This window comes from Terrapene carolina, unplaced genomic scaffold, assembly GCF_002925995.2.
Source record: "Terrapene carolina triunguis isolate 2854851 unplaced genomic scaffold, T_m_triunguis-2.0 Scaffold88, whole genome shotgun sequence".
Taxonomy (NCBI): Eukaryota; Metazoa; Chordata; order Testudines; family Emydidae; genus Terrapene; species Terrapene triunguis.
In genome coordinates this window covers 4,764,299-4,836,387 of record NW_020664439.1, presented here as the reverse complement: position 1 = coordinate 4,836,387, position 72,089 = coordinate 4,764,299, and the positions used below count along the sequence as shown (strand labels likewise).

General features: G+C 43.4%; 2 protein-coding genes across 3 annotated transcripts in view; one reads left to right on the top strand and one right to left on the bottom strand.

The window, feature by feature from the left end:
* The window catches only part of ARHGEF4 (Rho guanine nucleotide exchange factor 4), a 180,203-nt gene extending 160,599 nt beyond the window's left edge, over positions 1-19,604 (top strand). The window contains exons 9-13 of one of the 2 annotated variants that reach the window (XM_024216838.3): positions 4,092-4,221; positions 8,829-8,960; positions 11,497-11,740; positions 12,526-12,603; positions 15,674-19,604. In XM_024216838.3, the coding sequence (XP_024072606.1) occupies positions 4,092-4,221; positions 8,829-8,960; positions 11,497-11,740; positions 12,526-12,603; positions 15,674-15,831 (742 nt within the window). In that variant the 3' untranslated portion in view covers positions 15,832-19,604. Of the gene's footprint in view, positions 1-4,091; positions 4,222-8,828; positions 8,961-11,496; positions 12,604-15,673 lie in introns of both variants that reach the window. The other variant, XR_003899793.1, reaches the window with a different exon arrangement.
* An 18,925-nt stretch (positions 19,605-38,529) lies between these two features.
* Positions 38,530-65,665, bottom strand: FAM168B (family with sequence similarity 168 member B). Its single transcript, XM_024216862.3, has 7 exons — positions 65,471-65,665; positions 58,835-58,915; positions 53,236-53,319; positions 45,508-45,650; positions 43,058-43,235; positions 41,388-41,513; positions 38,530-38,826 (listed from the first exon to the last, which is right to left on the bottom strand). Exons 2-6 carry the CDS (start codon positions 58,902-58,904, stop codon positions 41,401-41,403), a joined length of 588 nt encoding a protein of 195 aa, XP_024072630.1. The 5' UTR covers positions 58,905-58,915; positions 65,471-65,665; the 3' UTR covers positions 38,530-38,826; positions 41,388-41,400.
* Positions 65,666-72,089: the final 6,424 nt, after the last annotated feature.

The following is a 72,089-nucleotide window of genomic DNA, read 5'->3' as shown; positions in this document are numbered from 1 at the left end:
TGGCGGGGTGGGAGCTAGAGGCAAATAGCCTGGCTGCTGATTACGTCCAGCCAGACAGCCGGGCCATTAGAAGATCCCAGCGGGACGCCCTGTGCATCCGGGAGGCTTTGAAAGCTAGGTTCCTGAGTGAGCAGGGCAACCAGTGACTTTTCAGTTTGTGGACAGAAAAGCTGAACCTGCCCCCGTTTCTTTACCCAGTTCATTTTGACTATCCTCTCCAGTTACATACCCCCTTCACCCCCTTCCCCTTCCCAAAAAATAAAATCATTTCGATTTTGTTAATGAACACCGTTGTCTGTATTGCTGTTTTCGCGGGAATATTTTAAACCGGGGACGCAGACTGTGGCGGGGGGCGGGTTTAGTGTTCTGATGCAAATGATGCTTCTAAACTCCCGGAATGGCAGGCTCCGCACTGGTGGACTGGTTATTTCAATGGAGCCTGCCAGCACTCCTGGGGGGGACTGTGTGTATGTGTCGGCTATGTGACTTTCTGGCAGGGGGGGTAGGGTTACAGATCCCCTGCTGCGTGGATCTGTGAGCCAGGATAAGGACCGCTGCATAAGATCTGTAACTGCCCTCACCCGCCACAAAGTCACAGAGCAGCCCCCCCCCCAGAACATGAAAAACACCTCCCAGACTGACCAGGGTAACCAGTGACTGCACTGTGTATGTGTCCTGATGCTGGACCTGACACCGCCTCTGTACCCTGCTAAAGGTCACTGTCCTGTCCAATTACCAAGCCCCTTCCCCCCCTCCAGACAGACTCTCCCTCAAAAGAACCTGACTGAAACAGTAATGGACAGAAACAAACATTTTATTGCGAACCAGACATGAAACGTGGGGGGTGAAACTTGGACGGGGGCTTGTGTGAGGTGGGTAGGAAAGGACTTATGAAATTTTGGGGAATGTCAGCCTTCTAGTGCTAGAGCAGTCTGCAGGGGTTGACTGAAAGTTTTAACGGCCCTTGCTGCCCCTCCTTCTTTGGACTTTGGGTGAGGGTGGTGTGGGACTTGGTGGCGGGTGAGGGCGGTTACAGATAGACTGCAGCGGGGCTCTGTCCTCCTGCCTCCGGTCTTGCAGAACATCCACAAGGCACCGGAGCGTGTCCGTTTGCTCCCTCATTAGTCCAAGCAGCTTTTCAGTAGCCTGTTGGTCCTCCTGACGCCACCTCTCCTCCCGTTCCATGACTGCTCGGTGCATTTGTGACAAGTTCTCCCTCCACTGTGTCTGCTGGGCTGCCTGGGCTCGGGAGCATCCCATTAGTTCTGAGAACATGTCTTCACGCGTCTTCTTCTTCCTCCGCCTAATCTGCGCTAGCCTCTGGGAGTGTGCTGACAGGCTGGGTTGGGAGACAGACGCAGATGTGTCTGTGTGAATTGTAAAAAGGGAGTGAATTCCTGAGACAGATAAATGAAATTGTATACAAAGAACCTAGTCTTTCTCTGTGAACAAGACCATGCACTGCACCTCTCACATGCGCACTCAGGACAAGGTCGAATTTTCGGCCGTCGCCTTCAGTGCCTGTGGACTTGCGGAGGTCTTGGAGTGTTCAGAGAACTGTGGCTGGAGACCTGAACTTCTGGAGCGGGCAATAATGGTAAGCCGGAGACTTGTGGCTGCTTAAAACTCCAGCAGTAGCACTGGCCTCCTTTCACATTGAAAGCAATGCCAGTCTCTGCTGCCAGCAATCAGGACAGCATCAACTCTGCCCCTGTCCCACCCCCTCGCGGCTGTCCCAGGGAAAGATCCCTGTATGCTGCCCCTCTCCCTCCACCGCGTGGCTGTAAAGCAGTCCCAATACTAACATTCCCCTCCCTAATTCAAAGCAGGGCGTCATGAGCGACATCACCCTCCTGAGGATCCCGGACACCCAGAGAGAACGCATGCTGCGGGAAAGCATGCAGAAACCGGGGCCGTATGCCGCCATGCTATGTCGGGCCATGATCCCCGAGTACCTGATTGTGGCGTGGAGGGGACATGTCTGCTACCACGGAGGGCCCAGTAAGATCGCCCTACCCCGGAACCTCATAAACAGGCTTGAGATCTACCTCCACGAGACCTACGAGGAGTTCTCCCACGAGGATTTCTCGTCAATCCCCGGCCACATTGACCGGATTTTCGCCTAGGTGCACTGGGACTATGGAGTGGAGCGTCTTGGGCCTGGGAATCATGTAGTAACGGACATTGTGAAAATTTTTTAAAATACTTGGGACTAAATTGAGAAGAGCCTAAGACAGAGAAATCATGAAAACCCATTTGTTACCTTTGTAAATATTCCTGTTTTGCACCTGATTCTTTTTTACTAGTTTACAGCACTTTTATAAACATACATTGTTAATAGTATAAATATTACCGTTCCGTTTTAAATAAATGTTTACATGTTTACAGCACTTACTGCTTGATCCTTCCCCTGATTCTGTGTCCGGGGTAAGGGATGGGGACGGTTGGTACGGGATCTCGGTAAGGGTGATGAAGAGCTCCTGGCTGTCGGGGAAATCAGCGGTGCCAGCGCTGTCGACTGCCTCGTCCTCCTCATCTCCTTCTTCATCTTCCCCGTCCGCTAACATGTCCGACGAGGAACCGGCCGCGGATAATATCCCATCCTCGGAGTCCACGGTCAGGGGTGGGGTAGTGGTGGCGGCCGCTCCCAGGATGGAATGCAGTGCCTCGTAGAAACGGGATGTGTGGGGCTGGGATCCGGAGCGTCCGTTAGCCTCTTTGGTTTTTTGGTAGCCTTGTCTCAGCTCCTTGATTTTCACGCGGCACTGCGTTGCATCCCGGCTGTAGCCTCTCTCTGCCATGGCTTTGGAGATCTTCTCGTAGATCTTAGCATTCCTTCTTTTGGAGCGCAGCTCTGAAAGCACGGACTCATCGCCCCACACTGCGATGAGATCCAAGACTTCCCGATCAGTCCATGCTGGGGCCCTCTTTCTATTAGATTGCACGGCCATCTCTGCTGGAGAGCTCTGCATAGTTGCCACTGCTGCTGAGCTCCCCTCGATGTCCAAACAGGAACTGAGATTCAAACTGCCCAGACAGGAAAATGAATTCAAATTTTCCCGGGGGTGTGGCTGGTCAGAGCATCCGAGCTCGGACTGCTGTCCAGAGCGTCAACAGAGTGGTGCACTGTGGGATAGCTCCCGGAGCTATTAGCGTCGATTTCCATCCACACCTAGCCTAATTCGATATGGCCATGTCGAATTTAGCGCTACTCCTCTCGTTGGGGAGGATTACAGAAATCGATTTAAAGAGAGCTTTATTTCGAACTAAATAGCTTCGTGGTGTGGACGGGTGCAGGGTTAATTCGATATAACGGCGCTAAAGTCAACATAAAAGCCTAGTGTAGACCAGGCCTATGTGTGTGTGTTATTAAATTCGTAAACACTATGTTGTGAAACTAAGTATATCTGGAAGGGGTTACTCAGAGTACGTGCCACAGTGGGTGCTCTGAGATTTTGGAAATAGTGTGTAAGGCAAGACACTCCAGCCCTCTTCTTCCAGGGCTAGTGAGTGAGATGGTGGTAGCAGATGGTGTGTGGGTTGGTTGCAGGAGATTCTGTCCTACCACAAATAGATAATGCCTCCTGTTTGAAAGGAACCCATGCATTTCTAAATGGTTTTGGCCCATGTCTGACAACTAAATCTTCAAATGTAATGGCATGAAAATATTGTGGCTTTAACAATTTCACTTAAAAAATAGTTTTTGTGTTGGACAAAATAGTGGCTTTAAATCTCCAGAGAAAACAGATACTTAGAATAGCAAGTACTTTGCACCTGCTGGGTCAGATTTTCAGATACTCAGCGCTCACCATTCGGGCCTGGCTTTCCAAAGAACTCAGCTCCTTTCAAAATCTGACCTCTTATTTTCATGCCTAAATGAGAGATGAGTTCTTCTGAAAATGTGGCCCACGGGGCTCTCCGTGTGACATTCTTCAAGTGCTTTAGAAATACAACCCAAGTGAGTGGCAGAACCAGAAATGGAACCCAGATTTCCAGCTCTGTGCTCCAGTTCAGTAGACTCTAGAGTTGCAGCACTTTTGGATTCCGGTCTGCTCATGTAGACGTGCCTAATGAAATCTGTTTCGCCCTAGGGATTTTAAAGATGTTGAAGCTGCCTTAAATGCCATGAAGAACGTTGCTCGACTGATCAATGAGAGAAAGAGGAGGCTGGAGAACATAGACAAAATTGCCCAGTGGCAGAGTTCCATAGAGGACTGGGAGGTGAGGGGACTCAAGTGCCCCACAGAGTGAATGGGGCCCCAAGTGATTATTTTATTTGGCTCACTAGCCCAATCACATTCTGTCACACTCATGCTTGTTGTTTCACCTTCTCCTGATAGGGTTGGAGGAACTCTGAAAGACCTGAACTAGCCCGATACCCTTCTAGAGCTTTGCACAGCTCTCTGGGTCCCGTTTACCATACATCCTTGCTCTTTGCAGAAGGAGATTGGCACATGCTGCTTACTGAAATTCCAATAAACCATTTATTATTTGAATAATTTTCAAGCATTATTGAGGCAGGCAGAGTTGGCATCTAGTATTCTAAGCGACATCCTTGAGAGGGCTACCAGGCCCTGACAGAAAAAATGGCATCTGAATTTTCCTATAGTATTTGTACATGCTCAGAAAAGCTCTTTTTAAAACCAGTTTTATTTATTTATTTTTCAAATAAACAAAACTGCCTGTTTTCTAGAGCTGAGCAAAATGTATTTTGATTAAATTATCCTTTTTTCCCCCCTCATTAGCTGGTGTAAACTAATGTAGCTCCTCTGAGGGCAGAGGATTTGGCTCAGCAGATGAGCAGATGATCCAGACCTGGCAAATGGGGCTGAATCCAGAACAAAATTTCATTTTCTGCATATGCCCAGCCAAATTGGTGCTCAATGGATGTGAGAGGGACAGCATCCCTCACTCTCATGAGAGGCAGGGATTGTGCTCCAGTGTTGTGATGGAATGAGATCATGCTGTGATAACTGGACCTACAAATTTACCCTAATTGTGAGCTCAATTGTTAAATAGTGCGTTTATGTTCATAAGGTGTCACAATAACCTAGAACAACAAATGTTGATGGGAAAAGGTGCAAAAGGGAAACAGGCTGAATCAGTCCAAACAAAAAGGCCTCCTGATATAACTCAAGGAGTGTGTTAAGAGAAGTGTGCAACCAGAAATCAGTGAACCAAAATTGGTATGTCAGAAACTAGGCCTAACTGGTGGACAAAATAATGAGGGTATGCACTATCCACCCATAACTCCCTTTCGGAGGTCCTTAAAGAAAGAGACATTGAAGGGGAAATTGGCTACTGGAGCAAGCTTCACCATCATGGCTACTACTCCCCACCATCTCCTGGGATCCTGGGCCTTCATCATCCTGATCCTGGAGCTGTCCTGAGCAGACCAGGCCAGGGAGAGCGATCTAGGGGACGTCACCACCACTGCCGGCTCCAGCTGAATCCCAAACACCACCTGAGATGAAACAGGATTGGACTTTAACAGCAGCAGCAGCAGCTCCCGCTCATCTCAACTAACTTCTTCTCTCTTCCCCAAAAGGACAGTTATGACCATAGAATCATAGACTTTAAGGTCAGAAGGAACCATTATGATCATCTAGTCTGACCTCCTGCACAACGCAGGCCACAGAATCTCACCCACCCACTCCTGTATCAAACCTGTGTCTGAGCCATTGAAGTCCTCAAATCATGGTTTAAAGACTTCAAGGTGCAGAGAATCTTCCAGCAAGTGACCCGTGCCCCACTCTGCAGAGGAAGGCGAAAAAAACCCAGGGCTTCTGCCAATCTGCCCTGGAGGAAAATCCTTCCCGACCCCAAATATGGCAATCAGCTAAACCCTGAGCATGTGGGCAAGACTCACCAGCCAGACACCCAGGAAAGAATTCTCTGTAGTAACTCAGATCCCACCCCATCTAACATCCCATCACAAGCCATTGAGCATATTTACCGCTAGTAGTCAAAGACGAATTAATTGCCAAAATTAGGCTATCCCATTATACCATCCCCTCCATAAACTTATCAAGCTTAATCTTGAAGCCAGATATGTCTTTTGCCCCCTCTACTCCCCTTGGAAGGCTGTTCCAGAACTTCACTCCTCTGATGGTTAGAAACCTTCGTCTAATTTCAAGTCTAAACTTCCTGATAGCCAGTTTATATCCATTTGTTCTTGTGTCCACATTGGTACTGAGCTTAAATAATTCCTCTCCCTCCCTGGTATTTATTCCTGTGATATATTTATAAAGAGCAGTCATATCTCCCCTCAGCCTTCTTTTGGTTAGGCTAAACAAGCCAAGCTCTTTGAGTCTCCTTTCATATGACAGGTTTTCCATTCCTCGGATCATCCTAGTAGCCCTTCTCTGAACCTGTTCCAGTTTGAATTCATCCTTCTTAAACATGGGTGACCAGAACTGCACACAGTATTCCAGATGAGGTCTCACCAGTGCCTTGTATAATGGTACTAACACCTCCTTATCTCTATTTGAAATACCTCACCTGATGCATCCCAAGACCGCATTAGCTTTTTTCATGGCCATATCACATTGGCGGCTCATAGTCATCCTGTGATCAATCAATACTCCGAGGTCCTTTTCCTCCTCTGTTACTTCCAACTGATGCCTCCCCAGCTTATAACAATAGTTCTTGTTATTAATCCCTAAATTCATGACCTTGCACTTTTCACTATTAAATTTCATCCTATTACTATTACTCCAGTTTACAAGGTTATCCAGATCTTCCTGTATGATATCCCAGTCCTTTTCTGTATTGGCAATACCTCCCAGCTTTGTGTCATCCGCAAACTTTATTAGCACATTCCCACTTTTTGTGCCAAGGTCAGTAATAAAAAGATTAAATAAGATTGGTCCCAAAACCGATCCCTGAGGAACTCCACTACTAACCTCCCTCCAGTCTGACAATTCACCTTTCAGTACGACCCGTTGTAGTCTCCCCTTTAACCAGTTCCTTATCCACCTTTCAATTTTCATATTGATCCCTATCTTTTCCAATTTAGCTAATAATTCCCCATGTGGAACCGTATCAAATGCCTTACTGAAATGGAGGTAAATTAGATCCACTGCATTTCCTTTGTCTAAAAAATCTGTTACCTTCTCAAAGAAGGAGATCAGGTTGGTTTGGCACGATCTACCTTTTGTAAAACCATGTTGTATTTTGTCCCAATTACCATTGACCTCAATGTCCTTGACTACTTTTTCCTTCAAAATTTTTTCCAAGACCTTGCATACTACAGATGTCAAACTGACAGGCCTGTAGTTGCCCGGATCACTTTTTTTTCCTTTCTTAAAGATAGGAACTATGTTAGCAATTCTCCAGTCATATGGTACAACCCCTGAGTTTTCAGATTCATTAAAAATTCTTGCAAATGGGCTTGCAATTTCATGTGCCAGTTCCTTTAATATTCTTGGATGAAGATTATCTGGGCCCCCTGATTTCGTCCCATTAAGCTGTTCGAGTTTGGCTTCTACCTCGGATGTGGTAATATCTACCTCCATATCCTCATTCCTATTTGTCATCCTACCATTATCCCTAAGCTCCTCATTAAATACTGAGGCAAAGTATTTGTTTAGATATTGGGCCATGCCTAGATTATCCTTAACCTCCACTCCATCCTCAGTGTTTAGCGGTCCCATTTCTTCTTTCTTTGTTTTCTTCTTATTTATATGGCTATAGAACCTTTTACTATTGGTTTTAATTCCCTTTGCAAGGTCCAACTCTACATGGCTTTTGGCCTTTCTAACTTTATCCCTACATGTTCTGACCTCAATAAGGTAGCTTTCCTTGCTGATCACTCCCATCTTCCATTCCTTGTAGGCTTTCTGCTTTTCTTAATCACCTCTCTGAGATGCTTGCTCATCCAGCTTGGTCTACAACTCCTGCCTATGAATTTTTTCCCCTTTCTTGGGATGCAGGCTTCTGATAGTTTCTGCAACTTTGACTTGAAGTAATTCTAGGCTTCCTCCACCTTTAGAGCCCCAAGTTCTTCAGTCCAATCCACTTCCCTAACTAATTTCCTTAATTCTTTAAAGTTAACCCTTTTGAAATAAAAAACCCTAGTCACAGATCTATTTTTGTTTATCCTTCCATTTAGTTTAAACTGAATTAGCTCATCTTTGATACCATCTAAGAAATGTCAGACAAGGGGGCTTTTCCTTCTAAAAATTCTCTCCAGCTAAAGGGAAAGGGAACAAGAAATCTTCTTAAAATGAAAGCCTTACTTAATGCTTTATATTTCAACTGCTTTAACTGTTTTTCCTTCTTCTCTATGTCTTTAATAAAAGGCTAAGGATTTTTAATGGTGTGTTTGCCATAGTACTAAGCAGGCTGAGGTCTCTGCATACTAAACCCTGAACCTTGTTTAATGCCGTTGAGTGTTGGACAGTGACTGGGTTATGTTAACGCCTTTGGCCCATTTATTCCATCTAAATTCATACAACAGCCCCTGCTCCTTTTTCACTCCATCCGCATTCACAGAGGCGGCCTGCATCCAGGACGCACCAATTTTGGTTCACTGATTTTTGATTGCACGTTTCTCTTGTTTACCAAGCATGATCTTAACTCCTTGAGTTATATCAGGAGGCCTTTTTGTTTGGACTGATTCAGTCTGTCTCCCCTTTGCACCTTTTCCCATCAACATTTGTTGTTCTAGGTCATTGTGACATCTTATGAACTATCACCTAAGATCCAGGATGGTAGGTCAGGACCACACCATTTAACCAATCAAGCCCAGGCGCTCAATCAGGTTAAATTCTTGTGATTCTTGGGACAAACTGACATGCTCTTTGTGGTGCTGCTGCTGCCGCCAGGGTGAAGACGTCCTAGTCAGAAGCTCAGAACTCATCTATTCTGGGGAATTAACCAAAATCTCCCAGCCTCAAGCGAAGAGCCAACAGAGAATGTTCTTCCTCTTTGATCACCAGCTGGTCTGCTGTAAGAAGGTAACTTGAGGAGCCTGTCTCTACCTCTGTTGATTGATATGCCCACTGAAGTCAAATCCCACCTCAGTTCAGTTTTACTTTTTACATTCCCCTCCCCAGAATATCTTTAAAGAGGGTCAGTATGTAGGTTGGCAGGCTAAAGCTAGACATGTCTGTCTATCAGTCAGGGGGCTGGAGTTGTGTATGTGCATATACAGCAATTTTTTCCTGCCATGCTGGTCTACTGTGCACTTGATTGCAGATGATAAATGGAAGTAGCAGGCTCTTTACAGGCAGGTCTCCTGCAGTGAAAGAGGAATAGGGTGACCAGATGTCCCAATTTTATAGGGACAGTCCCGAATTTTGGGTCTTTTTCTTATATAGGCTCCTATTACCCTCCACCCTCTGTCCCGATTTTTCACACTTGCTGTCTGGTCACTCTAGAGAGGAAAGCTGGGCATTGGTTTTTGTAGGATCAGTGTGAGGCTTAATTTTAAAAAAATCAAATGCGTCAACATTGCCATCACTATTTTCGCCCTCATCTAACACAGTTGTCATCAGCAGGAATTTAGGGACAGATTACTGAAATGGTACCCAGAAGACAAAATGGCTGTGGCTGGGTACCTAATTTCCAGAACAATCAGTTCGGATACACTGCTCTCATAGGGAAAGCGTGGCATGTTACAGTTCCTATATTGGATTATAACGAACCCAAGGAGATGGCCTATTTAAATAACAGGAGGGATCACAGTCCTTAAAGCGGTCTGTCGTCCCTTTAGGGGCCAGACCCAAAGCCTACTGAAGTCAATGAGAGTCTTCCATTGACTTTGGCTCAGGCTCTAAGTAAGGATGGAACAACACATTTCACTTGGGATCTTGCCTTTTGGCACTTCCCCCTGGATGGGTAGTATTGAAAGATCAGTTTTGTATTTTCTTCAGGGGAAGCACAATGTGCCCCACAGACCCTTTCCTCCCCATATGTTGTTCTTTATTGAAAGCTCTTTCAGAGTTTGAGCTAATTCACAGGCCTGATTTTCAGGGTTGCTAAGCACTACAAGCTCCAGGTGATGTCAAAGAGCTCAGCACCACTGAAAACCAGGCCCCCACATCAGTAGGCCAAGCATCACTTGGCTTGTTTTCATTGGGAATGCTGGCTGGTCACAGCTACATGTGTAAATGCAAAGACTCAGATGTGGTTGTGACCTAGTGTGAAGGGAGACAGGGCTCTTTCTACAGCACGTCAGAAGTGACCACACCAAAGCTTTTCACTGAGCGCATGACCCATTTCACTATACCCACAATTCCTTACTTCAAGTGACTTAAACTAATGAGGGCCTTGCCTTGGACACTAGTGCTGGCTGTATTTTTCACCAACGACATTAGCAGGAAAATCCAATCCTGCATTTTGTGGCTTCTTGAGATAGACTGTAGGGGCCAAATCCTGCTCCGTTACACTGTCCTAAATCTGGATAACAACGTTGACTAGTTGTCTGGCTTAGTAAGTACCCAGTGTCCCCATGTCAGGGCAATAACAGGAACCTGTGCTTGCCTTTCAGACATCCTGGAAAGTGACAGTGAATTACAGAAGCACTCTAGTGCAGTTGATAGTAGTGGCATCAGGGGTGAAAGTAACTCCAGACACTTACCGGTATGGGGCCGGGGCCAGCTCCGGCCCCCAGAAGGGGCGGAAGGGGCGGGGCCAGCATCCCCGAGCCAGCCCTTCCAGGCTGCTGGCCCGCGCTGCCCGGGGCTCCAGTGGCAATTTAAAGGGCCTGGGGCTCTGGACGCCGCTGCTGCGGTAGTGATGTCCAGAGCCCCGGGCCCTTTTAAATCACCAGCCCCGGGGCAGCTGCTCCCTTTGCCCCTCCCGCCCGCCTGTCGGTGGCCGAGGGGGGGCAAAAGGGGCAAAGACGTTAAAGCTCTGTAGGCTCCTTTGCCGCGGCAGCGCTTTAACGTTGCTGCGCTTCCCCAGTCGGTGGCCCTGCTGGTAGGGCCGCCGATGGGGGGGCGCAGCAACGTTAAAGTGCTGCCACGACAAAAGACCGTCCTTAGAGCACTGCCGTGGCTGCACTTTAACGTCCCTGCTTCTTTTGCCTCCCCTGTGGGCAGCCCTGCCTGTACGGACCCTACTAGCAGGGCCGCCGATGGGGGAGGCAAAAGTGGCAGGGACATTATAGCGCCGTGGCAGTGCTTTAATGTGGGCTGCATACAGGCCGGTGTGGGTTCTTACCAGTATGCCGTACCGGCTCACTTTCACCCCTGAGTGGCAGTACATATTATCACACTGCTGTAAGTATAGTCCTGCCCAGACACATGCTCCATCAGCTACAGAAACTGTTCCTGGGCCCTACCAGCTTGTTCTAAGACTGCAGCCAGCATCAGAAAGTGAGTTCCAAAAAGCCACAGTCAGGGCAAAGAGGCCTAAGTGTCATTGCTTTTTCTCATAAGGCAGCAGTGCACATCAGCAAGGTAACAGGTCGTCTGTTGTGGCTAGGAAGAGAAAGGAATTGTGTGCATGGAAATTGGATATAGTTACAATGAAAATAATCTCTTCCAGGATCTCCTGCGCCGGGACATCCTCTATTATAAGAGTCGGATCAACATGGATGACATGGAAATAGTGGACGTGGAGGATGGGAAGGATAAAGACTTCAATATCAGTGTTAAAAATGCATTCAAGCTGCTCTGCAGGGACCCTGAGGAAGTCCACTTATTCTGTGCAAAAAAGCCTGAACAGAAACAGCGCTGGCTCAAGGCATTCGAGAATGAAAGGAAACAGGTTCAGCTTGACCAGGAAACTGGTATGGCAAGGCTGTCTGTCTAGCAGGGCCCTCCACCACGCTGAACACAAATGTGTGCAAATGCAATACGTGCCCCTCCAGCCCAGGGCTGGGCTGCAGATGTATATATTTTGCATGATGTTTCTTTTCCCCTCTGCTCATCATACAAAGAATAGAGCAGAGAGCAAGCACTGAAATGAGGTCTCAGGGAGCTGCTAAATTCTTTTGCTTAGCCTGCTTGAACTATTAAATAGTAAGTTATGTTAGTTTTGAATTATTCTTCCCATTGGCAGGGTTAGAGACAGACTCGTCAATAGTCCAGCACAAGATTGATCCAGGATTCTATACATGACCACATGCTCTCTAGGGGGCAAATCCATCTCACCGTTTTCATACTTGGTCTAATGTGACTAGGGCCACACAAGCAGGGCCAACCCAGTGCGCCAAGAGTGCAGGCCATATGGTAGGCTGCCACTGACCATGCTAACCAAGGAGGCAGGGAGAACTGAGTGGGGGCGTAGCTGCCACAAAGTGAGGCACATGTTGCAATTGCTAAAAATTGGCAGCGCGCCCTGGGCAGCATACACTCTCCCTCAGCGCCAGAGGCAATTCTGGCTGAATTCTACCCAGAATGTGTCCCGGGGCTCCTGCGGCAAGGTAGACCCCAATATGGGGCTGTGCCTGAAGAGCACAATCAAATCCATAGTGATGTGTTCATCCCCACACTTCCCTCTTCATGAGCCCCGCTGTTTGTAGGAGGAGCCCTAAGCGGTACAGCTGGTAACAGGTTCGGTTTTGTCTTTAAGGTTTTTCAATCACAGAGGTGCAGAAGAAGCAGGCGATGCTGAATGCCAACAAACAGCACCACACCGGAAAGCCTAAGGGTGAGTGTGGCCCTTTCTTTTTCTCCTAAGCACATCAGCACATCTAAAAAACTGACTTCAAATAAGCTTGGGCTGATCAATGCATTAATTGTCCCCTCCCCCGGCTTGTTCATCTTTGGGAGCTTGGTAAATGTTACTCTTCTCCTACCACTGGGGGGGTAGGTTTTAAGATCTTTATTCCAGTGGCACAGGGATCACTTGGTGTGGTGGGGAAAAAAAGTGGGCAGGGAAATTAATGAGAAGCAATTGCCCCTGTTTTAGCAATAGCCATTCTAATTTTCTGTCGCTCCGGGTTTATGGAGCCTAGGAACAAACCTGATCAAACTTAAGAGTAAAAAATACAAGCTGTAAATCGGATCAGCACATACAGTTCAGGAAACAAATATTTTAGTGAAGTCACGTTTAAATAAAAATCCAGATTCACTGATAAACGTGCCCCCCATTAAGCAATCTGAACTTGTCGATAAACAGGTGAGCAACGTTTCAGCATAACTTCCCAGTGACAGTATTTTTGTTTATAACAATATTTACAATTAGTTATTCTGCAGGTTAAGGTAGCATTTCAGTATTAAATAAAGAACACAGTGTTAAGAGTTAACCTCCAATTCAGATCCCAATAGGAGTCCATAGCTAAACACAATGCTAAGGAATCTCACAGCGACTGTAGACCTTGAAAATAAACCAGACTCTAGTGCCATCCAGTCAATATACCCTCTTAGCTGGATGGGAGATGTGACTTGTCACAAACTTTGATCCATCTCCCTACTCTTACAGCTAAGAGGGAAATGACTAAGGATTTCCACTGGTGGGTCTTGTTCCACTGGGGTTGAACAGGAATGTTAAAGATGGGGGTGACTAACACCTCACTAACTGCCTACTACCATATTGTTCTCCTAGAACTAGGAAATGCAGTTTTATGAGTATGTAATATTTTTGCTGGATCAAGCCCTTCATCACTGATGGATGAGAAAGAAAATGCAGAGAAAGAGTCATGACAGGGAAATAGGATCCTGGTGAAATTAATTGAACTATCCGCAAGCTGTGGAAATTACTCAGCACTGTATTTTTCTATTGTCTCCCATTATATGGAAATTTTCCCCGAACAAGCTGATTTTACTGCATGTGATTAGTGTCAATGAAGTGACGCTAACAAAGTTCTGGGATAGGCCACTGGTAGGCTCAGAGAGGTGGGAAATTGCAATACAATTCCCAGCAGCTCTCACCAAGTTGAAGACTTGGCAGCCTCAGCTAAGCCAATGAGATTCAGCAACCCAATATTTCCTGGCTACAAGGGCCATTCTGTGTGTCTAATCATCGGTTCATATTCCAAAACCCCTAGTACAGTTCAAGGTAGCTAAATACAATTGGCAGCTTCTGTTTATGAGATTGTTGGATGGCATCTGGCTGGGGACTGGAATCAGCCCTAGAAGCCAGGTCTCTAAGCAATTTGAATGGGGCAGCTTGCAGGAAGAATGACAAGAGGAGTTTTAGGGGAACTCTTGGGGAAGTGAAAAGGGTTTAGGTTGAGGTCTTTGCGGGAGGGGCAGTCTCTGTGTATGTTTGTGTGGTATTTGGCACAGTGTTGGTGCTACCACAATAGAACAGTTAATTAAATACCCGCCCTTTGCTGTGCATGGGGATTGGCAGATGCAGATGATGTGTTCTTCAACAGCATCTGTAGGCACCCAGGACAGAAAGCAGCAGCCTAACAAGGGAGATTTAGCAGTAGCCGAAGGGAGGATGAGCTCTATGAGTTGCAGGGAAGTTTCCCCTCCTTATGCCTGTCCTGCCCTTCATCATGGACGCTGCCTCCAGGTGAAGATTCACAGAACTGCCCTGGGAAACCAGACTTTGTGGCTGCACTCCCTCTACTGTAGCTTGCCAAGGAATTCAGTCTCTTACCTTTCTATGGTTCCCTGGGTACTGTGTGGGGAATTAAACACAGGCTGGCAGTTTATTGCACAGTACTGCAAAAATCCAAGAAGGACAGTTCGGCTATAATCCAGACTTGGAGCCAGATATTGCCACATATCATGGGAGTTTGGAAACAGGAGCCAGATCCAGTTGGCGTAGGCTGCCCAGTCTCTCTCTAGTGCAGTGAACCAAGGCCTGGTCTACACCGAAAACTTAGGTCAACCTAGCTAGGTCACTCAGGGATGTGAAAAATTCACCCAAGAGAAGTAGTTAAGCCGATCTGAGCCCCAGTGTAGACAGCACTAGGTTGATGGAGGAATTCTTTTGTTGACCTAGCTACCGCCTCTTGGATTAACTACAGTGATGGAAAAACCCCTTCCATTGTTACACAATGGCGCTACGGCCCTAACTCCAAACACTACTGAACCCCAAGGGCTTCCAAATCCAGATCTATATCTAAATGCTGTGGACTGGGCCCACTGCTCAGTAAGACTTTGCAACATTTAAACGTTTACAGATACTTGCATATTTACAACCTGCCACACAGGCTAATGTGCACAAGTGCAGGTCAGTTAACCAGTCTCCCAAGCATTTAGAATTGGGTGCTGTTTAAGTTTGTCAGCAGTAGAGCACTGTAATGACATGTCTACACTGCAAAGAAAAATTCATGGCAGGCCTATACCAGTTGACTCGGGCTTGGGCTTTGGGGCTGTTTCATTGCAGTGTAGACTTCCGGGCTCGGGCTGCGAGGTGGGAGGGTCCCAGAGTTCGGGTGGTAGCTCGGAAGTCTACACTGCAATAAAACAGCCCCGAGAGCCCGAGTCGGCTGGTACGGCCTGCTGGGAGTTTTCCTTTGCAGTGCAGACATGCCTTAAGTGTCCAGCTTTGTCCTCGCATTGCTGCGCGTGGCTGCAGGCAACATTCTGAGGGCATGCGAGCATCTCTGAATTCCAATCAACATGTGGGGCACTCCCAGACTATCGGCTTAATCCCCGAACTGCCTTTGGGGTTAGATAACTCAAAACAGAGTTATCTGTAACTGGCTGTTACTTATTATGGCTAACTCTGCCTCAGCTTTGAGAATGACTGTGTGGGAATCGGCCATGGGACTGTACCAGCCTAATGCTTGCTCTTCCCTGTCTCATGGTCTAAACAGCTGTCACCAGGCCCTACTATGACTTTCTGATGCGTCAGAAGCACCCTTCTCTGCCTACCAACCTCCCCCAGCAGCAAGTCTTCATGCTGGCAGAGCCCAAGCGCAAGCCCTCGAACTTCTGGCAGAACATCAGCAGGCTGACACCCTTTCGGAAGTGAGGGGCAGCTCCCTATTGTGCCTGAATCCCTTCTGAGAAAGCACTTTAGCCATCAGTTCCAGCTGACGGACCCCCGGCTCCTCCATCCCTCTGTTTGCAAAGGATGGCGCATGCTCCTTCCTTCCCTATTTATTCTGCAGACTGACTGTACTTGAATGGGTCCGAAGTGGGACACTGTGTTGCGTGTTTTTGTGCCAGTCAAAGTGAGCCAGCCCTGCACAACACTCGGGAGCCATACAAACCCCCAGGAAGAGATCACGACAGGATGGAGCCTGAACTGTTTTTCATCTTACCCTTGTTGTCAGCTGCATCTTGAACCAATCCTCCCACCTGTGAACATTATTGCTGTCTGACAACTGCCAGAGAGACTCCAGCCTTCAGCCAACTTGGCTGCCCATGCAGAGATGGCAGTTTGTCCATTCCAACACCAGCCTGTTTGGTGTCTACTGAGCATGCTCAGAACCATGGTTCATTGTTGCTGATGTGATGCACTTTTGGGGGGACTAAACCCTTCCTTTTACTGCCCCAATCCCCGAGTTCATCTTCAAAGAAATGATCTTACTACATGTTTAACAGACTGATTAGCCTTTATTGGCACTCAGAGAAGGCAACAATGATATCGCTGTGCCCTTTTTCTTTTCCTTAGATCAACACACTGCCGAACCATAGTCCATTGAATGGTGCCAATCAAACCCACAGCATGAGTGAAGTACATGCATCTTGCAACCTAGTTGATTTTCTTTGAGTTATGTAAAAAAAAAAAATGAGTTAGGAAAAAAATGTGCCTAAAATAAATACTGTTGTCAGCTCCTTAGACTCTTCCCACTGTCACTCTGCCATATTTCCTGGCCAATGAAAATGTTAAACGTTTGTAATGTGTTTATTTATGGCAAATACAGAACTGTGTATTTTGTAAGTTTGTAATCAGTCCTGTCAGATGTTGTTAACTTGATGCCTGTTCGTCTGTCTTTCTTTTTTTTGTTAACAAAAAACAAAGGCCAACATCTGCAAACTTAATTCCCTTAAGTTAAGGTCCTAACTCCACAGTTGAGCACCTTCATACAAAATGGATGGATTTTTCCAAACCAGAGAACACGTACAACCCCCCCCCCCCCATATCGAGGTGTATTCCAGGTCACCTGCACCATTGAAAAAAGAAATCAGGCCATTTATAAGGTGCCTAAATGTGGAATTAAGAGCTTAGCGGTAGGCACGCAGGTTTGTAAATTGTGGCCAAAAAGAATTCATTTAATCCTTGGTTAGTAAAAGGAAAGATTTGCCTTACAATAGTGAAAGAGTTAGAAGCCATAAGGACTGAATTCCATAGCTTAGGAGAAGTTGCAGGCGGTTGGAAGGAAAACACCCATTCATTCCAGCGTGTTGCTATTGTGAGTAAGCACTAACTGTCTGCAAAGCTCAGAGTTCCAATGTTTGCTGATACTGTAGCTGACTGAAGTCTGGTTATCCAGGGATATCTGAATTCAGTAGCATGTACAAAGTCATTCTTGCACTATATCTTTCCCCTCGCCAGGGGCTACATTTAATTTCATAAAGAAACTTGTAAAAGTGACTTACAGCCAGTGTTTGTGTCTTACGCGTACATGTCTGTCGGTGTGGTCCTCGTTCGGCCTCCTCACAATCCTAGCTGCTTGTTTTCCTTGCTACATAGGTGGCCATGTGTCACTAGAGGCCACTCTGGAAGTGGCATCTTTCAAAGTCCTCCTGGGGATGGCATATCTGTCGAGAGATACAGAGGAACCTGGAAATATGCTAGTCAGTTGGAATTGAGTGCTCAAGGCTGCCAGTGGAATTAAAGGCCATCTTCCAAATTCCTGTCCTATCCCTTGACAGGTTACAGCACTGAATTTCCTGACATCAGCCGGGCACTTCAAAGCAAGTGCATCGTTCGTGATGGACCATTTCCCATCGATACATTGTATTTAAATAAGCTGCAGTGGATGCCTGAGCCCTGGATTTCTGTTTTGCCTCTCACTCCTGTGAGGAGTGAGATGGGAATGCCGTTCCAAGATGTAAAAAATTGCCTGAGAGAACTTATATGTAGCCATGCAGCAGCTGTATAGCCCAGTACAGAGACTGTCATGGGGTGTGGCCTTTCCGTGAACTTGCTGCAAAGGTCACCACCCTTTGTAACTGCAGACACACGCCCAATTTCCTCAGGCCCAGGAGACCCCTATTTTGCAATCCTCTCTGCAAATGTTGAACTTTTCAGCTGAAGGACAAATCTCTGCACAAGGTAATTTTTTCAAGTCACAGGGAAAGTGTAAGGTTTAAATTCCATGACGGAGCCAAATTTCAAAAGGGTCCTCAAAACTGGTCTTCTGATTGTCTGGGCAACACTGCACCAATTGCAGGAGCATAGTCTGTCACTTCTGCAAATGCATCTTCGACTACGGGTAAACAGGTCCCTTCGAAAACTTTACTATATTCAGAATAACATCCCCTGAAGACTATTGGTGTGAACAAACATTCCTTTTAATACTTGTCTGCAGTGTTGCCGTAACCGTGTTGGACCCAGGCTGTGAGATACACAAGGTAGGTGAGATAATAGCTTTTATTGGACCTAACTTGATTATGACACTTTGGTTACCTTCTCCAGACCTGAGGAAGAACTCTGTGAAGCTCAAAAACGTGTCTCTTCCACCAAAAGAAGTTGGTACAATGAGATGTTACACCTCACCCACCTCGTCTCATTTCTTTTAATAATCAGCTAGCCTAAGCTTACAGCAGGAAATATTTCATTTAATAATGCTTTGGCCTTTTGCTTCTCTTGGTTGCAATACCTGATGATAGTCTTCCTGCTGGTTTCCTCTTGCCCATCCAACTCTGTACTCCGACTCGCTATGGGAATCAGAACTAAGGTAGCTACAGCCACGTCCTAACACCAGGGCTGACTGGTTGGAGCACGCATGGTTTCACTGGCCACGAGTGGACATGGATTTTTTCCTCAGCCAGCCACTCTGCTAGAACCCAGGCATAGACTTGGCCCCTTAACAAAGACTTGCTAAGAAGAAATGTCTGTGCCAGCAGTTAGAGACCTACGAATGGATCTACCACTGGCCCGACTTTGTTCAGAGTAGGTCTAGATGGCATACTGATGAAAACACCTGCAGCAGCTGCTGCTGTTGAATGCTCAAGGCTAGTATGGTTTTTACTGAGCCTGTCTCTACATAAGCCAAAATCTGAAGCGTTATTCACTACTACTAACTTGCCCTAGGGACACCTAATGTGATCCTGCCGTGGGCTTTTAAGTACATAGTAGACTGTAAACATGCATGCCAAGGCCCTGTCTACGTTACGCCCTGTCTACATTTTCTAATCATGCCCCACTGTTGGTTACAAAGGTGCCCCTGAGTTAGCAACCTAGGAAGCGCTCATGTAGCTGGGCTGCTGCACAGTTTTTTTTTTTAAAAGCGTGTCCTGAGTAGGTCTAACGACCATGGTACTAAACACCAACAGCAGCCTAACACCAATCAGACCTGTTCAGCGCTGGCTTACCTGAGATTGTGTTAAAACCTGCAGCCATCACACTAGGGCCCCTAACGTTGCTAACACTGGTGGAGCTGAAGAAGCATTAGCAATGGTATTTTCAGTGAATGCTCCCACAGGGCCTCAGGATCTATGACTGGCATGATTACAAACCTTGTTAAGAAGTTGGGCTAGGTTGTATCTGCTCTAAACCCTCCATCATTGCTACCACTGCTAGAGGTGAATTATGTAGACCCCCCCCCAGACTACTACAGCCACTTTCGAAATTGGCTTTCAACATAATTGGACTAGATGACCTCTTGAGGTCCCTTCCAACCCTGATATTCTATGATTCTATGATTCTATAATCACAAGCCCCTGTAGGGTGGGGGCCTGAAAATGTGACTTCATCCTAAAATTTTGACCCACTCATCATTCGCCTTGGTAACAATCCATTCCTCTGGGGTTAGTGCAGTAAATGTTCTGCCTGCTGCTTTATCACAGCAGTAACCATGTTACTGCTGCACCGGGCTTCATCTTTGAATACAAGCTTGCAATGGATGTCACATGAGTCATCGTTCCCCATACACGTACTGCCTTTGGGGTTCATGTGGCTAGGGAACTGAATCACATTTTAGCAATGGAATTACTCACAGAAATCAGGATTGTAGAAAAGGGCCCTTTATCCACCAATTAGAAGAGGATTCACGCTGATCTCCCAGTGTCCTAGTTCATTTAACTGAGCTGATGGTGATTTCCTGCCTTGAAACATCCTTGCAGCATTCAGGTTGCCACACTTCACTCCACAGGATTATCACAGCCAGAGCTGGATTGTGTTGCAGAAACATTCGGCTTGACAGAAGGCACTGTTCTTTTTCTGTTTACCCTTCGTGTCTGCATCTCTTCTCCTTTCCCCCTACCTCCCGCAATATGTCTGTTTTGATTGGCCAGGAAGAAAATAGGTTGGCATGTAAGTGATGATTTTCTGACCATGACTGTTTCATGATACATAGTCTGGGGAGCTGGTTTGTCTTGGTTTTAAACTCAGTTTTAATGTCTAAAGCCAATCAGCCTTGGGATGTAGGCCAACTTCGTACACTGGTATAAATTGTGGTAATTCCACTGAAGTATAGAACCAGTCTAAGGGAGAGAAGGAGTCTTGAAAAAACAATTTTTTAAGTGACTTGCTGTCCTATTGTCCTCATAGACAAAATCTGAAGAGTTTAACTGTTTTACATGTTTTGGTTCACACCTAGTTAGCGCACACTACAACTATTTGCGAAGAGAATCCTTTTCTAGACATCTCTTTTCTTTTTCTAATAGGTGCCAAGATAGATTAGTGCCGCCAAATGGTGTCCCTTTTTATGTATTGTATTGAGTACTTGTAATTTATTTCTGGTAGAGAGGGGTGTTCTGCTTAAATGTTTGCTGTCATTGGTAATATTTAAAAGTTCCTTCAGCTGTAATTTTGGCCTTGTAAGAAACATCAGAGCCTAGAGGCTGACCTCAGTTTAAGCCTAGCATTAGGGATACATATTGGTCACATTGAAGAAAACGGGAGCTTTGCCGTTGAGTAGAATCAGGGTTTAGCTCTATGTTCAGTGGAGTTCCAGGATTGACAGTTGTATGATCAAGACAAGGATCTGACTCTTTTTTTTTTCCCAAGATTTCTTCCCATGCACCAACATGTGTATATACGATATAGCAAATTCATATAGCAGCTAATGGATAAAAACCAGTTTATGTGGGCAGAATTTTAACAAGTAATTGTCATCCCTTGTCTTATTTTATATCCCGTAATAATTCAGTGTTCTCTAATCATACAAGACCTATTCCTTCATGAATGGACCATTGTGTTATCAGATACCTGTGTATTAAATAGACTGGTTTGCTATGATTAAAGTCAGAAATTTTCTCCTGCATTATTGGGTAAAGGTCAAAATGACACAATCATCCACATTCTCAAGGTGAGTTTTATTTTCTCCTCCCACCCTGGAGCCTGATACTTGGAGTATCAAGGAGTTGTCATTCAATTTACACTGCCAACATTAGAAAAAACTGGGGTGGAGGGGGGAAGTGTTTGTATATACCCAGCAGATTTAAGAACATTATCTACTTTCTTAACAGTGGGACATGTTTTCTAGTGTATAAGCAACAGTTCAGTGGAAAAGAGTTGCTTTTTCTTCAAGCAGTCACCAATGATTATTTAACATAGGGGGAGGGGGAAAGTGGTATGAACAATTATGCCCGAGATTGTTGTTGTTTGTATTGCAGTAGCCACCTAGAGGCCAGGACCAGATTGTGGTAGGCCCTTTATAAACATAACAAGAATTTTGGTGATCCCACAGGGACCTAGGGGCTAGTCTTTCTCCTCCAGAGATGAGCCTAGCACCTTTGCAAACATAGAAATCTGTATTTTCACATGCCAGTCCTATCTGGACAGGAGCGCCTGGCTTTAATGTCAGTGGCCCATTCAAGATTGCAGACCAGACTGCAGACCAAAGAGTCTACTCCTCCATGTACTGCAAAACTGGGTTACTCACTTGAGAAAGATAAGAGGGATTTGGCCTGGCTTAGAATTTTTCTGAGCTGTTATCTTGGGAAAACGCTTGCCATCTGGTTTTTAGTGAGAAAATTCAGTGTGCTCACCAAGTGGGAACTCCCTGTCAGAAGCTACAGAAAAAAATATGCATTAATATTAGAGTACAACTGATCCAGACTTTACTTATGGTGGAGGGGAGGAGGGGGAATGGTTTAAATTTGTGAATTGGTTAAAAGACTGCATGAGAAGTTCTTGAAGTAGCCAGTGTAATGTGGACTTTGTGTGGTTACCAAGAAATCTCTCTTTTGTTTAGAACACCTGACTGACTGATCTTCCCACGTCAGCTCACGAGCTGGGAATAACGACTATGTGGTCTGAAAATGTTAGAGTAGGTGCTGGAGCCAGACCTAAGCTTCATGGTTCCATAGGTTCACCACAACTTTTGGAAGATGTACTTTCGAATGAGACTTCCTACCAGAGCAAATGCAAAGAAAATAATGAACTGATGAATTTCCATGGCAAATAGGACCTGAACTTTTAGATGAATCTGCATAGTCTAAGTAGTGGAGCTTTTTGGTTTTGTGCTGCAGCTGAAGAACATGGAAAAGACTCTCCCTCCTTGTGCTCTTGTCGATTTCAAAAAAGCATATTCCCCATATGTAAAGAGTAGACAGTTCCAATTGCTCAAGATGCATCATGCTGCAACCCTTGCATCCCATGAATTGTGACCCTGCGATGCAGCCAATTTTGAAGAGTCACCACACAGTTAGATGTCCAGCTTGAGGCCCATAGGGCCCGTGACTTTGAGAAGTGCGTCACTTAATAATAGCTGTGGTGTCAGGAAGCCGGGCCCCAAGGGGTCGAGTTGGTCACCCAAGAATGGAGGCAAATAAAAGTAAGAGGCGCTTTTAACTAACTTTGTGACTTCATAAGCAGAAATTTCCACTCCCGGTTTAGTAGTCTGGGGCGTTTGCTGTTACTCTATCCTCTCTGGAAAACTAAGGGTTTTAATTTTGCAAACTGAAGGAAAGTATTAGGGCCTGAGGTTGCCCCCACTGAATTGCTGTTCAGTGGCAGCAGGATTAGATCCTTTACTAGCAGTGGAATTAAGTATGTATGGCAAAGCACTGTTGGTGGGTTATATTTTCAGTGAAACATCCATTATATTGATTGCCTGGGATTCACATTTTTTTTTGTTTTAATTAAAACAAACTGATCCCATGAAATAGATTGCTTTGTGCCAGGGCTAATGCAAATATCAAAGTGCTAACACATCTAATTTTACCATGTTCTTGCAACTACCTCTGTTTGCATTGCTCTCTTGGCAAGCTTAGCCACATGCCTGCTAATGAGGATTATTGCATCATGTTAAATGTTTGAACAGGGAGTGTGAGATTGCAATAACTTTTAGTGCTCTAAGAACAGCCCTTTCTGCTCATATTCCTGCTTTAAACACTCAGGTCTAATCCTGCAGCCTCTCCTCACTAATTGCCCAATGGAACCTAATGGGACCAAATATAATTATTCCAACACAAAGATGGTCCCTGCCCCACAAAGTTTGCAGTGCTATGGGGGCTGCAGGATCAGGCAGTTCGTAAGTAATGGATTAAAGAATAAGCTCTTGAGTTGATAGATTTTAATTTAAAAATAAGTTAAGTGTTTGGGACGCCCATGTGAGATGCAATGCTTTATTTACCTAGTTGGGGGTGGGGGTTGGGGAATCAATTCCTCAAAGCAGCAGAGAGAAAATCAGTGCAACTCATTTCAGTCACCACTTGCTGCAACTCCACCATTTCATAATTTCATTCCAAAGTGAACCAAAAACACTACTTGGCAGGAACTAGGGTTACACTATTTCCTCATTAAAAAAAGAGGACACTCCACGGGGCCCTGGCCCTGCCCCTTCCCTGCCCCAACTCTGCCCCTTCCCCGCCCCAACTCCGCCCCTTCCCCAAAGTCCCCGCCCCAACTCCGCCCCCTCCCCTGACGCCCCGCATTCTCCCTCCTCCCTCCCAGCCGCAAAACAGCTGCCCGAGTGCTACCGGCTTCACGGTTTGCCGGGCAGCCCCCAGACCTCCAGACCCTGCGCCCCCGGCCGGGCGCTTCCCCTCCCAGGCTCCGGCTGCGCTGGGGAAGCGCCCAGCCGGGGGCACAGGATCTGGAGGTTTGGGGGCTGCCCGGCAAACCGTGAAGCCGGTAGCGCTCGGGCAGCTCGGCTCTTCAGCTACACAGAGCTGAGGTGTCTGGGGGGAGCAGCAGCAGCAGCTGCTGCTGCACGGGAATCCGCCTGCAGCTCGCAGCCTGCGGGAGCCGCAAGGTAAGCAGGGGACTGGGGCAGGGATGCCGGCAAAGCTAGTTTCCCAGACATGTTCGGCTTTTTGGCAATTCCCCTCGGACGGGGATTTGAGGACCAAAAAGCCGGACATGTCCAGGAAAAAACGGACGTATGGTAACCCTACCTAACTGCCCCCCAGGACTCCACCCCCTACCTAAGCCTCCCTGCTCCTTGTCCCCTGACTGCCCCCTCCTGAGACCTTCCCCCCCATCCTAACTGATCCCCTAGGACTCTATCCCCTACCTGTCCCCTGACTGCCCCCTCCTGAGACCCTCCCCCCATCCTAACTGGCCCCCTAGGACCCTATCCCCTACCTGTCCCCTGACTGCCCCAACCCTTATCCACACCCCCACCCCCAGACAGACACCAAGGACTCCCAGGCCCCATCCAACCACTCCCCACCCCCTGACAGCCCCCCCCCCAGAACTCCCAACCCATCTAAACCCCTCTGCTCCCTGTCCCCTGACTGCCCCCTCCTGGGACCCCTGCTCCTAACTGCCCTCCAGAACCCCACCCCCTACCTAAGCCTCCCTGTTCCTTGTCCCCTGAGACCCCCCCACCCTAACTGCCCCCCTAGGATCCTACCCCCTACCTGTCCCCTGACTGCCCAAAACCTTACACCCCAACCCCCAGACAGCCTCCCCTCCGAACTCCCGACCCATCCAATCCTGCTCCCTGTCTCTTGACTGCCCCCTCCAGAACCTCCCTGCCCCTTCTCCGACCCCCTGACTCCCTTACTGTGCTGCTCAGAACAGCGTGTCGGGCTCCACGCGCAGCCCGACACGCTGCCGCGCTCCCCCACGGACTGGGCAGGGGGAGGAGCTCCAGACTGTTGGAGGTCCGAATGTCCGGCGATCTGCAAATGCAGAGAGGGAGTGATCTCAGCAGCAGGGGAGAGGAGGGGGAAGCGGAGGAGGGGCTCTCTCTGGCTGCCGGAGCCCAGTGCAAGTGGCACCATCCGGCCGGCTGCCCTGTCAGCCGCGCGCGCTCTGCATGGGGGGGAAGTCCGGACATTTACAAATTCCCCCCGGACGCTATTTTTAACTCAGAAAAGCCGGACATGTCCGGGGGAATCCGGACAAATGGTAACCCTACAGGAACCAAAGTGTCCACATCTGCATTTCCATCACATGCTGCTTCAGAGGACTGCTGTGTACAGGTTCCCTTCTGGGGGGGATGGAGGGGGGTTGCGTACAGCATGTTTAAAGAGTACATTTCTGAGCCACAAACTCTATTTCACTTGTGTTTTCTGTGTTAGCCGCTGCATAATTTCAGACTCATGAGAAGCAAAAGAATTCTGGTTTCCTGGCCTGGCTTATACCCACTCACTATCCACAGCTTGCAATCTCCTTCCTGCTGTGGGATTGACATCTCGCGTCACATTTAATCCTTCTACCCCGTCTCCTGTCTCCTTCAGTAATCATGAGCTGTGATATAAAAAAAAAGCATGGTTTTGACAGGGACTGTGTTGTGCTGAAGGCTGCTTGTCCTGCTTACTTAGGCTAGGTCTACACTACGGGGGAGGGGGGGGTGTCGACCTAAGATACGCAACTTCAACTACGCGAATAGCATAACTGAAGTTGCGTATTTTAGGTCGACTTACCTGGCTGTGAGGACGGCGGCGAGTCGACTGCTGCCACTCCCCCGTCGACTCCGCTTCCTCCTCTCGCTGCGGTGGAGTTCCGGAGTCGACGGCAGAGCGATCGGGGATCGATTTTGTCACATCTATACTAGACGCAATAAATCGATCCCCGATAGATCGATCGCTACCCACCGATCCGGAGGGTAGTGAAGACGTGCCCTTAGATTCACTGTCATTTTTGTCCCTGCAACTACTTTGTACTTCCCCCCAGTACATGGTGGGGTGTTATTCTGCAGCGCTCTCCTAGCAATGCAACTCTCTGCACTGTTTTAGAGCCCAATGGGTGGCACATGTATGATCCTTGACCGAGACATGTACATACCTCCACGTGCGAATGGCTGTTCACATATGCACTCGTGAAATGGGACAAGAACAAGGTGTCCACATTTCCGCCTGTCCACTTTTGTACTTTCCACACAAGTGGCCTAAAACCAATAAACCAAGCAAACATCAAACGCTGCCTGTGAATCTAGGGGGTCGAGGGGGGCAATGATTCTGTTTGGGATTCTCCCAGAGTTGTTTACCTAGAGGGACAAAGGGCTGCTTGCTTGGTTCCATGGTTCGTCCCACGAGATCATACCATAGCACTGCAGTTGTTGTCAGCAATGAAATCACTGGTTTCCTACAAATGCTCTTCTCAGCAAGGGTTCTGGAGAGTGATCTGCCCAACTGAAAGCTATTTGACTTTTTAATTGCAACACCAGTGTTACCGACTAATTTCTGTGTAAGGGCTGACAGGCACTTAGGGCATGGCTACACTTGCAGATGTAGAGCGCTTTGAGTTAAACCAGCCTTCAGAGAGTGCAGTAGGGAAAGCACTGCAGTCTGTCCACACTGACAGCTGCACGCGCACTGGCGTGGCCACATTAGCAGCTCTTGCAACTGCCACAGGGAGCAGTGCATTGTGGTGGCTATCCCAGCATGCAAGTGGCTGCAACGTGCTTTTCAAATGGCGGGGTGGGGTGGAGTGTGACAGGGAGTGTGTTGTGTGTATGTGGGGGGAGAGAGTGTGTTTTTGGGGGGCTGAGAGTATGTCAGCATGCTGTCTTGTAAGTTCAGACAGCAGCAGATCCCCACTCCCCTCCCCCGCCTCTCTCTCTCTCTCACACAGCACTCCACAGTAATGGTTGCTTTGTCTTGGAGCAGATAAGCAGCCGGCTGTCCAACGGAGGTTTCAAAGGGCATATCCAAAACAATGACAAGAGTGGCCACTTGACTTTAGGGGATTATGGGACGTTTCCGGAGGCTGATCAGAGTGCAGTAATCCAACACCTCGTTCACATGATGCTGGGGCGCTCCAGTGGAGGCGCATCAAATGTTATTCTACTTGCCGAGGTGGAGTACCAGGAGCGCTCTAGCTGTGGAGTCAGAGCGCTCTACGTGCCTTGCCAGTGTGGACAGGTAGTGAGCTAGTGCGCCCGGGGCTGCTTTAATGTGCTGTAACTCGCAAGTGTAGCCAAGCCCTTAAAGGGTTAATGTTGCAGGGCTCACTCTACTGAGAAGTACTGCTAACTATCCATGATAAAGCACTTACCTCTGTTCTAAGACTGCGCAGATGCCCCTCGATGCTCCCTGCTCCTGTCTGCATAGTGTCACAACTGGCTGGATCCTACTGCCAGACACAGGGGAGAAGCCCCCATTACAGGCTGTGTTGCCAGGACTGAACTGAAAGAAAGAGGCAGCATTTTCTCATATACACCATGGGAGAGGAGGTAGGCAACATACAGCTGAGATCAGGCCAAACTCCAGATCAGGAAAGCATGGAGGAAACAGTGACCATACTGATGAACATTCCATTAAGCAACACCCACAGAACATCAGCAGGAGCCTGGAGAAGCAAATTCAGATACAAAGAGGTTCAAAGCAAAAAAGCTCAAATATAAGATGACAACCCCAGAAGGCTCTGGAGACAGACAAGAAAGAGCAGCCTGAAAACCACATGAGGAAGATAGACCAGGAATTCCCAGCTTCCTCAGTGAGCATGCCCAGAGAAACAGAACCCCTAACATCACAGAAATCATGCAGCTAGTCCAAGCAGATGCAGGTGATGGTCTCTGAGAGAACAAGGAAGTGAAGATAGCATTCCTGGGTGAAATGGCCATATTGGACACTGATACAGAGCTGCCTGATCCCTGGACTGGTGAAAGAGAACTAGAGAGAAAAAAACAAAACATCCGCAATAGAGAATGTTAGAACTGCCAGTGTCTGATGGTGCAAATGCTGAGAATTAATTTTTCCTCTATCATCACAATCTCACTTTGGTCAAGAAGTTCTAAATGGAGAGGCAGTCCTGGCTATAAGGTGTAAAATTTTAACAGCAAGACTAATTAACCATTGGAACAATTTACCAAAAGTCATGGTGGATTCTCCATCACCAACAATTTTTAAATCAAGATTGGATGTTTTTTCTGAAAGATCTTCTCTATGAATTGTTTTGGAGAAGTTCTCTCGCCTGTGTTATACAGGAGGTCATAGTAAATGATCACAATGATCCCTTCTGGCCTTGCAATCTAGGAATCTGAAACATCATTCAAATAAAGCCCAAGAGGAGAAGGAGAAAAAGGAGAGACCTAGAATCAAAGAAAAGACAATCTAAAGAAGAAATGAACAGTGTATTAATTGAGCTATCTAATTATAATAATATTCAGGATAATCCTCTCAGTAGGCTCGGGGATCCAGGTAGTCTGCCCCATCCTCCAGTAAACTACAGCGTGGGACCTTGTTGAGCTTTTCAGTATTAAGTGTTTCTAAAGCTTAAGGGAGGGAATGTGCCAGAATTCTGTAGGTGTCGCTACATCTGCATCACTTCCAGATTATTGTTTATAAACCACTCAGAGCTCGGTTATAAGCCAGATGTGCTTCCCCCTTGCTCCCCTGCACTTCCACATCAGGGGCCTGCCGAATCCTGGACACACAACTTTCAAACACTAACAGACAAACAGGAATCCAGCTGCCCAGCACAGCTAGTTCCGGAAGGACATGGTTTCATTTGCCCACTAATTCCTCTTTCCATGCAAAGATGTGCCACTTTAGCAACCTAACCCGTAACATGACTATTTGAAGCTGGCAGGAGGGGTTAATCATGACACTACCGTATTACAAGGAACCAAGGAAGATCACGTAGCACTCTGGGGAAAGCTCCTGGTCAAAGCTCACAATGCCATTTATCCTCTTAAATCCCTCTTTGCCTCGTACCCCCTCTTTTGGAATGCCTTCAAATCACTCCTGGGTGGGAGCAGCTAGCTCAGTGCTGGGTTGTGGTTGCAGCTTTCCTGCTAAATTCTCTCGTTATCTCAGCCGCTCAACCTACCCCCTTCCTGTCTGTCTGTTTCAATCACCTGTTTGCCATGCAGCCTGAGAAAGCTGTCTTCATTAGGTGTCTGTACACCGGCTAGCACAGTGGGCCCCAGCCCTCAACTGTGGTTTGGCGATAATGCTGGAACGTAAAACAACGCCTGAAGGTTTATTGTATACCCAACAAAAGGTTAAACTCCCTAAGAATGATTAAGTGCCAAACCCACCCACACAACAAGCCCTTGAAAGCAAGAAAGTGACAAGCTGAGGGAGCCTACTTTAACACCTACACATTGATTAACCAGTATGGGGCCTGGTCTACACTGAAAATTTAGATCACCCAAGCTACATCGCTAAATTCATCCCCCTCTCTCCCGAGTGTCATAGTTAAGTCAACCTAACCCCTGGTCTAGACTCAGCTAGGTTAACAGAGGTATTCCTCCATCCACCCGACCTAGCTACAGCTGCTCAGGAAGGTGGATTCACGACAGCGACAGACAAAACCCCTTCCATTGATGCGGGCAGCAGCTACACTGTGGTATGCTACAGTGGCATAGCTGCAGCACCTGTAGTGTAGAGCTGGTCTTGGTGACAGACTCACCTCCACCGGGAGCTCCCTTTCTCCTCCCCTGTACTGCCCTGCACACAATACACACCCAGTTCATCTAACTCTGACCTCAGCAACATTAACATTTGTGCACTAGAGCATCCAATGCCTTATTTGGTCATGGGGAAATTAGGTGGCAAGTTTGCTTCCGTTGACTGCAGCATTGTCCAAGCCTTTGTTTTTCTCTCCTGGCCATTACAATCATATAATTCCTGTGTTAGCATCAGCTTTAGGCCATGAGGGTGGCTCTGTGCCTGACTGCATCCTAGTGCTATAGAAAGTCTCCTGCTGTTATTTCTGCATTCAGAAGACTCAGTCTCGCTGCTTGCTCCATCAGTGCAGTATAGGGATTTGAACCAAAGCATAAGTGAGAGGAGGGGTAAAGATTGGAAGTTACTGCGCCATCATTTTAGTCTCTTTCCCATCCCACTCAAGCAAGTGACTTCAGAGAGGCGATTCTTTTTATAAGCAAGTATGTTTATTAGGTTTCTTAGCCTATAAAGTGGCTGGTACCTTTACCAACAGCCTTATGTTTCTCTCCTCTGGTCCAGAAAGCAGCAAGCTACTACAAATGACTGCAGAACAGCTGAAGGTAAGAGTCCAAACCAAGCAACAGGGTGACTGACATGCTCACAGCAGATATCCAACTACATGACGTGGCAGCCTAACATTTTTCAGGTCCACTTTGGCAACATTAGTTGGCCAAATAGGAATAATAGTTGTAGCTGACAAGTTTGATTCACCCATCACCAACAGGCCAGCAATACCCAGCATGACAATACAGGTAGCAGAGAAGCTTCTTATAACTACCAGAGACCTCTAAGTATTGTGTAAACGCTTTTGATCGTCACGTGACCCAGATTCTATTCCATTACATCTGAAGCAGCATAGCTAATGGCTTGATGTGACCCTGAAATAGGCAAACAAAAGCATCACACTTGTTGTGCTTGGATGTGGGCTATCTTGCTACCCATGTGCAAGGTGTAGCTACTATATCAGGACCTAGCACCTTCATTTATTACAGCTGAAGCCTCTCAGGGAACTAACAGTTCAGGCCTTTTGTTTCCAGTTTTCTTCCAGGCTTTACAAAAGCTACTACTTGGTTTTTTACCAATTTTCACCCAAATTTTGGACTGGTCAAGTATGTGAAGATACTGATTATGTTAAGAAAAGCCAGTACATTAGATAGGTGTGTTTAGGTTAATAATAAATTAGCTTAAGTGTAAATGTGAGGCTATGTCTTAGGCTAAGGCAATGTAGTAGAAGCTACACGCATGCATGTGCATATATGTACTGTGAAAGTCAGGCTGGGGTAGATGCAAGAGTGTGATTTTTATTATGATTATTATAATTTTTGCATTTTGTCCTAAATAGACACCTTTATTTCTTTAAATTACACTATGCCATGAATCCATAGGGAATTGGCTCCAGCAGCTGTTTCTTTGCCATTGGTTCTCTCTGGGTGGAGAAGGCTGGCGTTTCAGTTCAAATCAAGTGCCTTTTTCCTTTGCTTCCTTTTTCTTTGAGAGAGATGTCAGCCCTAGAATGATAAAGGCCCTTTCCCCTATAAGCTGAGAAGGGGTTACCTCAGGTCAATTAGGGATACCTGAGTCCAATTAAGGGCTGCCTGAAATCTTTAAAAACCCCTCTTCTGGTGTGGGAGGGAAGGACAAGCTGCTGCAGGGCTAATAGCAGTAGTGTGAGAGGCTGCTACTCTCCAAGGTGGAAACAACCAAATGGACTGCCTATTTAGGGGAAGGACTGACACCTGGGAACAACAGGACAACCCCTCCCCCACACCTACCTACCTACCCGCCCGCCCAGGGAAAGGTATCCCCCTTTGTTTGTAAATTGGTTTTTTTTTTGTTTGCTGGAGGAGCACTCCTCCTTGAAAATACCGATAAGAGAGAACAGAGGGGGAAGCCCAACATGGGTCAGAGTGGGGTGGATTTACCCCAGAACCCTCCACAGCCAGCGGGGGAAGTGCTAAGCCCAATGAGACCGAGGTGGTGCCTTGCCACAGTCCGTACTGTTAATGTACTGTACAGTTCATTAACCAAGCAACAGCATCAAACTGCTTTTACTTTCAGTACTTTTTTCTGTGTGTTGCTTTTTTCTGTCCTCCTGTTCCCTAATATTTACCCAGGAAACAAATTAGTTTTTGAACAGATTTTCACCCTTTTTTTTTCATTTTTGTAACAAACTGATAAATTCCCAGAAAACTTTAAAAATAAAAACTGAGAACAGTGGGACTTGCTCCTAGTGAATAGGTCCCCTCTGAAACCACTACAAACCAAGAAGCAAAGGCAGTGATTGTTCGCAGGAGTGGTCACCTCCCACTGTTAGCTGACTTGTCCGTCATCTTGGCAGCTGGGGATAAGGATCTCAAAGGGAGGCATACATTTTTACTGCCTATTGGAAAATTTAAACCCCAAAGGTTCTTGCCCTACTGCTGGTGATCAGTATCCTAGCAGTTTTCAGACTGCTTTTTTCATTGACTGCTATCCAAGCTGCACAGAGATGTTTCTAGAATGTTGAAGGCTCTTTGTATCTTAATATATTTAAACCTCAGCCAAAAAATGGATTTTCCTACCCTGGCCATTACCCAGGGGGAGGGGGAGGGAAGAGAATCCTTTGCACTAAAGTGTTTGTTAATTTAATTATGAGATGGGGGAATTAGCATAATTGCACATCACCGCCTCCCCCACCTCCAAATACAATTCAGGTTCTGGTAGTTTTGTGAAGGGATTGTCTTCACTAGTTTTTCCTCTCTCAAGTTAACTGATTGACAATTAACTCAATGCCCTTGATGTGTTTGTAAAAACTAGTCTGGACACTCCCCACAACCACCCAAACATTTGTAGTTTACCCTATCCATTGGCAATCAATTAACTGGAGGTAAAAACTCATCAAGAAACATCCTCGTAGAAGTTAAATGCCCAGCCACATATGGGAGGTGTAGGCTGGCTGATAACTGCAAAAGTACATAATGGAACAGGGAACCCTATGCAATTTCAAAGTCCAGACAACTTGCCCTCGCAGTAAGATTTCCATGGTATCGTACTACCTTCCCGTCTCTCTTCAAATCCATGTTGCTCTGATGGAGTATTACCAAACTATTTCAGGTCAGAAACCTAAAATAAATACTGATCCTCTTGTATGAAACATTATACCCCAAAGTCATAATGTTCAAGTTTCACTCTTTGTCTTGCTTCCTGGCCATGAACTGAGGAATGTTTACAGCCACCTGCCCTCTAAAGGAAAAAGGACTAGACTAGCGGTCTTTATCACTCCTACTCGTGAATTTGCTTGTGTGGAAAGCCCAAGAGAATAACCTAATTAATCCTAAACTTCCTCCTATTCAAGGCTTGTTGCCTTTCTTTAAGAGATCACTGAATCCCAGATACAAGACAAACACTAAGGCATTGTGAAAATGCATGTGCATTTCATTGGTTTCACTGAGCTATACAGTTACACATTTTCATTATACTCTAAGGACTCAATTGTACCAGTAAGGCAGAGATGTCAAAGGGGATGACATGGAGCTACACCATCCCTGCTTATACAGGGCAGTTTATTCCCACTCTGCTAAGTGAAGCACTCCATTGTTTCTGGTGGCCGGGCAGATTTCTCTCTTCTGCACCCAGACCCCTTTTGGGCACCAGGCACACCCAGGGCTGAAATTAGGGAGCAGTACCTGCAATTGTGGGTAGCCCTTGGCAGACTATGGAGCCAAATTACTCTGGACCCAACTGGATAGCTAGAATTCTAGCAGGGATTCTATTAATTTAAGGCACCACAAGAGAGTTTATTTGTATAAGTGAAGCTAACTGATGGAAGGGAAGAAAATATTCAGCTAATCAGTTAAGTACAGTAACCAGCAAATTGATAAGGAAGTTACTCTAACATGTTACATTTGTTATGCTGCCAGTCAGCAATTAAATAATAAAAATGTGACCAGCGTTATTAAAAACAAGATAGCAAGAGACCATAATAAGCAACACAAGTCAATCTTTATTGAAAACTGAATACATAACAATTCTTGTTACAATAAACGTGCTTTTAAGAATTTAAATCTGAGCTCATCTACTTGTTGGATTGCATAAAAATAAAAAAGTATGAATTTACACATAATTGAACTGGCTCAGAATGGAATCTCCACTCCTTTGTGTGTTGATGCAATAGTTCAATGCAGAAGTGAGTGATGCTTTAAAACTTATTCTGGAAGACAACATTTACCTAAACTTAAAAAAGTACCAATATAACTGCTTGTAAGACAGTTTTAAAAAAAGTCATAAAAAAGGAAACCTGTGCCTATTTTGTAACAAACATGGAGAACTATTACTGGGGCCTCTTGTACTTCTGATGCATGCACTCACCCTCCCCCACCCCCAAAATCGTAGATATGAGGGCAGCCAATAATAGCACTACAATAAAAAAAAAATCATTAACAAATCCGTTCTACTTGAAACAAGTCTGTACAGCAGCCAGCGAAAGAAGCTTTCCCAGTTTGCCTGTTAAGTCCCAAAAGTCACAACAGGCCTGGGAAAGTGACGTTCACTTTTTTGATGTTGGAGCTTCAGGCTATAAACTGTTCAGAATATTTGATATTACAAGTGGACTCAACACTGTGGTAGTCCGATAATTCCAAATGTCACATTCAAGAGACAAGGGAAGAGATTTCTTCCCCCCCCCCCCCCCCCCAATTAAGCATTGTTCCTCCTCCATGCCAGCCCCCTCCTCCCCTCAACACTAGTGGCCTCATCTCATCTCCTCCCTACACACTCACAGGGTAAACAGCACCTACTGGAAAGTCCTCACTAGCTTAGAAGAGGAAATCTTTGAACCCGCCTGAACATTCTGAATGAGGCATGTTAGTGAAAAATGATCCTACCTCACTGCACTGTTTCCTTATTAACATTCACAACTGTGTGTACAGAAGGCTTACAGTGGGTAAAACTTATCTGCTTAATGCTTCCTTAATTAGAAATACATGGATAAGTTTAATTCTTCCTTATTTTTTTAACAGGTTTTCCATTAACAGAATGCATTTTAAACTGGGGATTAATGGATTGTTTCAAACCTCCACAAATAGTAAATTATCCTAGAGTGACACCTGCTGGAGAAGAGTGGGCATAAAATAGGTGTATTTTCTAAAGACACCAGCCCAAGCTTCTTTCTCTGGTTAGTTTCAAGTTATGCAAATAACAATCAGGAAATCTGTCCTCTCTTCCCAGAAGTTTAACTGAAGTATCACCTCACTGTTTCTGTGCCTATAAGTGAGGGTTTCACATAAAAGGTATTTTCTATTCTCTTATATGGTCTTAAACCTACAGTTAATGATTGTGTCAAAAGATTGCTGCATTTCTCCATTCTGGCAAAATTAACATGTTTAAGGCCAAAATCAATGGTATCCAATACTGTGTCCAAGCACTGGGGGAGCTATTCGGAGTCAAAATTCTGAACATTTTTTTGGCTCCGATACGGTAAGTGGCCTATTCTCTCTGTAGACATTAAGCTAGATTGCTCTGTAAAGACTAATCAATGTGGAGTACCCTGTTATACATATCTGTACCATGAACTGTAAGTCAGAAAACACTAAGACATGGTTGTACTTACGGGGCTTTTCAGTGGGTGAGGTGGCAGGAGGAAGGACTTCAACTGAAACCCAAATTATGAACTTTTGTCATCTATCGCTGCATCTAAGCCCTTAACTTGCATAGTACACTCAAAAAGCAATTCTGTACGTCTTCTAAAACTTCAACAGGAAATGGTTGGTTAAAATAAGTTTATAAACAAGATTTAAAATAATGAAGTAGTTCTATTTCCTTCCTATTGGTTGGTTAATGACCACACTACAGATTAGGGCTACCAGCTTCTGATGCCAGTTATTTAGCCATTTTCAAGAATGACTTGATTTCATTGCTACATTTAAGAGACACAATCAGATGTTACCAACACGGGAAACTCCTCAGCCTTAACAATACTTTGTTTAAATGCAACACTTGAAGTTAGATCCAAAATTTATGTTGGACTTCTCTTATATTATTGCTGTAATAGCTGTCTTCAATTACAGGTTTAAAGTAGTAGTATTTTTATTCTATTCTATGAAGCTGCCATAAAAGTTTCAGAGAAGCTTGATTTGAACTGGTTTCTACTGCAGTACAGCCCTTTCATTTTCTTGAAAGCTCCAATGCAACCACGTACTGTGTCTATGTGTGTAAAGCTATACAGGATTTTAAATAGGGAATGTAATAGAAAAATCAGGAGAGAATGTTTCATAAGACCCCCACTGTGTAATGTATGATTTTTATCACAGTTTCATATCCATGCTTTCCACTATTTGCAACAAAATGCCATTAAGATTGTTTATATACACACCACCCCTCCCCCACCACTGTGCTTTTGGTTACTCCCTTAAACTACTGGAGAACAGCTCAAACCTCCCATTAGTTTATATCACATCTGGAAGGTGCAATACCTTTTGCAAGAAAAAAGGTACAATTTCCCCTTTGTGGATGAATCCCATAATGCAACTTAGAAAAAAGTGCTCAAGCGAGACCCCCTAAATGTTATGGAATAGTACTATTAGGAGACAACAATTCCAAGGAAACATTTAGGAATCTGAAGTCAGAGCAAATATATAGGACTTTATATTCTTTCCATAACTATTTATCTAACACAGTATTCATGAAAGTTCTCTCCTAGGGTTTCAAAGCTTTGTTATCGCTGGGAAACAAGACTGGAGACAGCAAAGCTTAAAACTTGTTCTCTATAGCTTCTCCCCAAGACAGCATTGTTTCACACCTCACAAGTATTTTTATTAAAAACATACAAAGACAATGAAACTCTCACTCTAAACTAGCTACACTGCATTAATGTTCACTACAGCCTCTGGAGCACTTGACCAGTCAATGCTGCAAACCTACTACACAAATGGAATTGTTAAACAGACTTGAACAAAGCAGTACAGATTCAAATAGTTTGGGGTAATTCTCTGCTCCATATACAAATATATGGAAATCCTTAAGCTGTAGTAAGTGCTCATGAGTAAGTTTTAAAGTACTTATAGTTAACACCATAGTTATGTTAAAGGCATTAGCAATAAGGGGTAGTCTGTTTACAGTGATCCATGCAAAATAATCCTAAACTTTATAAAACAAAACATGGAAGTAAAAAAATACGAAGAGTGCTTATTGTAAAAAATAGTTACTGAAGACTAACCTCTAATGGGCATTCAGGTGCATACGCCTCCCACCAGGGTAGAGTATGGGAATGGCAGCATTAAATCAGCACTGATGCTACCCTGAAGTAGCTGCCAAACCTGTAGAAGGAGCAGACCACCTCAACACAAAGCCCAAGTCGATACACAACTTTAAAAAAAAATATTTTTGGATGGAAATTAGACTACAAACACTCTACAGCCTGACATACCTCTATGTAAACTCTTAAAAGGGAACAACATTTTATAACCATTTACCGCATAATTTATTGCAGGCAGAATGTATCTTGGAAAAAAATTGCATCTTACTGGAATCATAAATCAGGCAGGTTTCAGAAAAACCTTGATTTTGTTGTGCAATATTCAAATTTAAAAATTTAAAATCTTTCCCATAATGATTTTGGTATACAAATGGGTTCCAAGGCTAGCCCTTTATCCCCACAGCATTTGCTTTGAGGTACTTTTTAAAAATTGAAGCTGCGAGCAAGAATACCAGAAATGACTCATTGCAATGAAACACTAATTTGCAGTCAGTCTTAATTTGCATGCTTTCCAAGTGCAATTTAAGAGGTAAAAGAAGGAAAACCCAGCAATTACATCAACAATTTTGTAACCAATGAATGACTCCTACTATGATCAATTACTTTTTTTTTTTTTAAAAGGAAAAACTTTCTGAAATCTCTACATTCCAACAGCCCTGCTATACTGCACCCATAAACCACATTGCATGTAATATAAGCTAAAAGGAAATTGTGTTAAAATGGTTTGTTCCCCTTTAATACACTTATCAAGCACACAAACTTTCTTCAGGATAACATGTAGTTGAACTCCTCCTGTTGGTTGCAGAAAACCCTAGCATTTCTTAAGTATTAGAAAAGCAAGCTGCGTCAACTGCACATACATTTTCAGCTGATTAGAACATTTTTTAGGAAAAAACAGAATGGATTTCCTGGATTGAAGCCAAAGAAAATTTGATTCTATCACCATGTATTTTTTTCAGGAGCCAGAATTCATTTTATATATACATATATGGTGTTACCACCTCGTCTAATGGCGCAGATTTGCCTTAAGGATATGGGCAGCTTGGAAGGCTGCTTTACTCACATTTTTCATTAACTGGCCACACAAAACTTCATTCACCATTCCATTCTGATCCTTAAGAATGTCCGCATAACACTGCATCCATATAATAGAAATGAAAGGGTAAATGTGGTAAACTAATTCTGTGCAGGATTTCTACAGCTCATCAGACTCCGTTTCCAGTCACTCCAATTTGCGTTAGCTGAATTTAATTAGAAAGGAATACATCACTTAAATAATTTTTTCCCCCTTTTAACTGGCAACTCCCTCAACCCAAAAAGGTTGAAGCAGTTATCTGATGTATATTATGGTATTCTATAAAGAAATTCACTTTCACGATTCTACCTTTTAAGACCCTGCATATGTTACAACAGTGCATTAGCGATACAAGTTGTAAAATACTTTTCGGTTCCTTTGGATTTTGCATATGGTTTTTGCATCAGTCACTGCATGAGCAAGCTTTGTTTTTTTTGTTGCTTTTTTTTTTTTTAAACATGCATTCAACTAGATATGGATCAGAATAAGTTTATACTCCCTTTTTTATCATTATAATTAGCTAAAAAATTGCAAGACAGTCCACAAAACAGGATTTGCTTTAAGACTAACTGCTGGAGTTCCAAGATGTAAGATATGCAGCACTGGAAAAATCTTCAGTGATCTGGAATTAGTAGTGTTTAGCAAAGTGTTGAAAGCATTCAGAAGAAAGAAAGTCCTGGTTGGAGGCATGAGGGCTTCAGCACCAACTTTTAAACCTCAATTACTTGATTGCATATCTCCCATCTTCAAACCTACATTCAGAGAGAAAGAGGCAAGATAGATACTCATAACTATGTTGTACTTTAAGCAAGTAACATCCCAGAATCTAGTTTAATGCTGCAAGCTCTACACTGTTATGCATTTAAAATAGATTGATTTTTTTAAAGGCAAACTATAACCTCATGCTACTTTATAGCAGTTATGCTGTAAACCCACCATCCACTCACAGCCCCTTCAGTCACCAACTGGGGTGAATCCGGGGACAGCAGCTTTTATTACTAGAAAATCTTGCGTTGACTAGACTTTTTTTAAAAGGTCACTGACAAAGTATTTGATTTAAAAAATATTTGTTAGCTTTTGAATTTTCCCACTGAGGAATTTGTAGCACACTCAAGTACTTCGTACTTCACTGCAACAATCCTGAACACAAGACCCTTTGTTTTCCTCACACATCCAACATCCACTGAGGTGTTATTTTTAAGTAGCTTTGGCAGTGAAGAGATTTTCCTACAAATGTCATACCCCAAATGCTATTTATAACATGATTGCTGGCACAGATTTTGTTACAAAAAAGGACTAGGTTTTCGGAAGCAAACCCCTCAGTGACATTCCACGGACTTCACAAGCAAAAGAGAACAGACATTCCAGATTTGCCAAAATCCAAATAAAAATGGCTAACTGCTCCAAATGCAGGCAGTTTTTAATACCACCACTGAAGTGTTTTAAGTCAAAGCATAATACTTTTCGTTCACATCTCATTTGAAGAAAACCTTTAATACTTAGCAACTAAAGCACTGAGCAACTGAAGAAATTACCTTAAGAAAATCGTAGTTACTAAAACTGATATATTTGGAATGAAGTAATAAGATGTTTACAAATAGACCTGTGCACACATTGTGTTTCATATGAACGACACTCCCTTCAGATAAGCTTATACTGGTGAAGTTTAACAATCATTCCACTGCGATATTGCAGAAATTATATTGGTCACATGGTCATAATGCTGGCCTGGAGTCACAACTTATCATGCAAAAAGCCACATATATAGGTCAGCAGAGCTAAGTGCTAGTCCCTGCTCAGCTAATCTATTGTGGAACCCTAGAAAAGTCACTTTACTTCTTTGCCTCAGAAGAACAGTACAAAGGAAAGCATAAAATAAGATTTGCAGATGAAACATGCTAGATGAGAGTTTATTATAATGGTCCCAATCGTATAGCTTACTCCAGCAAGGTTTCCACTGATGTCATTGGAAACTTTATGTAAGCAAGGGTTACAGAATCAGTCCCACTGCACTAGCTGCATATTGAAAGGTTATAGGTGGACAATGTGTACATTGTTATATGCAACTTATCCTTAACAATTCTGCCCTTGTGCTCATGGCACATTGTTACTTTAACCCCTTCAGATATTTAAGTCAATACCACTGAGGGGTTAGTGGTAGTGGTAGCTTCTTTTTACAGATCTGAGAACTGAGGAACAGATGTTAAGCGCCTTGTTCAAAGGGCACACAATGAGCCCGTGGCAGAACCAGAACATATCAGTGAGCTCCTGACTTCCAATCACAGAAATGGGCATGGAAAATAGGGGACAGTTAGATTTTGTCTTAACTTGTTATAAACATTTAACAGAGCAATAAATGAAGGGAGCCAGCCTGATTCTGCTCTCACACTGATTTTATAAACATATAATTTACACTAGTGGAGTTACTCCTGATTTGCACTGGTGAAACACAAGCAGAATCAGGCCCCCAAAAGAGTAAGAACAATAAGCCGTGTCAATTTTAAGCAGCACTCCCCATTGAAACTAAAAAAAATGTATAATATGCTGGCTTCGTAAATTAACAACTTTTTTTATCAGTAGAAATCTAGAGCAGATTTCACAAGTCTTTCTCTCTCCATGTGTAGTTTAAACTGTGTTACAGACTGTAATGATTTTTCCATGAAGACTATAAACAGTTAAAATTTAAATTTAAACCCACCTGAATTTGGGTGATAGGAATGATCAGATTCTTATGCTTACTAGTAAATGGCCTCTCTTTCTGGGAAATGTTCATCCATAAGGAAATATGAAGTGCCCCTTTATTTATACTGATCCAAATAGCCCCCTTATTTAAGCTGATCCAACGTCCATGTTTTACATATTTTTTCACTCATGGATCAGTGTTGTTGGATTCAGGAATTGTCACAAAACTCAAATCACTGAGCAAACTAGCCTGTTTCCATATAGACCCCACAGGGCCTTGGATTCAGCAAACCTAACATTTCTACAGCTGTGCAAATTAAAATGCTGTATTTTGAGAAATAGATCATTTGGAATTCTATATGCAGGCATCAATGAGATGAATATGCAGAAAAAGGAAGTCTCATCAGAAGACAGACACGTGTTTAAAAAACATCCTTCCTCCTACACAACTTAATCAAAATGAACTGACATTTAGACAAAATAGTCTACTTATATCCCTATTCACTGAATTGGCATATTGTAAAATTCCCCCAAATATCTTAATGCCTGTGAAATCTCCATGAAAGAAGCTGCAGTCATGTAGTCATTTATATACAGGCCACTGTTTCAACTGTAGGCACTGATAACTTACGCTGCCAGAATAATCACCACTGTGGGGGCACATAGCTATAGGTTGGTGTTCCTGGAGCCCGATATGTGGGCATAGTAACTGGATGAGGGGCGACTGGAGTTGGGGAATGAGTTGTCAACAAAGTACCTAGGAGAAACAAAACATTTTTATATTAAATATTTTTCACAAATATGCCTTTCAACACTATTTAACAGTCATTTTGAAAACCAAAATCATATTAATCAGAACTTGTACATCTTTTGACATATACTAATATGAAACTTCTGTGAATCTGTATCTTAGCATGTTCAGTTCCATCTACCTTCCTTCAAATGCTTATGCAACAAAAGCACTTTGATATTCTGTCCAATGCATTTTTAGATATTTTTTAAGTAGTGAATAACTACTTAGCAGCAGCTCCAGACCATAAGCACACATTATACACTGAAAAATACTTTTCCTCACAGCAGGCTCTGTGTGCTGTAGGAACACCTGATGCAAAAGAAAATTGACTAGGGTAAGTATAATTTAGTTCCTGTCTGTGCAAATGGGTTTTATAGTCAAAGGGACTGTAGAAGGCAACAGACTGGGACCCCGGAATCCTAACAATTTCCTTCTACAGCACTTCACGTACAAATTACTAATGTTTAGTTGCTGCTGCTTACCCCACACAAACAAAGAAACTGGGAAAAATACAAAGATAATGAAGAGAGCACACAGTGCTGGTCCTGAAAAAATATCCCCACCAGGGTTGTGGGATACCTGAGGTTAGAAAGCTGAAATCTGTAGTTCAGTAATCCAGAACACTATCATGTAACACGATCATTAGTTAGCCAATCTGAAAACTTTTAAGTGGTGCGGGGAAAAATAGATTTCTTACACTGTTGATGCTTAAAAAACAGCATCACTCAAAATTCTGGGGAGAAGCACCCCAAGTGTATATTAATTCTGTACTAGAAACAGACTTGTTTCTGAGACATTTAATCAAAGACACCAATTTCTTCAAATTGACAAAGTCGCTCAAGTTCTAACATAGCTTAGGGCTAATGCGGACAGGACTGCGTGTTCTGTAACTGTGCTAGGGAACAATATTACGACCTAGGTCTTAGTCATAAAACTATGTTGTTCTGATAACACTAAAAACACATGTTAGAACATGGGCACCAGTAACTGACAGTCAACTGTGCTGACCACAGTTGTACTTGCATTATGTCCAGGCCCAAAAGCCTTCCCTCTGAAAGTGCAGCTTGGGAGTTCTTGGCAGTTCTGAGCAATGATTCTCTATCTGATTAACTAGAATGGAGAGTTCACTTAGCACTCAGCCTGGGAAAGAGAACTGTACCCTTTAATTCCCAAACCCCAAGCGACTAGAGGAACAAAAGCCCCTCTTGATGATCTCTTGGGCAGCACTGCAATTAGAAGGCCACGTCAGATTTCCTTGGTTTCAATGTTTCTATGCTGCTTACTTGGCCTGATCCAGAATACTAGAATTTTGTAGTTAGAATGGCTTAAAATTCATATACAAGCACACAAACATCTCACATTAAACAAAACTAGTGGTTGTGGGAAACCTATAACTGCAGTACATTTCTGGTAAGGCCTTAACATGTAATGCATCCATACTGTAAGAGATGGACCACAAACCCAAACTGTACTTCATCAAAAAGTGTAAGCAATATAAATCAATCTACCTGCTGACATTGCCATAGTGGTCCCAGCCACCATTCCCATAGTCACACCATTTCCTCTTGGTGGTGGAATTGGAGCAGGATACATAGTTGCTGGCATGCCATTAGGCTGCACAACTGTGGTGTGATGGATTACGTGGGGTGGTGCTGCATATAAAGGCTGCGTGTAGTAAGTGCCTTGCTGTTGGAAAAGAAAATAAGTAAACCTACTAAGTATATTTTCACTATCACATGTACTGAAAGCAATAATTCAACCTTTGAGATGTTCGAGGCAGCAATGTTTTATTCCAGAAATAGGAGTCTGATGTATGTCAGGGACTGGAGACAGAATACTTAAATGCTGAAATAGAGAAACTAAAACTTCAGGGTTGAAAAATGGTTTTTCAGCTACTAACTACTGGTTGGGCAGCCAAAACCCCCAAATATAACCTCTCTCTAGAATTAAGCTGTTTTGTCTCTTCCTCTGCATCTGGATTTTGTGTTTTTGCCCCCTCCCCTCTCATGCCCTGGGGATCCTGCAAGGTTGCTCTCCCTCCCAATAAACGATGTGGCTGAGGATTGGGTGCGTCTCCTTCCAGAATCAGAAGCCCCAAAAGGTTACTACAGTGCAATATGAAGAAGTTTTCTTCCCGCAGGGCCCAAGTAGACCACTTCAGAGTACTGCCAAGGCCCTGCAAGCAAGTTTACGTAAATATTACAACATGCTGCACCCCGACTCCCAAGGGCAGCTCACTTTTCCTAGTCTGAGGCTTTGGCTACACTGGCACTGTACAGCGCTGCAACTTGCTGCGCTCAGGGGTGTGAAAAAACACTGTAAAGCGCCAGTGTAATCAGTGCCTGCAGCGCTGCATGCTCGCTCGCAGCGCTGCAAGCAACTCCCCTCAGAGAGGTGGAGTACATACATACAAGCCCTTAGTTTTCATCTAGCCCTGCCCCAGCTCTTTCCTCCTTGCTTCTACTTCTAACCTCTCCATAGCATCACACTTATGCCACTGTATCCTAGATACTTGTCTAGTGATGCAGAAGAGTGAAACTGATGCTATCATCAGTTTCATTATGCTGCTTCAGCTGGGCCATAGGGGAAGTACTCTGTATGGAATGTCAGGAAAAGTGTAGTAGAGACTGAGGTCTCTCCTACCACGTGAACAATCTCGCTTCTGTTCCTGTTTTCACAATGGCACAGTAGGAAAAGTGGAGTGAAACTGACCAGGACAGCATCAGTGTGATCCTGCTATTCCTGCATAAAGGAGCAACAGCAGCTGCCACAATCCTCTCATAGTAGCTGCCACAATCCTCTTTGAAGCAGGGGTTAAGAACTTAAGAAAAGGAGTGCCCAAAATTTAGTTTCCAAAGCCAGACACAGGCACTTTTACAATTTTACCTTAAGAGATTTGGAAGTTAACATGCTATTTTTACAAGTGACTTAGGCACTTAGACTCTTAAGTCTCACTGATTTTCAAGTTTCCAACTTACATAATGTGACAAACACTTTTCAAAATTAGGTGACCTATTTAGATAACTAAAGCTAACATTTTCAAACGTGCTGAACACAAGCTCACATGGACTTTAATGAGTCCCTCAACACTTTTGAAAAATAAGGCCATGTATTCAGATGTCTAAATCTGGACTCAGAAGCCTAATTTTAGGCACCCGTTTTTTAAACTCTTAACTTTAGTGTACTAGTACAGAATCATAGGACTGGAAGGGACCTCAAGAGGTCATCCAGTCCAGTCCCGTGGACTCATGGCAGGATTAACCCTGACAGATGTTTGTCTAACCTGCTCTTAAAAATCTCCAATGATGGAGACTCCACAACCCCCCCCCATGGCAATTTATTTCAGTGTTTAAACATCCAAACAGTTAAGAAGTTTTTCCTTATCTCTCACCTAAACTGCCCTTGCTGCAATTTAAACCCATTGCTTCTTGTCCTATTCTCCTTCTAACAACCTTTTGTGTATTTGAAAACTTATGTCCCCTCTCAGTCTTTTCTTCTCCAGACTAAACACCCATTTTTCCCCCCCCCCCCCCCCGATCTTCCCTCAGAGGTCATGTTTTCTAGACCTTTAATCATTTTCGTTGCTCTTCTCTGGACTTTCTCCAATTTGTCCACATCTTTCATGAAATGTGGCGCCCAGAACTGGACACAATACTCCAGTTGAGGCCTAATCAGCGCAGAGTAGAGCAGAAGAATTACAAGGGAGAAGCCCATCACTGTGCACAAAATAAATTTACATGCTGGACAGGCAATTAAGTTTTTTTTTGTTTTTTTGTTGTTTTTTTTTTAAATACATGAAGCATTTTGGTAACAAACCCTCAAAACATGTAGAAATAAGCGGTCATCTTTATTTCATGAAACAATGAAACACAACATTGAGAGTTTCGACGTTTACAATGCATGCTGAAAGCAAGCTACTATTTGAACTGGCACAAAACAGTTGAGGTTTACTTTTTACCTGTGCATATGGATTTTGCTGTGGATAGGCACTTCGAACCGGATACACAGCAGTCTGGTAGGGGTTGGGTGATGAAGAATAAGGTGGCACTGCACCACTGGTGGGTGAACAGGATACTTTATATGGTGTTCCTGGTGTATAACCTGAAACAAGGATAAGTCTGCTTTAAAATGCCATAGGCAAGACAATGACCAGAGTACTGCGTACTAAAGTTTGAGACTAATATAACTGAATTTATTATTCTTAACCCTCATGTTTCACATTTATCTTATTCAGTATGATATATTATCATCAATACCTATGCACATATTCTTAAAGGCATTAGTCACATAGGGACAGATATAGTCAGTAATACCTGATTGCCTGTCAATCAACTAATTCACATAACTCACCACTTTCCAATTTACTAATGGACTTAAGGAAGCTGCTTTCCTACAGAAGACTATGAAGAACCCAAAGATCCTCCTGGACTAAGTCAAGTGCTCCAACAGAACAGAAGGAAGGCGGCAGAATGGAAGAGTAGTGCCAAATGTGGCCACACACTGATGTTAGGGAGAGGAAGGACGTAGTACAACACATTCGGCTTTTGGCATCTAGAAAACATGGCTTAACTAGGATCTTTTTCAAGTCTACTTCATGCTGTAACTCACATTTGTTATGACACTGATGAGAAGCTTGGCTCCACCATAATGGATAGGTCTATTTTGATCAAAATGACTTGGAATGCATTAAATGCTAACCAAGTTCCCAGCACACCCCAATAATCATTACAATCAATGATCTCTTTGCAAAGGGGAAATCTCTGCAGAAAACTATGCAATGGCAGAACTACCCTACTCTACAGGTTAGAACTATTTTAAATGGTTAGAAGGGCTTTCTCAAACATTATAGAGGGGTGCAGTGACACCTCCAGCTTGCATCTTCCATTTTTACCTTTAATGATATTTCCTTGCCATTTAACAGCAAATGCCAACATTTTCAGACTTGGATGCCTAAACTAAATTTTAAAATCTAGGCTTCAGTGGTTAAATGCTAAAGTAAGATACAAGTAACATAAGCACATAAGTCACTTAAGAGCTTAGATCCCATTTTAAAGATGGCACTTGTGTACCTACATTTTATTGGTATTCAATAATAAAGACCTTTATACAATTTGTGTGTAGACAAGCTCCTAAAGATCTCTTATGACTTTTAAAATAGATTCATAAAAGGCTTGATCCCACCACAATGCTTTTACACATCTCGGGCGGTCCATAGAAGTGAGCCTCCCTCTCAGGCATGTTAGGAGCTACGCAGTTATTACCCAGATATGCAGTGACTGAGGCATATGCTTTTGGCTCAGACCCCATACACCTGAAAGGCAGATCTGAGATTCCTTGGGCCTACTCAGTGGGTAAGGAGACTTAGGATAATGGAGTCAATGTCTGACAGAGCATGCAAGAAAACAGTGAGAAGCAGCACCGTAATTGCTTACACTGGGCCTTAACTGGGAGAGGCTAGAATATGAACACCCTCTGTCAGCAGTGCATACCTCTGCCAATGGAAGTGGGGCCATACTATGAACAGCCCTGAGGGAGGAGACTAAGGCCTCAAGTCACACATGCTGAATGATATAATTGGCATTCCCAGTAAGGGCACTTTCTGGCCTTGCCTCATGTGGTATGGCTCCATGGAGCTGATGCAAAGTGCTCAGTGTTAACTCTAAGAGAGCCACCAGTGGGTACCAAAAACAGAATCCAGTGACTGGTCCATCTTGCCTTAGACGTTAGAAGTCCATTGGTTATAGATGTGCAGCTACTTAAAACTTGAGTTTCTGTATCAGTTTTGTATCAGAGGGGTAGCCGTGTTAGTCTGAATCTGTAAAAAGCAACAGAGGGTCCTGTGGCACCTTTAAGACTAACAGAAGTATTGGGAGCATAAGCTTTCGTGAGTAAGAACCTCACTTCTTCAGATGCAAGTAATGGAAATTTCCAGAGGCAGGTATAAATCAGTATGGAGATAATGAGGTTAGTTCAATCAGGGAGGGTGAGGTGCTCTGCTAGCAGTTGAGGTGTGAACACCAAGGGAGGAGAAACTGCTTCTGTAGATTTTTTTTTTTTATAATGCTTTTTGAGGAAAAAACCTATCTAAAGATAGTTTTAATTAAGATACATTATAGCTCAAAGATATCTCATCATGTAATAGGGATTATAAATTCTAATTCTATAGTATGAGACAATATATTCATATAACGTGTAAGAAAAGTTTTCTAAATGAGTTCCAATAGCTCATGGATTTATGGGGTTCCAGGGGCTTCTGTATAGATTATTTAGGTTAATCTTTCTATCTACCCAATGGGACTCAGTCTAGAAGATACCATCAGGGATGCTTAGTTTTGCAGTTCTCAAAATGTGGATTTGTGTCTCCAGAGATAACATGCTTATTAACAGCAAAAATGTTTTAAAATATATAGAGGTGAGAAATAACAGATCTCAACCCTACTGTCCCTCTGCAAATTTGTGTACACAGAGTCAATCCCTTACCTCTCTCTAAAAGTGCAAAGTTTCAAAAAGTTCAATAAATAGAAGATAGTTGGGGGCAGAATAGATCTGGACAAGGAGAAGAAGTCTGGAGATAAATGTGAGAAGGGAGGGACAGGCCAAGTGAAACTGTTTGGGCAGCATATTCCAGAAGTCTTGAGGCCTTTCTAAGTGTAACCTTCATTGATTTGAGATCTACCATACCATTCTCTCACTAGAAGGGAAAATCTATAATGTCAGCAGGCCGTAAAAGAGACCCAGTTTGGGAATAAGAACCATTCAAGAAATATATGTTTGCTGATGATGTTTTAAAGAAAGTCACACCAGTGAACTGGTGGAAGTCACTTAAGCATTTGGATTCAGAGACTGCTGAAGTGATAATCTCACTTTTAACAGCAGTAGCTTCTTCTGCTGGTGTAGAAAGAATATTTTCTTCCTTTGGACTAATTCATTCGAAATTGAGAAATCATTTGGGATCTGAAAAAGCAGGAAAGCTCGTTTTTCTTTTCCAGATTATGAACAAACAGGAAAAGGAAGGTGAAGACAACTGAGTTAGCTGCAGAAGCCAATACACCTCCACCCCGCTATAACGCTGTCCTCGGGAGCCAAAATCTTACCACGTTATAGGTGAAACCGCGTTATATCGAACTTGCTTTGATCCGCCAGAGCGCGCCGCCCCGCCCCGCCCCCCCCGAGCACTGCTTTACCGCATTATATCCAAATTTGTGTTGCGTTATATCGGCGTAGAGGTGTATTTTAAGTTTCTCATGTTGACCCGGCAGATATAGTCGATTTAGTTTTTGTTTTTTAAAAATATATATTTCATTTAACTATTTTAATTAAAAACAATTTTAACAAAACCAAACCTGATTTTAAAAAACGTTAATGTTTAACTAAAATTCAAAAAGTCATATGTTTGCTGTTGAAGAAAAAAATCCAGAATACATAACGTTGTTGTTTTAGTTAAATAAAACAATTTAAATGTCTGTCTGGTGATGTTCTCCTCCTAATACAGCATGGCAAGAAAATCCTCCAAATATTAATGATTAACCTGTTGAATTGGAGATAGTTCATCTCCCATTGACTTCATAAATATCTGCTTCAATTACCTTGGTAAATGAAATAACCAAACAATCATTCATTTTCTGATATAGCTGTAAAACTAATCTGAAAAGTTTTCAAAAATAAATCACTTTAAAAATGTATAGTGTGTACCTTCTAAAAATGAAACCTACATCTGAGTTGTGAAGAATATGTATTGAGGTTATAACAACCAACAAGAGTGCACTTTTATGTAGAAATCCATGATTAAATTGAGTCTTCCTGACTAGTGATTTAAATCATGATTTGATTTAAATCAAATACACCCTGTCTTCTGCCTTGAACATACAAGATGTAGAGCAATTTCAGCCATAGAGGACTTAACGGCAATGCATGTTGATAGATATGTTCATCTAGGGCAGAGTTGGGCAAACTACGGCCCACAGGCCACATCCGGCCTGCAGGACCGTTCTGCCCGGTCCCTGAGCTCCTGCCCCGGGAGGCAAGTCCCCAGCCCCTCTCCTGCTGTCCTCCCTCCCCCACAGCCTCAGCTGTCAGGGGCCGGGGGTGTGGATAGGGGTGGGGGGCGGTCAGAGGGCGGGGAACAGGGGGTTGAATGGAGGCAGGGGTTCCGGAGGCGGTCAGGGAGAAGGGGTGGTTGGATGGATCAGAGGTCCCGGGGGGCAGTCAGGAAGGAGAGGAGGGGTTGGATGGGGTAGCAGGGGGCAGTCAGGGGCGAGGGTTCCGGGGACGGTCAGGGGACAGGGAGAAGGGGTGGTTGGATGGGGCAAGGGTCCTGGGGCGGGGGGCAGTCAGGAAGGAGGGGGGGGTTGGATGGGGTTGTGGGGGGCAGTTAGGGGCGGGGGGTCCAGAGGCAGTCAGGGGACAGACAGCGGGCGGGTGGATGGGGCACCGGTTCCAGGGGGCCGTCAGGGGGCGAGAAGCAGGGTGAGTCGGATAGGGGCTGGGGCAGGGGCAGGGGCCGGGCCACGCCTGGCTGTTTGGGGAGGTACAGCCTCCCCTAACTGGCCCTCCATACAATTTCTGAAACCCAATGCGGCTCTCGGGCCAAAAAGTTTGCCCGCCCCTGATCTAGGGTCCTCTATTCCCATGCCAAATGCTACCTCTGCCTGGGGAGGTGTCTTCTGGTTTCTGTTCACAGCTGCCTAGAGTCAAGGACTTTGGCACTGATGTATCAGAGCGTTGCTGTACCTCTCTGCACCTCCCGGATTCTGTGTTTCCAGAGACACAGTGCCCTATCTGATAATCTGGAGTTCAGTATGACCAGTTCATCACCTCAATATACTGGAGGCTTGGAGGTCTTGGTTTCATTGCAGACAACAAATAAGGTAGTCTGGTGGGATTCTGAGCATTTTTTAAAGAAAAAAGTTATGCTTATAAACTACCCTGCCTCAAATTCAAGACCCAACTGACAAAGGCAAGCAGAACAGAGTACTCCACCTGCTGTGCCTTTAGACAGTAATTCAGGGCAGGGACCCGAGATGTGCCAAACAAACCACTGTCCAGTTCCACGTACAGTGATATTATTATTATAAATATAGAATCTGTGCACAATTAGGAGTTTAGATTGCTTACTCTCTGCCCTAGCAAATGCTGCCATTCTCTTCTATAAATGAGAGAAGTTGATGAGTCATTAAAACTCATAGCCCTGCAAATAAGCACCATGTTTCCAGGCATTAACTATGTAAGTACTTACTGACATATCACAAAGTCTGAGAACAGCTCTGTTTGCCCTGTGAGAAATAAGGTTCTCCTGTTACCCCCTAAATTTAAAGTCACTTGTCCAAGTCTTGTGAGTTGGTGATTACTCTCAGTTGTAAGACTTTATGACTGCATTCTATTTGACAGAGCTGTCCCTGGAATCTAACAGAACAACACTTTAGAACTATCTTGTAGAGACAACAAGGTTGTTCGTATGAAGGGAAGAGGACCAAACTATATTCCTAGGTACCATATATTGTTTTCCACAAGTTATAACTAGACATTCAGGGCCAATTTTGGAGAAGTACATGAGTACTTCTGAAATTCTGGCCCATAATGGATTCGAGTGGAGGAGCTCTTGAAGGTGCATAGACAAAAACTAAAATCAGAATAGTATTACTGAATATTGAACTACAGGAGTGACTACAACCATACTTTATGTAATGAGAGTCATGAATAGTACAAATGACAAGCTTCCCAGGGCCAGAGGACCTAATATCTACTGTCTACTTCCTAGAACCGCAGTTTGCAGAATGTCAGGCATCACTTAAATTTTTTAAGGTAAGCTTAAGAGTTAAATTAAGCTTAGTTAAGCTTACATTGCCTGAAAAAAGTTATAATGAAATCACACTGTCCAAGCTGGCTGGCCCCTTAAGAGGAGTTAGGCTCAGCTTGGCTTGGGACATAGCATTTAATCTCCAGCTCATCCTCATCTGGTGACTCAGTTACAACTAATGATCCCACCTATGAAAAGGTCAGGGAGAACTACATAAAGAGGGAAGAGAACTCACTGAGGGAAGAGTTTCCTCTGTCGGGGAAGTGCCTGGTGAAGGCAGGCTGGAGAGACAGGGAGCAATTAGGTTCCTCTGGGAGGCTCTGGAATAGGGCTTGTAAGAAGCAGAGAGGTCCTGGGGAAAACTGCTGGAGTCCTTGGGGAGGAAAGGCAGTGAGGAAACTTGCTTGGAAGAAGAGCCTCCAGGAGAAAAAAACATGGGAGGAAGTACTCAGCTAAAGGAGCAAAGAAGGAACTCTGCAGTCCCCAAGAAGAGGGGTGAAGAGCAGGGAACTTCAATGTAGCCCAAGAGCCCTGTTGGTGTGGATTCTTTGGTTGGACTTTTGTTACTCCAGAAGGGGACACAACTTGAAAGAAGTGACCTCGCTGGAGGACAAGGCTATGGAAGATGTAGCCAGGCAAGCCATTGCATAGCCGAAGCAATGGTCAACAGGGGGCACTGGAGATGAAGACCCGAGCGATGGCAGGCTCCGACACCAGTGGGCGCTACAGTGGTAAATGAAACCACTTACATGACCCATTTGTGACTTAGGCTCTTCATACAAATTCCTCTCCTTCCATCCTGCTCTCCCCTTCTTCTCTTCCCCCTCCTCTCCCTCACCCGCCCTGTCATCTTTGGTATGCTTTACACATCAATCGATAAATACTAAATTTTTCTAGATAAGTTGTATAGCAATATGCAAATGAATAAACAGGCTAGTTTTTCTCCACTATCCTTTTCCCTTTCATTGCTAATGTAGATTTATGCAAGCCATAATATTTTACAAAGGACAGTATGCAATTTCTTATCTGTATATAATATCCCTTTTGAAAAAAATCTAAGGTTTCCTTTCCGAGTGTATCCTTCTGTTGTGATTGGAGATTAATTTAACAGCTACTATCAAGTTTCTCCTTCTTTCCAATATTAATAGAATGCTCATCACATTGAGGGATTCTTCCAGGGATTCTTTCACTTTTGTTCGTTGGCCCCTGTGCATTTCTTCCTTCTTCCCCAAATCCCTCCTCCTGCCTGCCCCTTAGCTGAGCAGTATGAGACTGTTGTTCCTAAACACTGCTCTTTCCCCACAACCCAGTAGGAACACAATAGTAAAGCTGTCCAGAATCATAGCTGTTTCACCCTGTTGCTAGAATTGTTGGACAATCACCGTATGCAGGTGCATGACAGGCACGATCCTGAGGTAGGAAGGGGCACGTAGAATTTAGGAGGTGAAAGATCAGAGGAGGTGATAAAAGGGTATATTCCAGACGCCTTTCTGAAAGAGGAAGGGAAGAGACTTACTGAGGGACATGGAAATAAAGGGAAATATCCAGAGGGTCAGGTCAGAAGGGACTAGTGAAAGATGTTAGCAAAAATTTGTGTAAGGATTTTAACTACCTATCTAATACTTGTCTCTGGCAACTAAATAACTCAAACCTCCCCAAAAACAAGTTAAAGTCCTCCCTTATCTATAACAGGAGACTGCATGTGGACACTGTGTAAACATCCCCAGATGCAAAAACTGAAGTCACTGGTTAGTTTGGAAGACCACCATTTTATGCTATTTTCAAAGTAAAAGAAAATGTTATGCATTTCTCCTCACCCCCAATTTTAAATGCTTCTAATGTAGACAAAGTTTTTTGAGTATTTCTAAGCAATAAGTATTTTATGCATACCTGTTTGGAAGGTAGGATTTGCTCCTGGGTACATGTTGGGGGAATAGGCCGGGGCAGCTGCTGCATAGCCCATTGGGAAACCAGCTATGACAAAAGAAAACAATTCCAGGTTATTTTCTAGATAAGCAACACAATGTTCTCAGAGAATTTGTTGTGCATGATACTTTTTGACCAAAGATCAACAAAAGTTGCAATTTTTCGAAATTCATGTTACTACTAGTTGAGAAGAAAAGCTAAAAAGTCTAGTAAGCCACAGTTCCCATTTCTCAACACCCCCCTCCCGCTCCCCGAACACACTTTCAGCAAAAGTCTGAATTAGCCAGCTCACTAGTAACTGCAGTCAGATTGCAAGCTTTAATATTAAATAATCCAAAAGAATATCAAACACTGAAATGCATTAAGACTACTGAACTCAGAGTGAGCCATTTTCCCTGTGTAAAGAGAAGATATAGAAGTGTGAGTGACTCATTTCCTGGATCACAGTTTCCCAAATTGGACAGTAAAAGCCAACTTTAACCCTCCAAAATATCTTGTTTTTATTTAACCTAGATTGGTCTCTGCTTTTAGATATCAGTTATACTCCTATCGTTTCAACCACCCACAATGACACTCAGCAGTTACAATCTGTGATTCACTCTGGCAGAGTGGCAAAATGCTGTGTTGACACCTTGACACTGATATACACAATTACCATGACTAAACCAATGTCAAGAAAGACAGGAACCAAGTTCTAAGGTGATAATAGCATGTAGTGAAAGACAATCAGGGTGGACTGATTTAAATAATAATTTAAATTGGTAATTTAAACCAGCAAGCAGGAAACCTTGATTTAAATCATCCATTTCAATAGTGTTTTGCATTTGTATTTTGTAGTTATTTTCCTTGGTTGGTAACTATTAAAACATATTAACTTACAACTAAATACAGCCTTTACGCTAAATTTGATGCTTCTTTTTGCTAACCAGGAGGATACCTATATCTATACACTTATTAAGCATTAATTGCTTCAGTTACCTTTATTCAAATTCTTAATTTTTACATTTTTGATTATGTTAGAAAAGGATGCGTTTCTTCTTTACTAGATAACTTTTTACTTGTGATTTGTGTCAAGCAACTAAATGCACAAAAAAAGCATTTTAAGCTTTTTATTAAATAAAACTAGCTTAAATGTGCTGGATGCATAAGAAAATATTATCAAAACATGGTTTTCCTTTCAAAAATGATTAAACAAAGAAATGTTAGCAGCAGCCAGTGAAGTGACTGTTTTCGGTCCCCATGTCCTTCAAGATTTTAGCAGCTTTCATCCTCTCACTTTGTTTTTATTCATAGATTGGAGAGGAAAAAAAGCTTTCTTGCTTTTTCAACTCCCAACTGGTTTCTTAACTTTGAACCAGTCATTCAATTTGTTCCGTTCAATAAATTGGAAAGAAAATATTCTTTCTGCATCTGTAGTAGAGGGTACTGCTGGCAAAAGCTTGTTTGTCACTTCAACAAGCTTTGTTTCCAGGTGTTTAGCCAGTGACTTCCATCAGTTCAGTGGTTTGACTGTCTTAAAAAATTGGCAGCAAACATTACTGCTTTTTTTTGTATTAGATAATAATTTTAGGCCTTGACATACATTGTCAATTTCAAACTTTCGAAAGTTTCTTTTAAATCTGATTTTTAATTTTTTTTTTTGTTTTTATTTAAAAAAATATTTTTATCCATAGTGTCAACAATTGACTGAGGGTTACACTACTATGTTATTTCACTGACTTCAGGTGTTAATTAAAAAAAATGCTTTAATTATAACTTGCCACCTAACACCACTATTTTTAAGGTTGTTTGAGCTTTTCAATCCTCTGTCCTTATTTTATAGGTTTCGCTCCACAGTAAGGGTTCCTACTGAGCTAAAACAAGACACTCCTAGAGGAAATTACTCCTGTGAAATGTAAATAAACAGCACAACGTAAGTAGCAGATTAAACAACTTCTCCCCACAACCCACTAGTCTTTAAATCAAATGTTTTCATTCTTGACTACTCATTTGTTACTGTAATCCTGCCTAAGTACCCTTCTTAACCCTTTTCCCTATGTTTGGTATTTATGAAGATATCAGTGCCTTTAGATAAAGTAGAATGGAACACGCAGACAGATATCTTCTGTCTGCGTGTTCCATTCTATGCATCTGAAGAAGTGAGCTGTAGCCCACGAAAGCTTATGCTGAAATAAATTTGTTAGTCTCTAAGGTGCCACAAGTACTCCTTTCTTTTTGCAGATACAGACTAACACGGCTGCTACTTTGAAACCTGTCTTTAGATAAAGTGTGCCTTCTGAAAACAGAGACCAGTTCAGCACCAAAACATCCTGCTAAATTTAGCAGTTCTGAAGAATCAATCAGTGGTCTTATGAAAAAGGAGGCCAGGGATGTTTTAGTCATGCAGTGACTAAAAGTGTCTTATCTTTAATTAAACAAGTCCCAACCTTCATCATTTACTTAAAAAAGCATGTTTTGTACCCTTTAAACCTGAACTAGACAAGATATAGTAATTTAATTTAATCTGTCAATATACCATTTTACGGCATTAGATCTACATTTTATCAATTTAATTTAATTCATCCTGTTTAATTCCCTGAATGATTAATGAAATATGAAAAATCCATATTCATACAACACAAAGCTAAAAAAACCAACAAACAAAGCTTGGCACTAAATATATATTCAAACACTAAAAAGAAAACATTAGTAAAAGTTCTGAGGTTAGTGTCCTGTTTAAAATTAAATGATGAAATTGACAATTTAGGTTACTAACTAACTAAATGTACTATAATCTACTAAAATCAATTAAATTTGCTACATCAGAGAGTCATCAAGCTTTAATGGATTTACAGGGTGTATGTACTTTCTCTTATACAGTAAAGATTTTGCTTCAATTTCTTCTGGCTTCAGTTTAGCTAGCAGATGCAAAGAAAATACTCTATATTTGGACTAGTTCATTCACAGTTGAGAAATTGAGTTGAAAGAACAGCAACACTTGCCTTTGTTCATAGATTGGAAGAGAAAAACAAGTGGAAGGGGATGAGATCTACTAATTCTAAAAACGAAGTACAGAGGGGCCAGATTTTCCCTAGGTATTTAGGCATCTAAAAATGCATATAATACCAACTACCAATAGTAGTTGGTATTATATGCATATTACCTTTTTCATCCATAGATCCCGAAGTGCTTTACAAAGGCGATCAGTATCATGGGGAAACTGATAAGAACTTCTAAAAACCACATTAAGCACCTAAGCATATCAGGAGCCTAAATAACTCCCACTGATTTGAATGGGAGTTCAGCAACCTCTTGCTCAGGTGCTTCTGAAAAATCCCACTATGCACCTATCTGCATCTTGAGGCACCTAAATACCTTTGAAAATCTGGCCCCTGGTGATCAGAAACTATCAACTCACTAACTACAGTTAATATTTCCTTTGTTTAAATGAGTTTTAAACATGTGTTAAACTTTTTCTTTATGTATCCAGCACATTTAAGGTAATTTTATTTAACAAAAGACATTTTAAAATATTGATTTTGTAAGTTAATTCCAATTTCCATCTCACGTAGCCTGACAAATTCTAAGTAAAAAAAAAATCTAAAATATGTAATTCACCATTTTCTAAAAGAATAAACATACAAACTAGACTCTGAATAAACTTATGTTTAGCTATAGAATTGCTTAAACACGTGTGTGTGGGTATCTTGTATGCTCCTAGTTAGCAAAAAGTACCAAATGTAGTGTTGTAAAGATTACATTTGGTTGCAAATATGTTTTTATGGCTATACTAACCAAAAAATAAACCTTTTCTTAGGAAAATAATTGAAGTACAAATGCAAAACACAAATTTAAAATCAATTATTTAAATGTTTGCTGCTTGCTGATTTAAATCATGACGAAAATCATGCACTCTGGATGGAAAGCAAATTAACTAGCATCAATTAATGTAGGCAATATAATAACCAATGAAAATGATGGCAAAGGTTTTCAAAGACTGTTTCTATAGCCATTCAACTCTGCAATATTCTGTACAGCAACTGTTGAACTATTATTTTAAGTTATTTCAATAACCTTAAGTCTTACTAGCCACATGAACTTTGTTATAGTGAGGGCTGGCAATTTCCCGTGGAAAAACTAGTTTAGGATAGGGTGCTGGTAAATACTAGCTTAAACCTGGTTCAAAGAGAGAAACTGGGAAAAACTTACATACTTTTTACAATTGAGCTTGCAATTACAGTAAATCTGTAGGCCCAATTATTACAACAGTACCTCAGTGCAAGAAAGATATGTAAACTGAAAGAGATTCAGAGAAGAGCAACAAAATTAGGGTATTGGAAGAATTTAATTATGAGAAGATTATTTTTATGCATAATTTGGCTAAGCAGGGACACACATACCTATAAATATTTGACGGATGTGAACACAAATAATGAATTTAGTATGACTGAACAGCATATAAATAACCAGGATGAAACTAAAACAAGTTCCCAACAGTAACACTTGTTAAACTGGAGAACAGTTTTCAATGGAAGTTATAAATCCTATCACTTCAAACATTTAAAAGCAGAATGGACAAAGCAACTAAAAAATCATGTATAGAGCAATTCCTGCCCTAAAAGGTCTATACTTCTCATATCTATAGTTATTTAATAGAATAATTACTTGAAATACTTCATGGCAGAAAAAACATTTATATATTTCTTCATTTCATACACTCTCACTGAACTCTGGATAGGCTTAACTAATGGTCTTATGTTACTTCTGAACTACTGGAGGCTTCAGAAGCCACGCCTACTCAAACTAAACATTGAGTTGTGAAAAAGGAGGCGGGCTTGGGGATGAGAAACAAAGAAAACCTCAGAACAGGAGTGGGAAAAAAAATAAGGGAAATACACAGAACCCTATAGTTTTGGCATCACTAAAAATATTGTTTAAAAATCTTTGGCACTGGAACTCTGTGTCAATTTTTGTATTGTATTTGTGGCACACAACTGCCAATGCCTAAGAAACAAAAATTGTAGAATATAAAAGGAAATTTTCAGCCAACAATGGGCCAATAGTAGACCCAATTGTTTCCCTTCAGGCCATTAATTTTAAATTTAGTTACAGTCCTTAAGGTAACTTTTTTCCAGACTAGTTTAAGGAACACAAAATACACCTCTACCCCGATATAACACGAATTCGGTTATAACACGGTAAAGCAGCGCTCTCGGGGGGCGGGGCTGCGAACTCCGGTGGATCAAAGCAACTTCGATATAACGCGGTTTCACCTATAATGCGGTAAGATTTTTTGGCTCCCGAGGACAGCGTTATATCGGGGTAGAGGTGTACAACACAAAATCAAGGCACTTAAATGCCCCATCTAGTCTTGATGTGATCGGCGTAATCTATATGAGGGCTGAAGGACCAATCGATCAAGGTGATCTATTCTTGAATTATAAACTTGGTGAGTGAAAGTTATCAGAAGGTATGGAAACATTCACAAGTGAGTCACCTGAGTGTCTACACTGACAGGGTTATAATGAACAACCCACAGGCAACCCTTTGAAAGAAAACTTAAGATAGAAATTCAGTTGTTTACCTGGATAACCAATTCCTTTGGCATTTGCATAGGGAACCCCAGAAGATCCAGGGCTATAAACAGGATTCATGATTTCAATAACTGAAAAGGAAACAAGAACATAATCAGATCTACTTAGCCAAGTATATGGAGTCCCTAGAATCCTTGGAGTTTAAATGCAATTGGTGGGAAGGAAAGTGCACAATTCTACCACCCATCCCAGCCATCCACATTTTAAACTGCAGCTAGAGAAACACACTTGTGCTGCTCCTGTATAAAAGTTTCTAAGAATGTTTTTTTCCCTGAGTCCACTAAAGGAGTGGTTACTAATGGGCAAAGTATTTCCCCACTGGTCAAGTGTATTATTTTCAAATTGTACCCATATCCCCTGCTCTCCAAGCGAATATAAAACCACCTAACTGTCTCAAACTAGCATTCGCTACCATCAAAACACTGCTTCAGCTTCCCACTCACCTTGCCTTCTCCATTTATGTGCACCTCCATCTCAATCTTGACTTTTTTCCTCCTCTCTCTTCCTTTACTGTAAGATTATGTCTGTGATACTCAAACAGTTATACTCTGCTACTGCTTTTCTTGGCAGTGTGGAGTAAGGGCTATAAAATAAATGAATCTCTTTGGCATGGGATTCTAATCTCTCAAATTTAAATTCCTGAAGCATCAATAGCCTAAGAAATAAATAAAATAGCTGGAAAAAAAAAGTTCTACACTAAATGGCTCAGAATTAGTATGAAAACAGCACCACAATTCATATGTTCAAGTTTAGTCTACATCAGTACTATAAGTGCCCAAATCTCAAAAGTTGCCATAATTAGCAGAAAAGCAAAAAGCTTAACAGGTACAGAAGCTAAACCATGCTCCCACTTCTAGAGCTGATATTGTACGTCAAGGTTGAGGTATTAGCAAGACTGCAAAGAAGCTTCACTAATTTTTCTATTCATAAGGGATTCCAGTCTCAAACGGTCAGTTTGGCACATTCTAAAGTTAAAATTCTCTTTATTAGAGATTTTTAGAAACAAGATTATGTGTTGAGTTAATTGTACTGCTTTTAATTTTTAAAAAACTGAGTTTCTTCAAGTATGACACATTAAAACAGAGGACTGGGATAAATATGTTTGCAGGTATGTCTCCTCTTTTCTGTCCATTAGTGCTAATCCTGCACTTAAAATAATATCTGGTAGCAAAACATGCATGCTACCAGAACTAGCCATTCCATTATTCTTGAGTCCCTCCCTCTCTCTATTGCTTGACCTGTAAATGTTATATGAAGGGACACTCTACTAGTTTAGGCCCAAAACTGTCACAAAACTGAGTATAGAACATTTATGAAGCTAAATAAAGGGCTTCAGTAATTAAAACATTACCTGCATGTAGCGGGGTGATTACCCACTCCTACCCTGAGGGGTTTAAAGACAGCCCTGAGGGAGGGCTGTTGGAAGGGAAAAAGCTGCTAGGCTGATTGGGGAAGTAGCTGCAGCTGGGCCACGCCCCAATCAGGCCTCAGCTGGCCCTATATAAGAGGCTGGGAGCCAGGCGCTCAGCAGTCTTTCTCTGTTTGTAGAGAGGAAGATGGATCTGGCTGCAGGGAGCTAGAGGCAGGGTACCTGAGCAGGGCTGGGGAGCTCCAGCCTGGAAAGCCCCAGGCTGCAGCTTAGCAAGAGGCAAATAGGTACTGGGGGTTGCAGAGGGCAGCCCAGGGGTAGGCAAAGGCAGCAGGTCCAAACCCAACCTTGCTGATGATGAGTGGCTTATACTGCAGTCTGCCCCAGGGAGCGGGGGCTAGTTGGTGACTGGCAGTGGCCTTATTCTGAGGTGAGGTGGGGATAGTGGGTGGGGGTTCCCTGGGGAGGGGAGACCCAAAGAGAAAGGGGGCACTGGGGTTCTGGGAGGGACACTGGGCCAGTGGCAAGGCAGATCACTAGTCTGCAGGGGGTGCTCTGGAGCTGAGATGAGCTAATTCCCATGGATGACCTGCAGGGGTGAGTCCAACTCCTTACACTGCAGCATAGGAGACTTACTGTTATATTACTGTAAGGGAGTTAAAGTTAAACTGGCCAGTGTAGCTTCACTAGCTAACATGAAAGAGTGCAAAGAAATAAAAAAGTAGAAATAGAAAAAAAAAAAAAAAGTCAGCCAGATTTTTAAGATGAGAATAGTTCTTTGTCAAAATATTGTTTCTAGAACAGTGGTCTCCAAAGTGGGGTGTGCATGGCAGGAGGAGGTGTGTGTTTTGTTTTGGTTTTTTTTTTGGCGCTTTGGCAGTTTGGGCAGGAGTCAGAGTGGCTTTTTTTTTTTTTTTGCTTCAGCAAAAATGGTAGAGCTGGTGCAGCAGGGAGTGCGTGCTCACATTTTTTTACTGATAGGGGTGCGCAATCAAAAAAGTTTGGAGACCACTGTTCTAGAACACAGAACCATAAGCAAAGAAGCCCCTTGAACTTGTGCAAAAAGAAATTTACTATGCTTTCTGCAAAACCATCTGCTGTATCATTTTTAATAGAAAATCCAAAATACCACAGAAAATGGTATTCTACAAACTCGACTATTTTATCTAATAGCAATACAAACATTACTTTAAAAAAAAACAGGCAAACCTCCAGCACAGAAAAATCAAATCACTTAGGATATTGGAAAAAGTCCATTTAAAAGTTAAATGACATTAACCCACAATTTACATTGCCTAATATTAAGGAACATTACCTGCAGGTGCATTTACTACCTGCCAAACTGTAAAGGAGCAATTTGACCTAATCCCCATTAGCAACAACATTCTACAACACTTCCTGACTCATCCACTCCTCCATGTACAAAGCTGTGGGATATTTTCCTTACAATCACAGTAAGGTTTAAGGATTAATATTTCACTAGCCTGTGCCATTTTACTTCGTCTTTCTCACTCTTTTCTGAATCAATTAACTTTCATCCACTTACACATCAGCACATCTTTCATGTTGTACGTTGCCTTCCTATTTCCATCTTTTTCCCCCTTTTAATGTTTTAAAGCATTCTGCCTTTTTAGGCCTTAAAAAAAACCATGAGATCCCAGCTTTCCTTTAGTCCTGGTATTTCCAAATCATGGAGTGAATGCCCTGGGAGATGGCCACTCCTCTGTGTTCACACCTGCAGGGCTATCACAAATCTCTCCCTCTCTCTGGTGCCCTCGCCCCGTGACCTCCTCTTTCAAAGTGCAGCTCTCCCCAATCTCTATAGTAACTGGGAGGCAACAGTTCTAAGTAACATGGGAGACTTCTGGGGAAGGGAAGAAGCAGTAAGAGTATTCAATGTAAGGGAGAGGGAAACAAAACCTGCATTGTCATAAATAAGCAATAGAGCTGAAGAACATGCAACCTGAGAAAAGATGGAAAAACAAACCCAGAAAAGAGAATTCTAGAGATACTGGACAAAAACAGGCGAGACAGCAGCTCCAGCAGGGCATCACATCAGCTGAAATGCAGAGTAAGGAGCCAGCACAAAGGGGACTCCAGACAAGTAAGGTAAGGAACCATGGCCTTAAACTGCATCACACAGCCTCCTTGTGGGAAGTACAGAGCTGTTATTAATACTATGTCAATTCTTCCATTTCAGAGACATCCATACTTGGAAAGTTTGTACACATGTATATGAACCAATGTAGACCCATTTGTGCTAACAACAAAGGAAGCTGCAGTTGGACACAGCAGGTGTGTGTACAATTGTGGTGTTTAACCAGCAGCTTCCACCACTGGATGGAGCTATACCAGTATAGAAAAATGCTTACACATTTTCCAAGCATGGACTGAGCCTTAGACACCACTCAACTCAGTGAAAAACAATCCTTTCCACATCTTCAGTGAAGGACCCAACTTGTTTGTGTGCTAGAAATCACGCAGTCTCCTCCTGGGTGTTGCAAACCCCCAGCCTTTTCTATATTGCTAGTCATTTTCAGTCTATATTCAGTCATTTTATGTGTAGCTTATTCTGAAGTATGCTTGGAAATGTTTAATAGGGAAAAATTTATTCCCCCCTTTTATTTTTTTTGCTCAAGTTCGCCAAATCTCACCTTTGGGCAGAGCCTAACATTCAAAAAACTTCATTCCTCTCCATCTCCCCTCTTTCCCTCCATTTTTTTTTAAACAATCCCTCTCCCTCCATTTTTTTTAAGTGACTTCGCAAAATTGCACAGGAAATCTGTGACACGGGTGAGAATAGCACCCACACCTGACTTCCAGTCTCATGCCTTAGCCACAAGTCAGGCAGGAAGAGAAGTGAGCTCTGAACTCAGGATTTTGCAAATCCGTAAATGAATTCCTTTTCAAATATGTTAAATCAGTCTTCTCATTTGTAATTTTCTTAATAGTAGTTCTAAATTTTTTTAAGGTTGAACACAAACTAACATTATCTAAAGTCTCTATTTACACTCGTATCTGAGAACACAAAACATTATGATTATACATTACAGGAAATTTTAAAATTACAGGAAGCCATTTAAATGTGCAGATTTACCCCATCAGTTAAGGCAAGTTGTGGTACAAACTGACAGGCAATGCCAAGAACCTGAGGGTTAACAAGCATCGTTTGTAATTTATTTACATTATGTATTTACACCTCTGGAAAGGTATAATGCAAAAGAGCTGGAAGATATTTTTCCTCTTTGAGAAGAATGGCAATGAATCTCTATATATAAGAAAAATGTTAACCTACTCACTTAAGTACTTCTTCATGTAGAATTTCCATTAGTTACATTTGAAGCAAAGTCTTCTCAGACTAGCCCAGTGGTACTCTGATCACACATAGAATCAGAGTTTAAGAGGACTTTTTTTGTGTGTGTGCCTCATGAGATAATTGAGGAGATGTTATATAATTTGTGAGAAAGTACAGGTAACTGAACCTCCAGTTCCTTGATAATCAGAGTCCTACAAAAAAAATAAACTACCCTCTCTGCTGATTTTGGGCACTTAACAGATTTTCAGGTGCAAGGGAAAAAATGAATACTTAAAGAACAAAACCACTTCAATATATACGTATACTTAAGACAACATTTCTTCTTTTTGGTAAGTTATTAGCCTACATGGGTGCTTTCCTAACATTAGTTTTTCACTTTATTCTGCACACCTTTTAGAAATGAGAGGCAACTGTCATGAGTTCCCCACAAAGATGGAACCTAAAAAAGCATTTCTAATTCTTCCTGTCTTTCAACCTGGAAGTTGAAATACATAATTAATGTCACAAAATGCAAAGGTTGGGAAGCTGTGTTTTATGACACGTCCAATTAGAAGTCTCACTATGAAATTGTATTAATTCAGACAAAATCTAGTAAAATTAGATAACATATGCTAGTAGTAAGCATCTTAAATTGATTGTAAAATAATACATATTAAAGTGCAGTTCTACTATTGATCTCTGAAGCAACAGCACGTTACTAAAGGGAAACAATTTCTCAGATGGAATAAAAAAAATTTCAGCAGAAAGTTGTGATGTCTGTTTCAAACACTGCAGGGGAATGTCTAATTAAAGCACAATTCATCTTTTTTTTTTTTAAATCATAGAATCCTTTCTAGGGTTGTAGATTTGATCAAACTTTTTTTTTTTAAATAATTCAAACAAAATAGTAAAGCCTATTGAACATGGTACTGTTTTGATAAGCTGCACACTCAGCTACTGCAAGCAGATTCTTCAGCATGCACTGGAAATATTTACTGTAACTATTATTTACATAATTTTGCTGACTCCGACCACCTGGTAGCATGCAAATGTCATTTTCATAAACGTCTTGGCAAGACTGTCATTTAGCCTACATCAGTACAGGACTAACAATATGTTGCAGGACAGCTTAAAACGTACCCTCTTCTCTGACTTTATTCTAGGGCAGTAACTTTCTCTGGGGGCAGGGAGAAAAATTAGGGGCAAAATTAAAAGTAGACTTGGTCAAAGACAGGAACATGGCTGACAACCACTGGATGCCTTGCCCATCACTTGGCCGCTAGCGTCCTCAAGGCCAAGCCATTTTTGACACCTGTTACAGAAAGTGCCCAGGAGCCTCCTCTGCCTGTGGATCGTGCTTGATGGCTGCTGGAAGCGGCCTGCCTCTTTGCTAGCGCCCGAAGGGTTTTCAACCGCAGGGGAGGTGGCTGGGGCCGGCAGTCACCAGGGCTCCCATCGGCGCTGGATGCTCGGGGCGGCGGCCGCTCCGAGGGGCAGTGCCAGCTACGTTCCGGGCTGCGGTATCGCCGCCAGGCTCACGGAGCCGGGGAAGCGCCAGAGCCGTGCGGGGACGGCGCCGCGGGGCGCAGCCACTCCGGCCCGGGGCCTCCCCGCCTGAAGGGCAGAGCGCCCGGCCTCCCAGAGCGCGGCGGCGGGCGCTGGAGGAGGCGCCCGCGCAGCCGGGCCGGAGTCCCGCCGCTGTCAGCCCCGCCAGCAGGAGGGGGGGAGCGCAGGGGCCGGACGTAGCGCGGGCGGGGGGGAGGGGCGCACCCGGGTGCACGGAGGTAAATAAACCCCGGGCCGGAGACGATCCCCCCCCCTTCCTGGACATCGGATCCGCCGGGGCCCCCCAGGCTGTGCGCGTCCAGCAGCCCAGCGGCAGGCCGCGGGGAGGCAGCGGCTCCGGCCCCATTCTACACCGGGGGCGGGAGGAGTCCGGAAGCCGGCGCCATCCGCACTCACCGGGCTGCGGCGCTTCGTGGTGGCGGCCCCGGCTCTGGCTCTGTCGCTCGGTGTCTGCTGCGGCCGGGGGAGGGGGCGGAGCCTCGCAGTTCGAGGGGGCGGGAGCTAGAGCGGCGGCTGGGGCCTGCGCCTCCTGCTGCTGTGTGTCCCGCGGCACCTTCCCGTCCCTCTCCGGAGAGCTGCGCAGCAACTGAGCAGCCGCACGTCACTTCCGCACGGGGGGGGGGGGGCCCCCGGCCCTGAAGTTACAAGGGAAGGAAAAGGAGGGTCACGTGCCAGGAAGCGTCTGAGGCGCCCCTGGCACGTGACCAGAGAGACCCCCCCAGTAAAATCATGGACATTGGGGCTGGAGTGATTATCACCTTTGAACTGCAAAAAACCCACCCACCCCCCACCCCAGACAAGCCTAGGGCAACCCCAACCACAAGGCAACTCCACAACCCGCCCCCCCCCTCCGACAGCCACTTGTAGTAGCTAGAGCAATAACGCAGATGTCAGATCAATAACATGGTTTTCTGATCTTGGCCATCTTTCTCGAGATTATTTTTCCCCAAACTGCATTGATTGGATATATTCACTACATGCCTGAATGTGAACACTTTGGCACTTCATACAAAAAGACAATCCATTGGGTCTGTTTCTTGAATTTGTCTATGCTGTTTCCAGCCATTTCTTATTTTTAGCAGCAACATGGTAGCATCTTTAGCTGGACGCCGAAACTTTTAACGTTTGATAACCGGTGTATGGTGATAATAATGAAAAGTTTTTAGACCTACATTAAAAAAAGTGGCAGATTAAATTATTTTTCTGGCAACTGGCAAATCCATAAAAAGAATATAAAAACGGCCATAGTGGGTCAGACCAAAAGTCCATCTAGCCCAGAATCCTCTCTTCTGACAGTGGCCAATGCCAGGTGCACCAGAGGGAATGAACAGAACAGGTAATCATCAAGTGATCTATCCCCTGTCACCCATTCCCAGCTTCTGGCAAATAGAGGCTAGGGACGCCATCCCCGCCTATCCTGGCTAATAGCCATTGATTGATCTATCCTCCATGAATTTATCTAGTTCTTTTTTGAACCCTGTTATAGTCTTGGCCTTCACAACATCCTCTAGCAACGAGTTCCACAGGCTGATTGTGCGTTGTGTGAAAAAATACTTCCTTTTGTTTATTTTAAACCTGCTGCCTATTAATTTCATTTGGTGGTCCTAGTTCTTGTGTTATGAGAAGGAGTAAATAACACTTCCTTATTTACTGTCTCCACACCAGTCATGATTTTATAGACCTCTTTCATATCTCCCCTTAGTCATCTTTTTTCCAAGCTGAAAAGTCCCAGTCTTATTAATCTCTCATCATATGGCAGCTGTTCCATACCCCTAATCATTTTTGTTGTCCTTTTCTGAACATTTTTCAATTCCAATATATCTTTTTTGAGATGGGGCTACTACATCTGCATGCACTATTCAAGATGTGGGTGTACCATGGATTTCTATAGAGGCAATATGATATTTTCTGTCTTATTATCTATCCCTTTCTTAATGATGCCCAACATTCTGTTCGCTTTTTTGACTGCCGCTGCACATTGAGTGGATGTTTTCAGAGAACTATCCACAATGACTCCAAGATCTCTTTCTTGAGTGGTAACAGCTAATTTAGACCCCATCGTTTTATATGTATAGTTGGGATTATGTTTTCTAATGTGCATTACTTTGCATTTATCAACATTGAATTTCATCTGCCATTTTGTTGCCCAGTCACCCAGTTTTGAGAGATCCTTTTGTAGCTCTTCACAGTCTCCCTGGGACTTAACTATCTTGAGTAGTTTTGTATCATCTGCAAATTTTGCCACCTCACTGTTTACCCCATTTTCCAGATCATTTATGAATATGTTTAATAGGACTGGACCCAGTGCAGACCCCCAGGGAACACCACTATTTCCCTCTCTCCGTTCTGAAAACTGACCATTTATTCCTACCCTTTGTTTCCTATCTTTTAACCAGTTACCAATCCATGAAAGGACCTTCCCTCTTATCCCATGACTACTTACTTTGCTTAAGAGCCTTTGGTGAGGGACCTTGTCAAAGGCTTTCTGAAAATCTAAATATACTATATCCACTGGATCCCCTTGTCCACATGCTTGTTGACCCCCTCAAAGAATTCTAGTAGATTGGTGAGGAGTGATTTCCCTTTACAATAACCATGTTGATTATTCCCCAACAAATTATGGTCATCTATGTATCTAACAATTTTGTTCTTTACTATAGTTTCAAAAACCGGCCAGACCGCTCAAATTCTGGCCAGGAGGTAACCCTTGCTGGAAGGGGCCTGGAGAGGTCAGCTAGTCCAGCCCCTGTGCTGAAACGCGACCCCCACCCTCAGTCCATCCCTGATGGGGTTTGCCCACAGGGTTCAGGAACAATTTTTATAGTGTGGGGGGGTGATAATAATGGAAACCATCTATTTGGTGTTTGTTATTACTACTTCAAGCTAAGGGGCACGACAGCACCCCTAGTTCCAGCACCACTGAGTGTCCGACCTCTGCTTCAAAGCCTCCAGTGGTGGGGGCTCCGTGACCTCCCTTGGAAGCCTGGTCCAGTGCTTGTAACTATCCTTAGAGTTAGAGACTTTTCCCTAATATCTAACCTAAATCTCCCTTGCTGCAGATTATACCTATTACTTCTTGTCCTGCCTTCAGTGCACGTGGAGAATAATTGAGCCCAGTCCTCTTTATAACAGTCCTTAACATAATGGAAGGTTGTTATTAGGTCCCCTTCAGTCGTCTTTTCTCAAGACTAAATAAGCCCTGTTTTTGTAACCTTACCTCATGGATCAGGTTTGCTAAACTTTTTATCATTTTTGTTGCTCTCCTCTAGACTTTCTCCAATTTGTCCACCTCTTTCTGAAATTGTAGCTCCTAGAACTGGACACAGTACTCCAGTTGGGGCCCCAGTGCCATGTAGACAACTATCTCCTGTATCTTACATAAGATACTTCTGGTAATACACCCCAGAATCATATAAGCCTCTTTTGCAGCTGCATCACATTGACAACTCCTATTCAGTTTGTGGCCCACAAAACCCCCCAGAGTCTTCTCATCAGTACCACCATCTAGCCAGTTATTCCCCATATTGCAGTTGTGCATTTGATTTTTCCTTCCTAAGTGAAGTACTTTGCACTTGTCTTTACTGAATTTCATTTATTGAATTCAGACCAATTTTCCGATTTGTCAAGGTCATTTTGAATTTTAAACCAGTCCTCCAAAGTGCTTGTAACCCTTTCCAGCTTGAACAACGAGGAGTCTGGTGGCACCTTAAAGACTAACAGATTTATTTGGGCATACGCTTTCGTGGGTAAAAAACCCACTTCTTCAGATGCATGGAGTTCAGATGAAGAAGTGGGTTTTTTACCCACGAAAGCTTATGCCCAAATAAAACTGTTAGTCTTTAAGGTGCCACCAGACTCCTCGTTGTTTTTGTGGATACAGACTAACACGGCTACCCCTCTGATACTTGCTTTCCAGCTTGGTGTCATTTTATAAGCGTACTCTCTACTCTATTATCCAAGTCATTAATGAAAATATTGAATAGTACCAGATCCATGTCTGACCCTGCAGGACACCACTACATACGCCCTCCCAATTAACAGCAAACCATTGATAATTATTCCTTGAGTACGGTCTTTCAACCAGTTGAGCACCCATTTTATAGTAATTTCATCTAGACCACATTTCCCTAGTTTGCTTATGAGAATGTCATTCGGAACTGTATCAAAAGCCTTACTATCTATGTATATCATGTCTACTGCTTCCCCCAACCTACTGAGCCAGTGATCCGATAAAAAAAGAACACTGAGTTAGTTTGGCATGATTTCTTCTTGATAAATCCATGCTGACTATTCCCTTATAACCCTATTATCCTCCGGGTGCTTATAAACTGATTGTTTAATAATTTGCTCCAATATCTTTCCAAGTATTGAAGTTAGGCTGACTGGTCTATAATTTCCAAGGTCCTCCTTGTTCCCCTTTTTAAAGGCAGGTACTGTTTGCCCTTCTCCAATCTTCTGGGACCTCTCCTGTCCTATATACTTTCTCAAAGATAATTGCTAAGGGCTCCAAGATTGCTTCAGCTAGTTTCTAAAGTACCCTAGGATGAATTTCATCAAGCCTTGCTGACTTGAATACATCTAGTTTATCTAAATATTCTTTAACCTGTTCTTTTCCTATTTTGACTTATTCCTTCCCCCTGATTGTTAATATTAATTGTGTTGAGTATCTGGTCATCATTAACCTTTTTAATGGAGACTGAAGCAAAATAGGCACTAAGTACCTCAACTTTATTCATGCCATCAGTTATTCCCTCTCCTTCCCCGCTAAGTAGAGGACCTACGCTTTCCTTTGTCTTTCTCTTGCTCCTAATGTATTTAAAGAACCTCTTCTTATTGCCCTTGACGTCCCTCGCCAGGTGTAACTCATTTTGTGCCTTAGCCTTTCTGATTTTATCCCTACATACTTGTGCTGTTATTTTGTACTTCTCCTTATCAAGTTGGCCATGTTTCCACTAGTTGTAGGGTTCCTATTTGATTTTCAGGTCATTAAAGAGCTCCTTATGGAACTATATTGGCCTCTTACTATTCTCACTATCTTTCCTTTGCATTGAATAAGTTTGCAGTTGCACCTTTAATATGGCCTCCTTGAGGACTGCCAGGTTTCTGAACTCTTTTCCCTTAGATTTTCTTCCCATAGGACCTTCCCTACCAGTTCTCTGAGTTTGTCACCCAAATTAATGCATCTGAAGAAGTGCTTTTTTACCCACGAAAGCTTATGCCCAAATAAATCTGTTAGTCTTTAAGATGCCACTGGACTCCTCGTTGTTTTTATGGATACAGACTAACATGGCTACCCCTCTGATACTTGTCACCCAAATTGCCTTTCACCTTCAGATTCAGTACCAAGTCCTCTTTGTTGATGAGAATCAAGTCCAAAATGGCTCTTGTCCCTCCTCCCTCCCCCTCCCCCCCCCGCCCACTCAGTTACTTCCTCCACTTTCTGGAACAAAGAGTTGTCCCTGATTCATTCCAAGAACTTATGGAAAATTTTGTTTTGCTGTATTACTTTCCCAACCGATGTCTGGATAGTTAAAGTCCTCCATTACTACCAGGTCCTGTATTTTGGATAGCTGAGCTGGGAAGTGCGGCCTTCTCCCCCACTCCCTGCTGGGGGTGGTCTCCCTAAGGAGAGGGGGCCATGGAAGAGCCCAGCACTGCTGCCCCCTGGCGTGCTCCCTCATGCTTGATGCGGGCAAGGGATGACTTCCCTGGTAGGGAATGATGGGGAGGTCTTGTCGGGGGAGGGGACAGCCCCAGGCAAGGCACAGCTATCCTCTGTGGGCAGGGTTTGCTGAGGGGTCTCTGAGAGCCAGGCCTGATTCCATACAGAACCCCCACTTCACAGAACGAGAGGTTGCCCATTGGACACTCAAAAGGTGGGAAGTTTGCAGGTGTCCTTAACCGTCCACCGCCACTCATGACAACGGCCTCAGTTACATGGTCACATGCAGCTTCTCTCATCGCATCACAGCATCTCACAGTCTTTTCTGCCATGATCCTCCCATGAGTTCCACTGCTTGCCATCTGCATACTGCCCATGCTCAGCTCATGGCAGGATTGCGGCCTTAGGAACACACGCTAGATCTTTTACACGAGACTACTCTGTACACCATGCAGACAAAGTCTGGGACAGTTTGTACTTGCAACCTTAGCTCTTGAGTTTTAGCAATTTAACTGTGCAACTATAACATTCACAGAATCATAGAAATGTAGGTCTGGAAGGGACTGGAGATAGCCATTCCCCCTGTGCTGAGGCAGGACCAAGTAAACCTAGAACATCCCTGACAGGTGTTTGTCCAACCTGTTCTTAAAGTCTCCAGTGACAGGGATTCCACAACCTGTTTTGGAAGCCTATTCCAGAGCTTAGCTATCCTTAAAGTTAGAAAGTTTTTCTAATATCTAACCTAAATCTCCCTTGCTGTTGATTAAGCCCATTACGTCTTGTTGTACCTTACCTACATCCATTTAGCATAATTCTTTTTTATGGGCTTTCCTAGGTTTTGGGTTTTTCTTTTTTAGTTTTTATCTATGTAAATGTACAAAATCTGTGTCCCAGCAGGATGTTAGCAAGTACTGTGTTGATAGATCAGATGAGATGTGAAACTGAGCCCTTGATCCTTTGTAGTCATTAAGGATCACATGACATTTTTCATAAGAAATACGATCTAACTCTGTTGTCCTAGCCATATTACACTTCAGCTAATTATGGCTGCCTCCCTAAATTCCCCCTGCAATTTCAATTCAATATACTGTTCATCTTCATTTCCTGCCCTAAACTGTTGCTTGGTGTTGCTGTACACTGTTTAAAACAGATTACCTTTTGATTTTAAGAACCGACATATCCTGTTTAGGAACATAGAAATTGCTGTAATGGGTCAGAGCAGCGATCCATCTACTCTAGTATCCTGTCCGTGACAGTGACCAGTCTGATACTTCAAGAAACCCTGTGAAGGTCAATTATGAAATCACTTACCCATGTAGGGAAGTTTCTTGCTTATTCCAAGGTAGTTAGTGG

Excerpts from the sequence above, each read along its gene's own strand:
- FAM168B (XM_024216862.3), bottom strand. The coding sequence starts at position 58,904 with ATGAATCCTGTTTATAGCCCTGGATCTTCTGGGGTTCCCTATGCAAAT. Across the intron at positions 53,320-58,834 it reads CAAAGGAATTGGTTATCCAG|CTGGTTTCCCAATGGGCTAT; the intron begins GTAAACAACTGA and ends CTTTTGTCATAG. Across the intron at positions 41,514-43,057 it reads CACTATGGCAATGTCAGCAG|GTACTTTGTTGACAACTCAT; the intron begins GTAGATTGATTT and ends TGTTTCTCCTAG.